At 32.4% G+C, this 72,089-nt stretch overlaps 1 protein-coding gene and 1 pseudogene across 1 annotated transcript; both read right to left on the bottom strand.

Annotated features, from left to right (window-relative positions):
- Positions 1 to 31,323: 31,323 nt before the first annotated feature.
- LOC105179644 (dnaJ homolog subfamily C GRV2-like) lies at positions 31,324 to 43,735 on the bottom strand (annotated as a pseudogene).
- A 16,875-nt stretch (positions 43,736 to 60,610) lies between these two features.
- On the bottom strand, positions 60,611 to 63,384 carry LOC148785028 (uncharacterized). Its single transcript, XM_088875196.1, has 5 exons — positions 63,348 to 63,384; positions 62,552 to 62,781; positions 62,094 to 62,347; positions 61,798 to 61,909; positions 60,611 to 61,534 (listed from the first exon to the last, which is right to left on the bottom strand). The coding sequence occupies exons 1-5, from the start codon at positions 63,382 to 63,384 to the stop codon at positions 60,611 to 60,613; spliced, it is 1,557 nt and encodes a 518-aa protein (XP_088731322.1).
- Between the last annotated feature and the right edge of the window lie 8,705 nt (positions 63,385 to 72,089).

Here is a 72,089-nt window from a genome sequence, read left to right as displayed (position 1 = left end):
ATGCACTTTTTCGAGTGATTGGGAAGGATCTTATTGCATGGATTGTCGATGTTAAGTTACCCCAATTTCATGGGAAGGAGCGTAAGGTAAGTTATAGGGGGTCAAATTTAGCTCTTGTGTTATTGTGCTGGGTGGAATTTAGTCTAAAGTTCACAGATAGCACGTCTTATACTTAATGTTGTCTATCATGTGCCTCTTTATTTGTGTTACTAATAATTATTTCACTAATGGGATCAAGAGAAGTCTTTAGGTATCACATACTACTTTACTCTTCTTCTTGTCCATATGGGTGTCAGGTTATCAATATTTTTCTCATCCAAAATGCTGAGGGTGGAGTTAATCTTAACTGCCTAAATTCGCTCGCTGCCGAAAGAGTAATTGTAAAAATGTTGAAACTATTGTGGGCGTCTTTATCAACGGAACTGGAAATGTGCTTATGTCATATGTTAAAGAATGATATGTGAAAACCGATTGTGCTATTTCTTAGAGTGCATATGTGAAAATCTTTCAATTGACAGCATGGAGAGTTCATGGCCTCTGCCATCTGCGTTGGCTTCTGTAACTCATAAAATGAACCTTGAAAATTGATTCAAATCACCTTCATGGCCGAGAGGTCGTTGGGTGCACTGAGCATGGACACACCCAGTTATTTTTTGGGTTAAACAAAAAGCTTTCAGTTTGCCATCAATGCCTTTTGTAAGTACTAATGTTTTTTGTTCCGATTTTCAGTGTCTTCTTATAAAGATGAAGATTTAAAATGTTGGATACTTTTGAGTATATCAGGGTTGGAAATTCACGAGATTCCATTAAAAGTCACCGCCGCTTGATTTTGGAAAGCTATCAATATCTAATGCTTCTCCGATAATAGGTATGTTCACACTTGGTTTTGGCTGAAAAAGCACTTTTGGACCAATTATGTCTAATTTTCTTTTACATTTGGTTGGGTTAGTTCTGAAGTTACTACCACTTGTAAATGCTTGTCAAGTTAAATATTGTCAATTGTTTAGAAAAAGTAAATTGTTGCTGTTTTTCATTGGGAATCCTAAAATTGCTCTTTCCTTGGCCATACTTTTTCAATATTATAACTATTTTGACTGTTGAGTAGTCAAGTGTCTTTTAAAGCATTAAACCACCAAAGAATAACCAAAAAATACGATTAGTTCCTCTTAACGGCACCTTTCATTGTCTTGTTTCCTAATGGCACCTTTTATTGTCTTGTTGTAGTGCACGAACTGAAGATTACGAAGATTCTTGTACGACATGCGGAGGCAGTTAATAGCAGACTTTTTGTGGTAAGTTGTTTGGGTGTCATGTTATAAATACATGACCTCTTTGTGCTTGGTGTGTGAGGATGGGCATAAAAATTAGTCTTCTGATCTATCTTGTGTGCTTGTCATTTCTCTTTTTGCAGCCCATTCTAGGACATCTTTGTAATCATCTTGCTGTATGTAGAATGATAGAATTGTGTTGTTGACTTGCACTTGCTAAGACTCATGTGCTTACTTTTGTTTGATGACAGCCTAATCCATCTCATGATTTGAAATCTAAAGAGAAAAATGAAGAGGGAAGACGCAAATTAAGACTGTGAAAGTATGTTCTCATCTCCCTCTCTCTCTTGCATACTGCTTGATCTCTTGTCCACTAGTATTGCTGAACAGTCCCTTGTTGTCTTCACCTTAATTATGTGGACTTCTAGTTTTGCTTTATTGCTTGTGGCAGAATGTATCCATATTATTACAATTATTCTTTTCCCCATCACACAGTGTGAGTTAAATGTGGCCTCCAAGTCGGTTTTATGTTTCACGAAAAGTAAGATGTTGTACAGAAATTTACTTATTTGTTTGGATCAATAAGGGGAAGATGAAAGGGGAAGGTGTAGTTGCTTTCCAAGGGGATGTATGATACTTATTTGGTGGACTTGTTTAGTTCAACCTAAAGGAAGTAGTTGTGTGGTACTCCTTATTTGATACTATAGAAATAAGGCAGGGAGGAAGATTGATTTTTTATGTTTACACATTCAATATCTTCCTTCTTTTTTATGAAAAATGCAAATTAAGGGGGTGACTGCTTTTGCTCCTAGACAGGATGGGAAAAATGGCTTTGGAGGGTTCCCTATACATTAATTTTGCATTCCTTCCTATTCTCCTCTCTAAGGAAACAAGGGGATGTACTGTGTTTTGCAATAAGTTTTTCTTATACTTTAACTAGTTTCAGAATGGATCATGTATCCAGATCCCGAGGTTTTTTAGACATTGACAATATGGAAAAGAAATCATAGAGGAAACTGGTGTGTGATTTAAGTGTTTAAGAGATTTGTACATTTGGAAATTGTTACAGGCATTAGGGGTTTGGTGAGATTCAAAGGAAATAGTAACAAATAAGACTTTGGGGGGGGGGGGGGGGGGAGGAAGTCATCGTGGATTTTTGTTGCGAAATTCAGGCTGTGGAGAAGTTGTGCGATATATTGCTGCATATACTCCACTTAGAGTAACTCTGGTACCACACAGTGTAAACCTTGTCTCGTAGTGAATATTTCTGTTTTGGCATGATATTGTATTTTTATTCAGAGTTTTGTGTTGTGGTGTAACATTGTGTTTTGGCATGATATTGTATTAAGAGTATGTTAATGATGTATAGTGGGTCCGCATTTTTCCTTGATGCCTTTCCCTATTTTGGGTTTTCTAAGTTTAGATGCAAATAATTAATGTTGCACAACAAACTCATACATGATCACTTAATATAAGAAACTAGTCATCCTTGACAAATACATATTTACATATGCAAATATTGGAATGGCCGACTTTTTGCTGAATTACATAGTAAATCTTCAATAACCTTTGTAGATGAAAGATTGACAAAAAACTCTGAATTAATGGCAAAAGACGACAGAGCCAATTCGGGTTCGGGGTCGAGACCAATGTCCTCATGCGGTCGTCTTTGGTTAATGGTGGAACTGCGTGTGGCCTGGTGAGACGACAATAGTTTCGTGGAAAAGCCTTCTCACAGAAGCCACCTCAAGTAAGGCAATTGGGTTTGGCCCATCAGCTTCTTGCCCATCTTCGGAAGCCTAGCAGCCGCCAGTGTCTTAGCTACTGCTTCTGACTCCTACAGTGGCTTCTTCGAAGCAGCCGCTGCAAGAGAATGAAGCGAAGGATCCCAAGCGGGACAAACTGTTTGAGCACCGTTATTGAGAAATCAAGCGAATGTATGTGGTATGTTTCGATGGATTACTGAGTTTAAGGGTAACTTGTTGATTCAGTTTGAATTTTAAAACTTATTGATAGTTTTGTACGTGAATGTGCAGTTTTGGAAGAAGCATAGTAGGTGCATCCTAATGATGAAGTTGTGCTAGCAAATTTAATATTTTATCGATTAGTAAAAGAATCCATGATTGTCAATTCGCGAAATTTGTAGGGTCATGGAAGTAGTGAAGAGGAAGATGTTCCTCTGGATTATGCAATTAGCTCTTAATTTGAAGCTTGTGTTGCCTTACATTAACCATGCTTTTCCATGCAGAATATCTTGATATGTTTAAAGCAAATTCAGCTGCTGAGGAATCCAGAGTTGGCTCTGAGAAACTGTTCTCCAGACCAGTTAGAATTTCTCTCTGAAGCACCTCTATATTTGGAGATTGAGCAATCCCTGGGTTTTCTTGACCATTTAATGTTGGGAACCCCTGCTTCTCCTGTGAGAAAAATCCTGCTGGAGAGTGGTCTGGGCGATGTTCTTGTTGGTTGCGGGGGTTGAAGTGGGCTCTGGAGGCCTGAGTTTAGTATTGGACTATAATTTTGTAACCTGACCCCTACACTTGGAGTATAATTGTTGAAACTTCAGGTTGTTACCAGTCTTGCAATGAAAATTTAGTTTTCAAGAAATGGAACTCATGTGATATACTGAAGATAATTGGTTTTGTTTTCTGTTGGCTTTACTAGTTTCATGGTCACTCTCATCATCAAATCAAACGTTAAATTTGATATGGTATGCGGTGTCAACAGCCAGTCATTGCTGGATTTTGTACAACTGAACCAATTAAGGAAAAGCTGGTGGGATATCACTATATTCTTTCACACCATCAGTTCGAGGGAAGGAGGAGCCCTGCAGCCGTATAATTGTTCGAGGGTGAGGCAAAGCTATGTCAGGACGTGTTGAAGATTTATTTACCCTGGTAATTATGGTATTTTTTTTTGTAATTTAATTACATACGAATTTCGAACCTCACCATTGTATCTTTTCAAGTTGGTGGAGGATTATAACTTTGTTATCGTGATGTTTGAATGAATTTGTGTAAGATTTCTTTGAAGTATGTCGTAGAATACTGCATAGGTAGGTTGAAAAGTGGTGGTACTTGCAAACCAATTCTTTTACATAAATAGTTTGTATAGTCTATTGTGACTAAGCCATGACCGAAGGTTTGGGTCATGGCTTAACTGAAAAGGGTGTTGGTAGTTTTTTCACAGGTACATGTGTGAATATTTATATTCATTCCTTTTGTTCATGTTCTTTTTAAGCGTGGTTCACTTCTCTATATATTGGAAGGTTTAAGAAAGGGGACAACTGATGAGTTAACATCTTATGCTGGTCAGGGCTTGGTACCCTATGTGTCTCGTTTTGTTCTGTTGCCTTGTGTTCTAGTTTTGGTCTTATTGAATTAAATGGTAGGTTTTGTCATTTTCTAATGAAACCAACTGTCAAGCTCAATGGGACAACATGCTTTGGTCCTCAATTGTTGCTTTCCTTTTCAAATTTATCAGAAGCAGCTGAAGATTGATTGATTCGGTTGTTCAAATTATCAACTGTAGGTCAATCGTGTTCTTCAAGATGTTCAATTGACCGACCAGAAGCGTTTTAAGCAGTTTGTTTCTCAAAGCAAAGCAAGAATGGATATTGATCTCTGACAGAACTGAGACTAATTTGCCTTCTTCAACTAAGCCATGTTAATTGTTGATTTCCACAATAGGTTAAGAGGCAAGTGGACATAGCATTGCACTGCAAGGATGGATGCAAAGCTCAGTGTTGCTTGTTGGATCTCTGAACAAATGGTTGGTGTCAGGTTAATTTGTTTGGAGTCTAATTTTCACCTTTGATATTTGGAAAGCATGTTGATGTCGTATAATATTATGAGATGCATCACCATCTGTTATATAGACTAAGCGTTTGCTAGCCATTGACTGAATTTTAGAAACTAGGCTAAACAATGATGGGTGTTTTGTTAATTGTGGGTGATGCATCACCCACAATTTGATTCTGTTGCTTTATTAGATTCAGGAACACCACCTCCTATTAGTACACTAGAAGAGGAGTCAGCGTAGCACGAACTTTATGTTGTCAAAATCATGTAATACTTGTGGCACTAGTGATGGTCTGTTTGGGGGGATAAATCATGCGGATAAACAGAAAATACAAAAATTTTTCCCATTGTTGTATTTAGACATATAAGATGCCTAGAAAAATGATGATTTGACGGGAGTTATTTGGATTAACATTTTATAAAATTTTCCATTGATCATTAGAAAATAGAAATATGCAGGTATGCTTAGTCAAGAGTCCATAAGAAATTCTAGGTATGTGGCTGTTGGACAGTACCATGCAATGTAATGCTTAGTCCTGCCGAATTCTAGGTATGTGGCTGTTGGACAGTACCATGCAATGTAATGCTTAGTCCTGCCGCTGTTTTGCATCGTGTGTCCTAAATTGTTGTTTTCTTGGGCATACTTTTTTAATATTAACTCTTTTGAGTGTTGAGCAATCAAGGACTTGTCTTTTAAAGCTTTAAACCACTAAAGGATATGATTAATTTAACGGCACCTTTTATTGACTTATTGTAGTCAAGGAACTGAAGACGAAGAAGATTCTTGTACGAGATGCGGAGACAGCTACTAGCTCATACCGTATATTTGATGTGTTGCGATCTTTTGTGGTAAGTTGTTCGGGTGTCATGTTATAAATACATGACCTCTTTGTGCTTGGCGTGTGAGGATGGGCATAAAAATTAGTCTTTGGATCTTGTGTACTTCTCATTTCTCTTTTTGCAGCCAATTCTAGTACATCTTTGTAAGCATCATGCTGTTTGTACAATGATAGGACTACGTTGTTGAGTTGCAGTTGCTAAGACCAACCTAATCCATCTGATGACAGCCTAATCCATCAAATGATTTGAAATCTAAAGAGAAAAATGAAGAGAGAAGATGCAACATTAAAGCTGACAAAGTATGTTCTCGCTTACTTATCTCTCTCTGTCTTTCTCTCTCGCATACCGCTTGATCTCTCGTCCACTAGTATTCCAAGAGAGTCGCTTTTTGTCTTCACTTTAATTATGCGGACTTCTAGTTTTACTTAATTGCTTGTGGTAGAATATATCCATATTATTGCACCTATTCTTTCCCCAATCACATAGCATGAGCTAAATGTGGCCTCCAAGTTGGTATCTGTTTGATAAAATGTTTAAATAAAAAGTAAGATGTAAGTACAGAAATTTACTGCTTTATTTAGATCAATAAGGGGAAGTGTAGTTGCTTTTCAAGGGGACAAATGATACTTATTCTGTGGACTCCTTTAGTTCAACCTAAAGGAAGTAGTTGTGTGGTACTTCTCCTTGCTTGATATCATAGAAATAAGGTAGGGAGGAAAGATTGATTTTTTATGTTTACACGTTCAGAATCATCTCTTTTTTATGGAAAAAAAAGCAAATTGTAGAGGAAATTGGTGTATGATTTAAGTGTTTAGGAGATCTTTGCATTTGAAAATCATTATAGGCATTAGGGATTTGGGTGAGATTCAAGGAAATAGCAATAATTTTTTTTTGGGGGGGGGGGGGGGGAAGTCATTGTTGATTTTTGTTGCCAATCTCAAGTTGTGGAGATGTGCGATATATTGTTGCATATACTCCACTTAGATTAACTTTGTTACTATATAGTGTAAACCGTTGTCTCATGGTGAGTATTTCTTTTTGGGCATGATATTGTTTTTTATTATTCACAGTTTTGTTTTATGCTATAACATTTTGTATTTGAAGTAAGCAACTCAAACATAAACCAAGTTGATGTCCAGTTTCTCTGGAATGTATCCTCCATTGTCTGACCAATACTTGAAGAGCACCTTACTATCAACATCACCACTACAACACTCTTATCACCATCATGAAATTAAAAAACCATATTAGCATATGCTGGCAATGCAATATTTGGTTTATTTGGTTGACGGAAGGTTTGGTTATATTTAATTTGTTTCCATTTGCATATACTTTGTTGTTCTAGTACGATGTGTTATGGCTTTTGCTTAATGCTATGCGTTAGTTTTAAAGCCATATTGTAGAAACTTGTGTGAAGGGGGTCAACCCCTTCTTTTTATTGGTGCAGATCAGTGATTTAAATGCAACCAAACAGGAATTGAAGCTTTTCGTGGAAATGTATTGGCACCAAATGGTGGATTCAAGGTTAGCATTTTTTATTTGTGGCAAGATTTTGGCTATTTTTGATACTTATCTTGACTTATCTTGAGTAGTAGTTCCTCAATGATTGTTATGATTACAATGCAGCTCATTTGATTAGATTATATACTTTATTTTCTCGATGTGTTGGTTGCTCTCAGAATAGAGAACAAAGGTGAATAACTATGTACCAATAAAAAACGTTGAAGTCATTTTTTTAAGAGGAACGTTTGAGTTGCATAGTTGTTAAGATGGGTAAATTGGATCAGGGTCCAGAATAGACATAAAAAGAAAAACGTAAGGTCCAGAGATGACTTTTTTTGCTTGATAAGAAATAATAAACAAATGGCAGTCATATTTGGGTTTGTTGCGTTGCTGTTCATTTCTATGTTACTTGGTAGCCTTTCCTTTCTGCACAACAATTTAGGTTTATTTTTGTTTAAACCAAATGTTTTAAAGGCGCCATCAATGGAGGGACCTTAGTAAGCAACCCTCATGGTGCTTAAGGTACATGCTTCGATTATCCAAAAATTAAAAATACTCTTTTGGACTTGATTTGGTTTGTTTAACAAAAAGCATGACCTCATCACTAGTGGTATTTAATACAAGGATCATATTTGATTAAATTAGTGGTGTGTTGTCCACAATTAACTTATAGTTATTGAAATTAAAGAGTCAAATCTTAAATCTTAAACTATTGCATCAGTTTTACTTGGGCTCAAGGTTAGCATTAGTTTTTTATTTTGATATAATTGTTAAATTTAATTTAAATTAGACAATTTCATATGTTTTAGGTCAGCATGGAAGCATCGTATTTTAATAAAATGTAGGATTAAAACGGAGTTCGCTCCTTAAATTAAATATCTTGGCTAAATTATATAATTGTAGATTTAATCATATTTGAAAGTATGATCATTCTCATTTTACTTTTAGACAGTAGCATATATTTGTCTGTTTTATTAAATTTAAAATCAATAACTTTATTTAGGTCTTGATGGCGTACTTTAAGCCAAATTTAAATCGAGTATGCTATTGTTGTTAATGCTCTTTATTAAGGTTCTATCCTGAATTGTAATTAACTTTTGATTGTCAGTAGTTAAAATATCTTTTGATATTTTTATTATTTAATTAGTCTTACTCTTATTACAAGATTAACTGATATCAAAATATTAAATAATAAAAAGTTCACTAAATATTTAAATTTTCTTTCACGTGCAAAGTTATAGTGCTTTTATTTAATTGTCTAAGCTTAATTAATTAATTACATGTGCATAAAATATATTTTTCTACAAAAAAGATGTCATTTTGCACATAAATAAATGAACAAATTGATTAATACTTGTTTCTATGATTGTAGACAACAAGATGGAATAAAATAAGACGTACAAATAATTTGTTGATATATGAAAGAAAATAATAATACAAAAAAAAATGGCATTTGATATATGTGATAATTGTTTCAACTTATTTGTATCATACTATGAGTGTATTAGAAACAAAAAGAATGACATCCGACATGTGACAATCATTTAATCTTATTTGTAAATGTACGGATTTTTCATTGAATTTTTGAAGTTATTTATGACTGATGTGGAAAAACTTTGAAGATTGATCATTTTTTAATGTTCATATATTCTTTAAACGATAGCATGAAGTTTGTATAGTTTACTAATATTTTTGAGTAATAGTATAATTATAACAATTTAATTTATTCACACGGATTGAGTATATAATTGACTTTCGATTGTGTGGTTAAAATATCCTCTTTTTTTCTTTCTTTTGAAATTGGATTTGTTTTTGTTGACTAGCTGAAAGACTAATCACCCATGAATTAAATGTCTTGCTTAATTTATATAATTGATAGATTTAAACCATCATATTTGGAAAATGTATTTTTATGGTCATTTTCACTTTATTTATTTTAAATTAAGAACTTTATTTAGGCAATAATAGTGATGTCCTATCAGTATTGTAGGACTCTTTTCATTTTGAGATTATTTGCTTCCTTTCATTTAATTGAAATGTATTGGGTACGTTTTGTTGTCTGGTTTATTTATTAAGCTTGAGGAGATTAGAATAATCATTTTATTGGGTTATAACTTTTTAATAGTTTTTTGGTTTATTTATCTTCTCTTTTATTTAATTAAATAGAAATAATAAAAAATTCAATTATTTGAATTAACTTTTTATATGTATGAAACAAGGTCAATTAGTAAAAATAAAGTCTAAATTGAAAGGACTTTTACATGTCTTTGGATTTATTTTTTAGTGTTTTGTATTGTAGAGATAGAAAGAGAAAACAAGAGCTATGTTTCGAAAATTAGTGTATGTTTTTATTTATTTTTGGAGGTAACTTAAGATATTTTTTGGAGGGATAGGATTCTCTATTGATTTATCAAATTATATTTCCTTTGTATGTATTTATATTTGTTGGTGGATCAAAATATATATAATTATATGTGTTCTAAATAAGTTATTAAATTTTTTTTTGAAATAATAATTATATATTTTATAAATCATATTATTTATAATTAATCACATCACTTCCACTATAATTAATTATTAATTAAAACATCACTACCAATTTTAGTAACATAATAATAAATAATTATTTTTTATGTATTTTGTCACTAATTAATGAAATAAATGAACATGCCAAAAAAATAAGTTCTAATCACTTGAAAAAGTTCTATATTATAAAAATTATAAAATTAGTGAGAGAATATCGTGCATAAAGTTTCCTGATAAAATTTGAACTATTTAGCATATTATTTTTATTATTTATGGGTATATGTACTGTTAGTGTTTGGTAAATTTAGTATATAATATCTATTTTAAAGTTGATAAATTTGATTTGTACTGTTAGTGTTTGGTTAAAATTCTTATTTATTTTGACATAATCATTAGATTTAAAATTCTATCATTATTTTAAGTTAAATTATTTTGTATGTTTTAGGTCACCATGAAAGTATCACATATTACTAAAATACAGGGTTAAAATGGAGTTCGCAAATGTTAGATTATATCATTGATAGATTTAATCATATTTTTAGACATTAGCATATAGTTATTTTTTCTATTGAATTCAAAAACTGTTTAGCCAATCAAAATGACGTACTATAAGTACCTTTTTATAACTTATTAATATTTTTTAGTAGTATAACCATACCATTATTTATGTGGATTGAGTATACTACCGTTGCTAGTGCTATTTATTAAGGTTCTATCTTGTATGATAATTAATTTTTTATTGTGATAATATTAAATGGTTAAAATATCCTCTGATATATTTATTATTTAATTTTAGCTCTTGCACTTATTACAAGATTAATTAATATTGAAAAATTAAATCATAAAAAGTTGACTTAACTTTCTTTCACGCGTAAAGATTTAGTGCTTCTATTTATTTATTTAAGCTTATTTAATTAATATTACATGTGTATTAAAATATATCTTTTATGTAAAGATGGCCATTTTAATAAAAAGAAATGAACAAATTATCGCTATGACAAAACACAACTAAAGGGAATAAAATAAGGTGTACTTATAATTTGTTTATATATGAAAGAAAATAATAATACAAAAAAATGACATATGACATATGTGACATATGAAATTAACGTAACATATATGTAACCATTGTTTAATATTATTTGTATCATATTATAAGTGGACCTTTAATTGGATTTTGCAAAATAGTTTGAAGTTATTTATGATTGACATGGATTGAAAACTTTGAATAATGATGATTAGAAATGTGTTATTTAAATGATACTATAAAGTTAATTTATTAAATTTTTTGAGTGATTGTATAATTATACCAATTTAATTTATCTATACGGATTGAGTATAACTGACGTTTGATTGTATGATTAAAATATTCTCTGTTTTTTTATTAGCTATTTGTAAGACTATTAATAATTGATCTAAAATAAAATATAAAGTTAGAAATGGATTTTGCACCCTAAATTAAACATCACATAATTTATATAAATTGATAGATGTAAAAGTTTTAACTCCATCGTCATATTCCAAAAACGCGTTATGCAATCATTCTCATTTTATTTATTTCAAACTAAAAATTTATTTAGGAATAATAATGACACACTCTAAGTTCTGTAGAACTATTTTCATTTTGAGATTATTTTTTTCCCCTTAAAAAGTATATATTGGATATATTTTGTTAATTAGTTATTTATTAAGCTTGAGAGGATTAAAATAATTATTGTAAAAGAGTTGTAACTTATCATAGCTATATTTATTTAGAATTTTCTATCTTTTTATACTTAATTCAATTGTACAGTTACTTAGTTTATTTATCTTCTTTTTTAGTTAAATAAATAGAAAGAATAAAAAATTCAATTGTTTGAATTAAATCTTTCATATATATGTAATGAGGTCAATTAGCAAAAATAAAGTCTAAATTAAATGGACTGTTACATGTTTTTGGATTCTTTTTTGGAGTGTTTGTGGAGATTGAAAGAAAAAAAAAATAAAAATAAATAAATATGTTTTGAAATTGGTGTTTGTTTGAATTTGTTTTTCAAGCTAACTTGAAATAAATTAAAATATATGTTGTATTTTTAGTTTTTCTTGGTGGAACAAAATTCATTGTTAATTTGTCAAATTATATCCTCTTTATACATATCTATTTATAGGTGCATTGAAATATATATAATTATGTGTAGTAAATAATAATTATATGTTTCATAAATTATTAATTATTTATAATTAATCTCATCACTTCTACTATAATTAATTATAAATTAAAACATCACTACAACTTTTAATAACATAATTATATATTTAATAAATAAATAATTATTATTTTTTATTTTGTCACTAATTATTGAAATAAATAAATGTGTCAAACAAAAAAATATGTTTAAACACTCGGAAAAGGTTCTATTTTATAAAATTTGTGATAAATTTGAATTATTTAGCATATTATTTCTATTTTTGTGAGAATATATGCTTATTGAGATACATAATTTAGTATGTAATGTCTAATTTGATGTTGATAAACTTGATTTGTATATTTTATGTCACAATAAAATTTAAAATGGAGTTTGCACCTTAAATTAAATATTTTGGTTAAATTATATAATTGATAGATTTCATCATATTTGAAAAATATATTTGTATGATTATTCTCATTTTACTCTTAAATAATAATATACATTTATTTGTTTTATTTAATTCAAAATTAAAAACTTTATGTAGGCAATTAAAATGACATTCTATAGAACTTTTTCGTAAGTGATTAATATTTTTGAGTAGTATAAACATATCAAATTCATTTTTTCATAATATTAAGTAGTTAAAATATCCTTTGATATATTTAATTAGTTCTTACTCTTATTACAAGATTAATCGATATTAACAAAAATTAAGTAATAAAAAATTTACTCTATATTTAAATTTTCTTTCATGTGCAAATAATTAATTATTCAAATTAAAATTTTCATACTTGTTGCTATGATTGAAGACAACTAAAGAGAATAAAAATGAGGCATACAAATAATTTGTTGATATATTAAAGAAAATAATAACACAGAAAGGAATGACATCAGACTATTGTTTAATTATTTGTATCGAATTATAACTGCATCAAAAACAAAAAGAATGACATCTAACATATATGACAATCGTTTCATCTTATTTGTATCATATTATGAGTGAATCTTGTATTGATTGTGCAAATGCAAAATAAATTAAAAACATAAAAGTTATTTTTGACTGATATGGGTTGAAAGTTTTGAACAATGATCATTTTTTAATAGTCATATATTTTTTAAACAATATTATGATATTTGTATAATTTATTAATATTTTTGAGTAATACGAATTGGGTATAATTGAATTTTGATTGCAAGGTTAGAATATACTTTGTTCTTTTTTCTTCTGAAATTGGATCTGTTCTGTTTGTAGATTAATGATAATTAGTTTAAAATAAAATGTAGGGTTAAAAATGAATTTTGCACCCTAAATTAAATGTCTAAAAAAATTTAACTCCATCGTCATATTTAAAATATATTTTCACGATCATTGTCATTGTATTTAAACTAAAAACTTGAACTCTTTTTATTTTAAAATTATTTTATTTCCTTTCATTTAATTGAAAAATATGTATTGCATATGTGTTTTTAACTAGTTATTTATTAAGGGGATTAGAATAATCATTGTAATGAGTTGTAATTTATCGTAGTTATATTTAATTAAAAAGATTTATTTTTTATGCACTTTTTAATTGTACAATTATTTAGTTTATTTATCTTCTCTTTTAGTTACATAAATAAAAATAATAAAAAGTTCAATTGTTTGAATTAAAGACGTCAAATAGTGAAAATAAAGTCTAGTGAATGGAATGTTAGATATGTTTAGATTTATTTTTTGAGTGTTTTATTTTGTGTGGTGGAGAGATAAATAAACAGGTATGTCTCAAAATTGGTGTATATCTAGATTTATTTTTGAAGGTGACCTAAAATAGATGTATTTTATGTTTTTTTAAATAATAATTACATATTTCATAAATCATATTATTCATAATTAATCATATCACTTCTACTACAATTAACTATTAACATCAGTGCCCCTTTTAACAAAGTGATTATGTATTTCATAAATAATTGAGAAAAGTATTATTTTAGTCTGCTAAGTATGCCTAATTTTAATTTTAGTTAGATAACTATGTCCATTTTATTTAGATTCAGTAACTTATGAAATTGCTTACTTTTAGTCCTCTGACAAATTTTCGGACAATTTTACCCTTACTTTTATGTCCTCTGGCATATGAACTAAAATTGCCTTTCAAAAGTTGCATAGGGGTAAAATTGTTTGAAAATCTGTCAGAGGACTAAAAGTAAGCAATTTCTTAAGTTACTGTACCTAAACAAAAATGGACATAGTTATCGGACTAAAATTAAAATTAGGCATACTTAGCGAACTAAAATAATACTTTTTCCTAAATAATTAATTATTTCTTTATGTGTTTTGTCACTACTATCGAAATAAATGAACATGCCAACAAAACAAGTTCTAGACACTCAAAAAATGATTTTATTTTGTAAAAATTACAAAATTAGTGATATTGTTCATAAAGTTTAATGATAAAATTTGAACTATTTTGCCTACTACTTGTATTATTTGTGAATATATATGCTTTAAATTCATTTTAGATTAAATGATATGTTTTACGTCACCCTGGTATCACATATTAATAAAATGCAAGATTAAAATAAAACTTGCGTCTTAAATTAAATATGCAAGATTAAAATAGAATTCACGCTTTAAATTAAATATCTTGATAAATTACATCATTGATAGATTTATTCCTATTTGAATATATTTATCTATTAGAGTTCATTGATAGAATTCACGTTCTATAATATATTTGTCATAATATTCTCATTTCACTATTAGAGAATAGCATATATTTATCTATTTTATCAAATTCAAAATCACACACTTTTAGAAAATCAAAATGACATATTATAGAACGTTTTTCATAATTTATTAACGTTTTTGAGTAGTATAACCATGCCAAATTAAAATATCCACATAAATCAAGTATGCTATTGCTATTTATTAAGGTTCCATTTTAGATGATACTTTTAATTTATAATTAATTATAGTAGAAGTGATGAGATTAATTTTAAATAATTTATGAAAATTATTATTTACTACACATAATTATATATATTTCAATGCACCTATAAATAGATATTTTGTATAAAGGGGATATAATTTGACAAATTAACAGTGAATTTTGTTCTACCAAGAAAAACTAAACGTACAACATATATTTTAATCTATTTTAAGTTAGCTTAAAAAATAAATTCAAACAAACACAAATTTCAAAATATATTTATTTATTTTTATTTTTTTCTTTCAATCTCCATAAACACTCCAAAAAAGAATTCAAAATATATTTATTTATTTTTATTTTTTTCTTTCAATCTCCATAAACACTCCAAAAAAGAATCCAAGAATATGTAACCGTCCATTTAATTTAGACTTTATTTTTCCTAATTAACCTCATTACATATATATGAAAGATTTAATTCAAACAATTGAATTTTTTATTCTTTCTATTTATCTAACTAAAAAAGAAGATAAATAAATTAAGTAACTTTACAATTGAATTAAGTATAAAAAGATAGAAAATTCTAAATAAATATAGCTATGATAAGTTAAAAAATAACTAGTTAACAAAAGATACTCAATATATACTTTTTAAGGGGAAAAAAATAATCTCAAAATGAAAATAGTTCTACAGAACTTATAGTGTGTCATTATTATTGCCTAAATAAAATTTTTAAGTTTGAAATAAATAAAATGAGAATGATCGCGAAAACACATTTTTGAAATATGATGATGGAGTTAAAATTTTTACATCTATCAATTTATATAAATTCTGTAAGATGTTTAATTTAGGATGCAAAATCCATTTCTAACTTTACATTTTATTTTAAACCAATTATTATTAGTTTTACAAATAGCTAATAAAAAAATAGAGGATATTTTAATCATACAATCAAACGTCAGTTATACTCAATCCGTATAGATAAATTAAATTGGTATAATTATACAATCACTCAAAAAATTTAATAAATTAACTTTATAGTATCGTTTCAATAACATATTTCTAATCATCATTATTCAAAGTTTTCAATCCATATCTATCATAAATAACTTAAAACTATTTTTGCAAAATCCAATTAAAGTCCACTTATAATATGATACAAATAATATTAAACAATTGTCACATATATGTTACGTCATTCTTTATATTTCTGATGCACTCATAATTTGATACAAATAAACAATTGTCACATATGTCAGATGTTATTTTTTTGTATTATTATTTTCTTTCACAAATTATATGTAAACCTTATTTTATTCCCTTTAGTTGTCTTCTGTCATAGCGATAATTTGTTCATTTATTTTTATTAAAATGGCCATCTTTACATAAAAGATATATTTTAATACACATGTAATATTAATTAAATAAGCTTAAATAAATAAACAAACCACTAAACCTTTAAGCATGAAAGAAAGTTAAGCCAACTTTTTATGATTTAATTTTTCAATACCAATTAATCTTGTAATAAGTGTAAGAGCTAAAATTAAATAATAAATATATCAAAGGATATTTTAACCATTTAATATTATGACAATAAAAAATTAATTATCATACAAGATGGAACCTTAATAAATAGCACTAGCAACGATAGTATATTCGATCCACATAAATAATGGTATGGTTATACTACTAAAAAATATTAATAAGTTATAAAAAGGTACTTATAGTACATCATTTTGATTGGCTAAACAAAATTTTTAGTTTTTGAATTCAATAGAAAAAATAACTATATGCTATTGTCTAAAAATATAATTAAATCTCTCAATGATATAATCTAACTAAAATATTTAATTTAATTTGCGAACTCCATTTTAACCCTGTATTTTAGTAATATGTGATACTTTCATGGTGACCTAAAACATACAAAATGATTTAACTTAAAATAATTATAGAATTTTAACCAAACACTAACCGTACAAATCAAATTTATCAACTTTAAAATAGACATTATATACTAAATTTATCGAACACTACCAGTACATACCCATAAATAATAGAAACAATATGCTAAATAGTTCAAATTTTATCAGGAAATTTTATGCACGATATTCTCTCACTAATTTTATAATTTTTACAAAATAGAACTTTTTCAAGTGATTAGAACTTATTATTTTGTCATGTTCATTTACTTCATTAATTAGTGACAAAATACATAAGGAAATAATTATTTACTATTATGTTACTAAAATTGGTAGTGATGTTTTAATTAATAATTAATTATAGTGGAAGTGATGTGATTAATTATAAATAATATGATTTATAAAATATATAATTTTTATTTCAAAAAAATAAAATTTAATAACTTATTTACAACACATAATTATATATATTTTGATCCACCAATAAATATAAATACATATAAAGGGGATATAATTCGACAAATCAACAGAGAATCTTATTAATGATATAATCTAACTAAAATATTTAATTTAATTTGCGAACTCCATTTTAACCCTGTATTTTAGTAATATGTGATACTTTCATGGTGACCTAAAACATACAAAATGATTTAACTTAAAATAATTATAGAATTTTAACCAAACACAAACCGTACAAATCAAATTATCAACTTTAAAATTTATCAAACACTAATAGTACATATCCATAAATAATAAAAACAATATGCTAAATAGTTCAAATTTTATCAGGAAACTTTATGCACGATATTCTCTCACTAATTTTATAATTTTTACAAAATAGAACTTTTTCAAGTAATTAGAACTTACTATTTATTATTACGTTACTAAAATTGGTAGTGATGTCTTAATTAATAATTAATTATAGTGGAAGTGATGTGATTAATTATAAATAATATGATTTATAAAATATATAATTATTATTTCAAAAAAATAAAATTTAATAACTTATTTACAACACATAATTATATATATTTTGATCCACCAACAAATATAAATACATATAAAGGGGATATAATTTGACAAATCAACAGAGAATCTTATCAATGATATAATCTAACTAAAATATTTAATTTAATTTGCGAACTCCATTTTAATTTTAGTAATATGTGATACTTTCACGGTGACCTAAAACATACAAAATAATTTAACTTAAAATAATTATAGAATTTTAACTAAACACTTACCATACAAATCAAATTTATCAACTTTAAAATAGACATTTTAGTGTCTATTACACTAAATTTATCAAATACTAACAGTACATACACCACCATAAATAATAGAAACAATATGCTAAATAGTTCAAATTTTATCAGGAAATTTTATGCACGATATTCTCTCACTAATTTTATAATTTTTACAAAATAGAACTTTTTCAAGTGATTAGAACTTATTATTTTGTCATGTTCATTTACTTCATTAATTAGTGACAAAATACATAAGGAAATAATTATTTACTATTATGTTACTAAAATTGGTAGTGATGTTTTAATTAATAATTAATTATAGTGGAAGTGATGTGATTAATTATAAATAATATGATTTATAAAATATATAATTATTATTTCAAAAATATAAAATTTAGTAAATTATTTACAACACATAATTATATATATTTTGATCCACCAATAAATATAAATACATATAAAAGGGATATAATTTGATAAATCAACAGAGAATCTTACTAATGATATAATCTAACCTAAATATTTAATTTAATTTGTGAACTCCATTTTAACCCTGTATTTTAGTAATATGTGATACTTTCATGGTGACCTAAAACATACAAAATGATTTAACTTAAAGTAATTATAGAATTTTAACCAAACACTAACCGTACAAATCAAATTTATCAACTTTAAAATAGACATTATATACTAAATTTATCAAACACTAACAGTACATACCCATAAATAATAGAAACAATATGCTAAATAGTTCAAATTTTATCAGAAAACTTTATGCACGATATTCTCTCACTAATTTTATAATCTTTACAAACTAGAACTTTTTCAAGTGATTAGAACTTATTCTTTTGGCATGTTCATTTCCTTCATTAATTAGTGACAAAATACATAAAGAAATAATTATTTATTATTATGTTACTAAAATTGGTAGTGATGTTTTAATTAATAATTAATTATAGTGGAAGTGATGTGATTAATTATAAATAATATGATTTATAAAATATATAATTATTATTTCAAAAATATAAAATTTAATAACTTATTTGCAACACATAATTATATATATTTTGATCCACCAATAAATATAAATACATATAAAAGGGATATAATTTGATAAATCAACAGAGAATCTTATTAATGATATAATCTAACCTAAATATTTAATTTAATTTGTGAACTCCATTTTAACCCTGTATTTTAGTAATATGTGATACTTTCATGGTGACCTAAAACATACAAAATGATTTAACTTAAAGTAATTATAGAATTTTAACCAAACACTAACTGTACAAATCAAATTTATCAACTTTAAAATAGACATTATATACTAAATTTATCAAACACTAACAGTACATACCCATAAATAATAGAAACAATATGCTAAATATTGCAAATTTTATCAGGAAACTTTATGCACGATATTCTCTCACTAATTTTATAATCTTTACAAAATAGAACTTTTTCAAGTGATTAGAACTTATTATTTTGGCATGTTCATTTCCTTCATTAATTAGATACAAAATACATAAAGAAATAATTATTTATTATTATGTTACTAAAATTGGTAGTGATGTTTTAATTAATAATTAATTATAGTGGAAGTGATGTGATTAATTATAAATAATATAATTTATAAAATATATAATTATTATTTCAAAAATATAAAATTTAATAACTTATTTACAACACATAATTATATATATTTTGATCCACCAATAAATATAAATACATATAAAAGGGATATAATTTGACAAATCAACAGAGAATCTTATTAATGATATAATCTAACCTAAATATTTAATTTAATTTGCGAACACCATTTTAACCCTGTATTTTAGTAATATGTGATACTTTCATGGTGATCTAAAACATACAAAATGATTTAACTTAAAGTAACTATAGAATTTTAACCAAACACTAACCGTACAAATCAAATTTATCAACTTTAAAATAGACATTATATACTAAATTTATCAAACACTAAGAGTACATACCCATAAATAATAGAAACAATATGCTAAATAGTGCAAATTTTATCAGGAAACTTTATGCACGATATTCTCTCACTAATTTTATAATTTTTACAAAATAGAACTTTTTCAAGTGATTAGAACTTATTATTTTGGCATGTTCATTTACTTCATTAATTAGTGACAAAATACATAAAGAAATAATTATTTATTATTATGTTACTAAAATTGGTAGTGATGTTTTAATTAATAATTAATTATAGTGGAAGTGATGTGATTAATTATAAATAATATGATTTATAAAATATATAATTATTATTTCAAAAAAAATAAAATTTAATAACTTATTTACAACACATAATTATATATATTTTGATCCACCAATAAATATAAATACATATAAAAGGGATATAATTTGACAAATCAACAGAGAATCTTATTAATGATATAATCTAACCTAAATATTTAATTTAATTTGCGAACTCCATTTTAACCCTGTATTTTAGTAATATGTGATACTTTCATGGTGATCTAAAACATACAAAATGATTTAACTTAAAGTAATTATAGAATTTTAACCAAACACTAACCGTACAAATCAAATTTATCAACTTTAAAATAGACATTATATACTAAATTTATCAAACACTAACAGTACATACCCATAAATAATAGAAACAATATGCTAAATAGTGCAAATTTTATCAGGAAACTTTATGCACGATATTCTCTCACTAATTTTATAATTTTTACAAAATAGAACTTTTTCAAGTGATTAGAACTTATTATTTTGGCATGTTCATTTACTTCATTAATTAGTGACAAAATACATAAAGAAATAATTATTTATTATTATGTTACTAAAATTGGTAATGATGTTTTAATTAACAATTAATTATAGTGGAAGTGATGTGATTAATTATAAATAATATGATTTATAAAATATATAATTATTATTTCAAAAAAATAAAATTTAATAACTTATTTACAACACATAATTATATATATTTTTATCCACCAACAAATATAAATACATATAAAGGGGATATAATTTGACAAATCAACAGAGAATCTTATCCCTCCAAAAAATATCTTAAGTTACCTCCAAAAATAAATAAAAACATACACTAATTTTCGAAACATAACTCTTGTTTTCTCTCTCTATCTCTACAACACAAAACAAAACACTAAAAAATGAATCCAAAGACATGTAAGAGTCCTTTCAATTTAGTCTTTATTTTCACTAATTGACCTTGTTACATACATATAAAAGGTTAATTCAAATAATTAATTTTTTTATTATTTCTATTTAATTAAATAAAAGAGAAGATAAATAAACCAAAAAACTGTTAAATTGTACATAAAAAACAAAAATTTTAAATAAATATAGCTACAATAAGTTATAACCCAATAAAATAATTATTCTAATCTCCTCATGCTTAATAAATAACCAGATAACAAAATGTACCCAATACATTTTAATTAAATGAAAGAAAGCAAATAATCTCAAAATGAAAGGAGTCCTACAATAATGATAGGACATCACTATTATTGCCTAAATAAAGTTCTTAATTTAAAATAAATAAAGTGAAAATGACCATAAAAATACATTTTCCGAATATGATGATGGAGTTAAATTTTTTAAATCTATCAATTATATAAATTAAGCAAGACATTTAATTCATGGTGATTAGTCTTTCAGCTTTTCAACAAAAACATATCCAATTTCAAAATAAAGAAAAAAAGAGGATATTTTAACCACACAATCGAAAGTCAATTATATACTCAATCTGTGTGGATAAATTAAATTGTTATAATTATACTATTACTCAAAAATATTTATAAACTATACAAACTTCGTGCTATCGTTTATAGAACATATGAACATTAAAAAATGATCAATCTTCAAAGTTTTTCCATATCAGTCACTCAAAAATATTTATAAACTATACAAACTTCGTGCTATCGTTTATAGAACATATGAACATTAAAAAATGATCAATCTTCAAAGTTTTTCCATATCAGTCATGAATAACTTAAAAAATTCAATGAAAAATCCGTACATATACAAATAAGATTAAATAATTGTCACACGTCGGATGCCATTCTTTTTGTTTCTAATGCACTCATAGTATGATACAAATAAGTTGAAACAATTGTCATATATATCAGATGTCATTCTTTTTTGTATTATTATTTTCTTTCATGTATCAATAAATTATTTGTACGTCTTATTTTATTCCATCTTGTTGTCTACAATCATAGAAACAAGTATTAATCAATTTGTTCATTTATTTATATGCAAAATGACAGCTTTTTTGTAGAAAAATATATTTTATGCACATGTAATTAATTAAATAAACTTAGACAATTAAATAAAAGCACTAGAACTTTGCACGTGAAAGAAAATTTAAATATTTAGTGAACATTTTGTTATTTAATTTTTTAATATCAGTTAATCTTGTAATAAGAGTAAGACTGATTAAATAATAAAAATATCAAAAGATATTTTAACCACTGACAATCAAAAGTTAAAGAGCATTAACAACAATAGCATACTCGATTAAAATTTGGCTTAAAGTACGCCACCAAGACCTAAATAAAGTTATTGATTTTGAATTTAATAAAACAGACAAATATATGCTACTCTCTAAAAGACTTTCAAACATGATTAAATCTATCAATTATATAATTTAGCCAAGATATTTAATTTAAGAAGCGAACTCCGTTTTAATCCTACATTTTATTAAAATACGATACTTCCATGGTGACCTAAAACATATGAAGTTGTCTAACTTAAATTAAATTTAACAATTATATCAAAATACATATAAGAATTTTAACCAAGCACTAACCAATACAATGCAAGTTTATCAATGTTAAAATAGACATTACATACTAAATTATGTATCTTGATAAGCACATATACTCACAAATAATAGAAATAATAAACTAAATAGTTCAAATTTTACGGGAAAAATTAAATGAAAAAAATAAGGCAAAAAGGCTTAAATATGATAAAATATACAATCATAACTAAAATTAACAACAAAAAAATAATATTTAAGATTTTGTGATAGAATAAAAAACTAATGGTAACCTTGAGCCCAAGTATGATTGGTGCAATAGTTTAAGATTTAAAATTTGACTCTTTAATTTCAATAACTATAAGTTAATTGTGGACAACAGACCACCACCACTAGTGATGAGGTCATGCTTTTTATTAAACAAACCAAATCAAGTCCAAAAGAGTATTTTTAATCTTTGGATAATCGAAGCATATACCTTAAGCACCATGAGGGTTGCTTCCAAAGTACCAATCTAAGGTCCGTCCATTGACGGCGCCTTTAAAACATTTGATTTAAACAAAAATGAACCTAAATTGTTATGCAGAAAGGAAAGGCTACCAAGTAACATAGAAATGAACAGCAACGCAACAAACCCAAATATGACTGTCATTTGTCTATTATTTCTTATCAAGCAAAAAAAGTCACCTCTGGACCTTACGTTTTTCTTTTTATGTCTATTCTGGACCCTGATCCAATTTAACCATCTTAACAACTATGCAAGTCAAACGTTCCTCTTAAAAAAATGACTTTAGCGTTTTTTATTGGTAAATGGTTATTCACCTTTGTTCCCCATTCTGAGAGCAACCAACACATCAAGAAAATAAAGTATATAATCTAATCAAAATGAGCTGCATTGTAATCATAACAATCATTGAGGAACTACTACTCAAGATAAGTCAAGATAAGTCAAGATAAGTATAAAAAATAGCCAAAATCTTGCCACAAATAAAAAATGCTAACCTTGAATCCACCATTTGGTGCCAATACATTTCCATGAAAAGCTTCAATTCCTGTTTGGTTACATTTAAATCACTGATTTGCACCAATAAAAAGAAGGGGTTGACCCCCTTCACACAAGTTTCTACAATATGGCTTTAAAACTAACGCATAACATTAAGCAAAATCCATAACACATCGTACTAGAACAACAAAGTATATGCAAATGGAAACAAATAAAATATAACCAAACCTTCCGTCAGCCAAATAAACCAAATATTGCATTCACAACATATGCTAATATGTTTTTTTAATTTCATGATGGTGATAGAGGGTTGTAGTGGTGATGTTGATAGTGAGGTGCTCTTCAAGTATTGGTCGGACAATAGGATACATTCCAGAGAAACTAGACATCAACTTGGTTTAAGTTTGAGTTGCTTACTTCAGATACAAAATGTTATAGCATAAAACAGAACTCTGAATAAAAATACAATATCATGCCCAAAAAGAAATACTCACTATGAGACAACGATTTACACTATATAATAACAAAATTAATCTAAGTGGAGTATATGCAACAATATATCGCACATCTCCACAAATTGAGTTTTGCAACAAAAATCAACAATGACCCCCCCCCCCAAAAAAAAAAAAAACAATTATTGCTATTTTCTTGAATCTCACCCAAATCCCTAATGCGTATAATGATTTCCAAATGTAAAGATCTCCTAAACACTTAAATCACACACCAATTTCCTCTATAATTTGCTTTCTTTTCCATAAAAAAGAGATGATTTTGAACATGTAAACATAAAAAATCAATCTTTCCTCCCTACTTTATTTCTATGATAACAAGCAAGGAGAAGTACCACACAAGTACTTCCTTTAGGTTGAACTAAAGGAGTCCACAGAATAAGTATCATTCCTTGCCTTGAAAAACAACTACTCTTCCCCTTTCATCTTCCCCTTATTGATCTAAAACTAGAAGTCCGCATAATTAAAGTGAAGACAAAAAGCGACTCTCTTGGAATACTAGTGGACGAGAGATCAAGCGGTATGCGAGAGACAGAGAGAGAGAGAGATAAGTAAGCGAGAACATACTTTGTCAGCTTTAATGTTGCATCTTCTCTCTTCATTTTTCTCTTTAGATTTCAAATCATCAGATGGATTAGGCTGTCATCAGATGGATTAGGTTGGTCTTAGCAACTGCAACTCAACAACGTAGTCCTATCATTGTACAAACAGCATGATGCTTACAAAGATGTACTAGAATTTGCTGCAAAAAGAGAAATGAGAAGTACACAAGATCCAAAGACTAATTTTTATGCCCATCCTCACACGCCAAGCACAAAGAGGTCATGTATTTATAACATGACACCCAAACAACTTACCACAAAAGATCGCAACACATCAAATGTATGGTATGAGCTAGTAACTGTCTCCGCATCTCGTACAAGAATCTTCGTCTTCAGTTCCTTGACTACAATAAGTCAATAAAAGGTGCTGTTAAATTAATCATATCCTTTAGTGGTTTAAAGCTTTAAAAGACAAGTCCTTGATTGCTCAACACTCAAAAGAGTTAATATTCAAAAAGTATGCCGAAAGAAAACAACAATTTAGGACACACAATGCAAAACAGCGGCAGGACTAAGCATTGCATTGCATGGTATTGTCCAACAACCACATACCTAGAATTTCTTACGGACTCTTGACTAAGCATACCTGCTTGTTTCTATTTTCTAATGATCAATGGAAAATTTTATAAAATGTTAATCCAAATAACTCAAAGGAGCCGAGAGATACTTATCCTCCCATCAAATCATCATTTTCTAGGCATCTTATATGTCTAAATCCAACAACAATGGGAAAAGTTTTTGTATTTTCTGTTTATCCGCATTATTTATCCCCCCAAACAGACCATCACTAGTGCTACAAGTATTACATGATTTTGACAACATAAAGTTCGTGCTACGCTGACTCCTCTTCTAGTGTACTAATAGGAGGTGGTGTTCCTCAATCTAAAAAAGCAATAGAATCAAATTGTTGGGCATCCCTATTTTACATTCCCAGGTTTTACACTGCAACTCTCTTTTCGTTCTCAGAAATGCCACCCTCCATGTCAATTCTGTATTAGTGGCAGCACAAATGATGCAACAAATACTGGTTATCTCTTGTGCACTCTAAAAATTGAAACCCCACTTGCAAAATAGGAGGAATGTATAGCTTCAATATCAGTGTGTAGTAGCATCTACATCGAGGAGGTAAAATGCAGGTTCAAACATTTCAATTTCTCACTTAAGAGGCTAACTAATCTCTGGAATACGTGAGAAAATACAGGGTCACAGTCACAACTTTCCCATCTACACTAATGCATTTATGTTCCTCCACATAAACAATGGACCTATTCTGGACCACGCATATGCCACTTACCTCTTCATACAGCTTTGTGACAGGCGGGCCTGAATCTTCTTCAAGTTTTGGAATGAAATTAGCAAGTTAGGTATATCAGTACAACAATATTCATCAAACGGGAGTATTAAAAGCTGATATATTACCTCAACATAAAGGTCATATAAGTCGTAAATCTTACTTTCCAGAACACCATGCATGCTGTATTTTTGTTTCAATGCTTCTTTGCCTTGGAGAACGCTTCCTGGAAATTATCTGAATTTGTAGTTCATTGCACCACCTGAAAAGTACGTCAAATATTAGGTAACAAACAACAATTAGAAACATTAATCCTCAATACTCCACACAAGCACCAGCTGTACTTGCATAGTGGAGAGCAATGATTGGTGCTAGCCATCGTTCACGGTTACTAAAGTACTAATTGTTTATTTTCCTATCTCCATTACAAAGTATTCCACGTGAAAGAATCTTGAGGTTGGTCTTAAAAAGGATTGGACGCTACATCCATGCATAAACAGATGCCGAGAAACATAATGGATTCATCTCACCAGGTTCCTATAATCAAGTGAAAGAGTGCATACTAGTGTATAATGTTAACAATAATGTTATCTATCAAAGTAGCAAAGCTAATTCAAAACAAAATTCACATGCGCTTCAACTTCCCACAATTAACAAAACACCCATCATTGTTTAGCCTAGTTTCTAAAATTCAGTCAATGGCTAGCAAACGCTTAGTCTATATAACAGATGGTAATGCATCTCATAATATTATACGACATCAACATGCTTCCCAAATATCAAAGGTGAAAATTAGACTCCAAACAAATTAACCTGACACCAACCATCTGTTCAGAGATCCAACATGCAACACTGAGCTTTGCATCCATCCTTGCAGTGCAATGCTATGTCCACTTGCCTCTTAACCTATTGTGGAAATCAACAATTAACAAGACTTAGTTGAAGAAGGCAAGTTAGTCTCAGTTCTGTCAGAGATCAATCTCCATTCTTGCTTTGCTTTGAGAAACAAACTGCTTAAAGCGCTTCTGGTCAGTCAATTGAACATCTTGAAGAACACGGTTGACCTACAGTTGATAATTTGAACAACCGAATCAATCAACTTCAGCTGCTTCTGATAAATTTGAAAAGGAAAGCAACAGTTGAGGACAAAATCATGTTGTCCCATTGAGCTTGAAAGTTGGTTTCATTAGAAAATGACAAAACCTACCATTTAATTCAATAAAAGACCAAAACTAGAACACAAGGCAACAAAACAAAACGAGACACATAGGGGACCAAGCCCTGACCAACATAAGATGTTAACTCATCAGTTTGTCCCCTTTCTTAAACCTTCTAATATATAGAGAAGTGCACCATGCTTAAAAAGAACATGAACAAAAGGAATGAATATAAATATGCACACATGTACCTGTAAAAAAACTACCAACACACTTTTCAGTTAAGCCATGACCCACACTTTGGGCCATGGCTTAGTCACAATAGACTATACAAACTATTTATGTAAAGAATTGGTTTGCAAGCACCACCACTTTTCAACCTACCTATGCAGTATTCTACGAAATAGTTCAAAGAAATCTTACACAAATCTCATTCAAACATCACGATAACAAAGTTATAACCCTCCACCAACTTGAAAAGATACAATGGTGAGGTTCGAAATTCGCATGTAATTAAATTACAAAAAAAGAATACCAGAATTACCAGGGTAAATAAATCTTCAACACATCCTGACAGAGCTTTGCCTCACCCTCGAACAATTATATGGCTGCAGGGCTCCTCCTTCCCTCGAACTGATGGTGTGACAGGATATAGTGATATCCCACCAGCTTTTCTTCCTTAATTGGTTCAGTTGTACAAAATCCAAATCTTTAGCACCCATCTCCAGCAATGACTGGCTGTTGACACCGCATACCATATCAATTTAATGTTTGATTTGATGATGAAAGTTACCATGAAACTAGTAAAGCCAAGAAAACATCATTTTAGGATTCACAATGCAAGACAGTAGTAATTTACTTTGACTGACCATTGCATTGCATGGTACTGTCCAACACCCGCATAACTAGAATCTCTAATGGACTCTTTGGCACACAATTATTGCAGGTAATACTGTTCAGCCTTCCACCCTCTCCCTTGTGCTTGCAATTGGCAAGATCTCACAAGAGAAAGCCCACAAAATAGAAGTAGTAAAGCAATATATACTTTTATTTCATTGTAATTACTGCACAAGAAAATTAATTTGATGTACTAATTATTATTTTTCCTATCTCCATTTCAAAGTTTCGCACATGAAAGAAATTGAGGTTGGTCTTAAAATGGATTGGACACTACATCCATTCATAAACAGATGCCAAGAAACATAATGGATTCATCTCCACCAGGTTTCTATATAATCAAGTGAAAGAGTGCATACTAGTGTATAATGCTAACAATAATATAATCTATCAAATTAGCAAAGCTAATTCAAAACAAAACTCACATGCACTCTAACTTCCCACGATTAACAAAACACCCATCATGGTTTATAGTCGAGTTTCTAAAATTCAGCAAATGGCCAGCAAAGGCTTGGTCATATAACAGATGGTGATGCATCTCATAATATTATAGACATCAACATGCTTTCCAAATATCAAAGGTGAAATTAGACTCCAAACAAATCAACCTGACACCACCCATTTTTTCAGAGATCCAACCAGCACATTGAGCTTTACATCCATCCTTGCAGCTGCAATGCTATGCCCCTGCCTCTAAATCGATTCTGAAAATCAACAATTAACATGACTTAGTTGAAGAAGGCAAATTAGTCTCAGTTCTACCAGAGATCAATATATACCTGCATTCTTGCCTCGCTTTGAGAAACAAACTGCTTAAAACACTTCTGCTCGGACAATTGAACATCTTGAAGAACATGGTTGACCTACAGTTGACAGTTTCAACAACCGAATCAATCAATCTCTAGCGGTTTCTAAGAAATTTAATAAGGAAAGCGACAGTTGAGGACCAAAGCATGTTTCCCAATCGAGCTTTGACAGTTAGTTTCATTAGAGAATAACACAACCTACCATTCAATTCAATAAGACCAAAACTAGAACACAAGGCAACAGTACAAAACAAGAACACATAGAGGACCACGCCCTGACAAGCATAAGATGTTAACTTATCAGTTTGTCCCCTTTCTTAAACCTTATAATATATAGAGAAGTGCACCATGCTTAAAAAGGACATGAACAAAAGGAATAAATATAAATATGCACACAAGTACCTGTATAAAAAGTGACTAGTATTCCCCCAAGTAGATATTAGGTATACATAAACATGAGAGATGCACAAGAAATACACCAAACTAAATGAACGGAAATAGATATAAAGTTATAAACATGAGTACATTGCATGGAATGAGAGAAGGAACTCCAATAGGTACCTTGGATCATGGCTTAGTCATAGTAAACTACACAAACTATTTATTTAAAAATTCTGGCTTATAAGTATCAACACTTTTCAACACCAAAACACTCTTCAACTACGCCATGACCCAGTATACCTAGAGTCATGGCTTAGTCACATTAGACTATACAAACTATTTATGTAAAAAGATTGGCTTGCAAGTATCATCACTTTCCACCTACCTAGACATAGTTCAAAGGAATCTTACACAAATTCATTTAAACATCATGATAACAATGTTGTGGCCCTCCACCAACTTGAAGAGTGACAATGGTGGGGTCGAAATTCGCATGTAATTAAATTACAAAGAAAAATACCAGAATTACCAGGGTAAATAAATCTCCAACACGTTCTGACATAGCTTTGCCCCGAACAATTATATGGCTACAGGGCTCCTCCTTCCCTCGAACTGATGGTGTGAAAGGATATACTGATATCCCACCAGCTTTTCTTCCAATTAATTGGTTCAGTTGTACAAAATCCAAATCTTTAGTACCCATCTCCAGCAATGACTAGCTGTTGACACAACATATCATATCAATTTAATGTTAGATTTGATGATGAGAGTTACCATTAAACTACTAAAGCCAACAGAAAACAAAACCAATTATCTTCAGTATTTCACATGAGGTTCCATTTCTTGAAAACTAAATCTCCATTACAAGACTGGTAACAACCTTAAGTTTCTACAATTATTAGACATGTCCGTAACAATGTCATTCTAAGCACAAAAAAACCAAATTAATATCCCTGGGTTTCTTTCTTCAAATATTACAGCATAAAGATTTCAAAGCTATTGTGGTTTTTTCCTAAGTATGTACACTTTCTTCATACTAAAACAAATGGACATTGGTAGCCTTCAGACATTATGCTTTATTCAGCCATTGATGGATGTTTGTGTATACTCACGCTATAGACTAATAACAAAAAGATGTGGGATTAACACATTTTGCTCCGTTCAACATTCATAGAGGGTGCAGAATAGCTTTCAACTCTTTAAATTCAAGAGAGAAACAATAAAAAATGCAGTCTCGAATAAGTTTAAGCCGAGCCTCAGTCTAAACAGCTTGGATCGCTCTGCTTGACTTACTGCCTTGTTGTAGTTGACTTTGGAGTTAATATGCATGGGCACTTCAGACTTATGTACGGTATTTATTGATGGGATGGTGGTTTAGCACATATTCAATAACCAAGAAAGTACTAAAAGTTCAATTTACGATAAATTAACATTGTAAAATAAAAACAAAAATCCAACATTATCATAATTGCACCAAATAATAAGCAATAACCGAACAAAATTGACAATCATGGTTTTTTTACCAATCGATAAAATATTAAATTTGCTAGCACAGCTTCATCTTTAAGATGTACTTACTATACTTCTTCCAAAACTACACATTCACATACAAAACTATCAATAAATTTTAAAATTCAAACTGAACCAATGAGAGAGGATGAGAGATATACCTGTTCAGTGACAGACCACTTTGAATTGAGAAACTGGCTGTAAATGCCGTGCAACATTCGCTTCTCAGCTTCTGAAACTGATGATTTAGGCATTTAGCCTTGGATGCCATGGACTCCAGAAGAGCAACCGTGATAATAGGCATCTTTCCAGTTCCACTGCCATCTTCCCTATCCAAGAGCAAATGAACTACTTCAAGTTGTGTGCCAGAAAGAAGTGCTTGAAGGTCCGCTCCACTAAAGCCTTTAGTCCTGTGAGATATAGCTTTCCAAGTTAACATTACTGGCCATTGGTAACTGCATGGAAACAGTCCAATTAGTAATTATGAAACATATGAATAATTGCAAATATTTTTCTTACTAATGATATATCATCTAGCAAGCACTGCAAAGATTAATAAAGAAAATACACCTGGTATCTTGCAGATTACTGATCAAGAGTTACAGACTTAGATTTCCAATCAATCACTCACTAAGACGTCTTGCTTTTCTAAATAAAATAAAACAAACAATGACCTGAAACTCGCAATGCTAGCAATTGAAGACAAAGGCTAGATGAAATTATAGTTCACGTAGAGATGTAAAGTTAAAAAATCATTTCCACGTCGTGATTATTGTCAGTGACCCTCTTACCTATTGCAAAGGGCCGTCATAATTATCTGCACAATAAAACTACTCAGCACGATCTCAACCATGGTTTTTCCCTTTCATTTACTTCATTTTACTTGGTCTTAGAATGGGAAGAAGCAACAGCGAAAGAAACTAACAAAATGAAGTTCATTGATCTTCAAAGGGAGAATTAGAATGACCTTTGCATTGTTCCATATTTTCAATTCATAATTTAACAATAAAACAACGCAATAAACCAAGATAAAATGAAATATGAGCCAAGGTACAGTCACATTCTGAAGATGGGCAAGATGTAGTTTCAAGAGGACTTAGTTCAATTTTAAGTTAATACTTAATGCAGGGCAATCTCTTCTTCAGGCACTGCACCAGCATGATTGATAGTGATAGTGATTGAAATGCCATCCTATATATTACAATATTCAACATCACAAATATATATAAGCTTTTAAAATAGCACTTCTTATTCTTGTATACACACTAAAAGAACATATTTACGGCAAGTCATCTAAGTATAGGGCCACAACAATCCCCTTACTGGACCAATTCCCTCGCCCCCTCCCGCCAAGCATATTACAACCCTATTAACACATAAGAACCGAGCAAACCCAGCAACACGTCATATAATAGAATGAGTGAAGGGTATGAGGTGCTAAGTTTTAAGCGATTGAGGAGCTCAGGAAAATAGAGTGGAAGAGCCAACGACTAACCTAAAATTTTAAAAAAATGGACTAATTGTTCAAGAAATCTGAAATTTATTTGCCTTGACACCCTCAACCCCCACTATTGTGTATTTATAAGGTTCCAGGTGTTGCGACGGAACAACAACATCCACCAATTCCAAGATATTAATTCAAACATATGTCAACATGGAACAAGACAAATGTCAAAACCTGTAGAGTTCTTAAACTATTTGATTGACAACAAAGTTCGTTTCCTCAAAAGAAGAAAGACTTTAGAACATATGTCGGTTTCTATCAACTTATGCTTTGCTTAATTCATTTATACAAAGAGAAAACCTGCATTGGTAATAGCTTTAGTAGAAAAGCAGATACATAACAACAATCTACCTTTGGTAACCACTTCCAACTCCAGCTCTTAAGATCATTCCAGAAACAAGAAGTCTAGCAAGTGGATCAAGGAATCTAACCCCCACTGGCCTCAGTCGAAGTGTCCAATGTAGAAAGGGAAAAGGAGCAAAAAAGTGGAGACGTTTCAGTCCTGCCGAAGACCGGTGGAGAAAGCCGGGGGATGGTCGGAAAAGAGTCGTGGGGGTGAGGGGACTCCAATGTCGGCGCTGGTCGCCGGCAACGGTGACGGACGGAGAGAAATTGAGCAGATTGGTTGAAAAAGGGGGTTTGTGTTGCAGTCTAAAGACGCGCGTGCGGGCGCGTGGGTGGTGGGAAAATGATGGAGTTGGGCGGCGACGGGCCGCCGGAACAGAAGTGGGTCTCCGGCAGTGGTCGCTTGCCAAAGTGCTTGGAAGTGAAAGATCAATTTTGTTGATGATGGAAGAGAGAGAGGGGAAAAACCCCTTTACTAGAGAGAAGAAATGTACACTTCCCAGAAACCCAATTGCGGAGGATCAATAACACAAAGGAAAATATTATTTCTTTTTTATCTCTTTATTTCTTGTTTTAAATCTATAATTTTCTGTTCCTTTCTTTCAAATTTTTTAATTCAATTTTTAGTAACAATTGCACAATTTCAACTTTATATAGCTTTTTGCGTGAAATTATTTCACATTAACATCATATTTTCAGTGAGAATACGTACATCATATTTTCAGTGAGAATACGTAAAAAAAAAAAAATACTTTTTTACTTTAATTATTATTTTAGAATTTTAAAATTAAAAATTAAAAATAAAAGTATAAACAAACATGCATAAGAATAAGATTGTCCAAACTCGTCTTCTCTCAGAGTGAGCATGCCACCCACAAAAGGAGCTATCTGTGTAAATATACATAAATACAATATATATTAAATTATTTAAAATCTATAACGTTCTTTTTTTTTAACAATTGAAGATCAATGGTTATTAAAACAAGAGTATAATAGGCAACTCATTAAAAGTTATTGAACAGCCTGCTTAATTATTTCAAAGTTTCAGATCTAGATCTATTAACATGTTGCATATTTCAGAGACCAAATACAATAGAAGGGTTTTGGGGGTAGCTGATCATATCTTCACAGTAAATTACCAAATAAAACAATATTTGAGCTGGAGCTCATCACTTTCAATCTTACTCAAACTGACTAAAAAAAAGGAACTTCACCAATAACGTCTATTGGAAGATTCGTTACAACAAAATATGACATCTTTTTCCGAATATTAAATTACTAAAAGATCCATTGAATTCTAAAAACCATCTTATCTGTCAATTGTGTTTCACATATACTTGGTGTGCAAATTAGTTTTAAAAAAAAATATATGCTTTTCAATATTTAATTCATGTATCACATACATTTGGCATGTAAATTATTTCAGAACAATTCATGCTTTTCAAAAATTCATTTACACTCCATGTTTCCTGATAATCTGCAGTGTCACAACATTACCCACTAAATGTATTAAAACTCATGCACTATGCCTGATCAACCCACAAATTCAGAGCATATGATCTATTATCCTGGCGGTTCTATTACCTAGATCCAAACTAGACCCCACTATACCTTATCCTGCCCATCCTATGCGAGAGTATGGAAGAACTCCTTAATAAGCCTGCATCTACAGTGCAAAGCAGATCAAAGATACATGTGAAACGAAGATACAGAAATCTTCTCCGCAGCTTTAATTTTCTTAAGCCTAAATAAATCGTTATTCACTTAGTATTCTCGCATGCTAATCAAAAACTCACGAAACAATCACAATACCTCAAGAAAAGCTTTTAACAAGGACTTGTAAACTACTAATCCTTTTAGAGCTTTTCATTTTGGTGTGCATATTGTTTTTCCTTGTCCTTTTGAAGGAAACATGGAAGATCCCACAACAAAGGGATTATGACCACAAAGAGATTAGAAACACAAATATATTTCTGGAGAAATTAAACAAAATAGAACTCAGACCACCTTGAGCAACTATCATATGAATTCAGAACATAATTTCTTTTGCTAATTATGCACCACTTCTGTCCCACAAGGTTGGTCTGGCATTTTATGTTAGTTCATTGCAAATGTTCTATACTTGGATATAAAGCCATTTATCATTTAATCTAAAGGCACCATCTGAATTTTCCAAACCACCATGCAGAAAAGGCAGTATGTGTTCACACAAATCATGATATGGTACAGACCTCAATTTGAAGAACCCGGCCAATTGCTGCTTCTGACTCATTCCAGTTCATCTGTGAACAAAGCCCATTTCTTCCCCCAGCTCGCCAATCAAGAAGGCCAAGAAGAACTTCCACAAGACCAACCCTACAACAAATATATGCCATGTTACTATTGCATGACACAGAGAACATGCAACAGTAGTTTTATCAGGATGCATATCCCAATAATATTCTAAAAACAGACTCAATCACCCACCCTTATCTTAGCACAGGTGACAGATAATTGCACGTTGTGGGCCGAAATTACTTTGTATCTAATAAATACTAATTGCATGATTTGCATTACTTATGCACCCATCTTAGAAAATTTATCATGAAAACACAGATGAATTTATGCGCATTGTCGTTTCATTAACCGCGTCTGCACATTTCACATGCATAACAATTCTACAACTTAGGGTCTAAAGAGATATTGATGTTCACTTGAGACCCTGTGCAACAAGTGCATCTCTTGCTCGATTCCCTGCAACTACAACACGCTTTAAGGTTTCAAGAGCTAGGATGCTTCCACCTTGCCAACCAATCGCGTTCGACAGAAGTGGAACTACCTGAAGAAAAAGCTCCTCAGAACAATACCAAACTTAGCAACAGATGTTTAATCAGATAAACACATCTTTTGTATGATATTTTCTTGGAGGGGAAAAAAGGGGGGCTGCTTAAAACCACAGCATATCTGGGGTGTCCCAATACTAGTAGCTGCCATAGCTTCTGCACAGGTGGTGCTACCTGCAAGCTAATGTAGAACACGTAAACAATTAAGGCGAACTCGCTCCGGAGGAGTTTGTGAATTTTGTTGCAACGAACCATCCTCAGATACATAGGTTTCTGAAGCTATTGTTTCTCTGCTTGCTCCATGGGCTACTGCAGACACAAGTTTGGGCACATAACCAAGATATCCAACATGATCTGCAAGAGCGGGGTACATCCTGAGTAAAGAGACCGTGGCAGCAGAAAGAAGTAGAGGAAGTTCAGTGTCAATAGCTTGGCCATCATATTGTGAGGCGGCAACGGATGTAAGGTACTGATCCAGCAGCCCTTCAAGAAATCTCTTGGGATTTCTAAGTGGAAATTTGGGATCTTTCAGGAATAACCTAACATAGATCCCTCCAACCTAGACAGCAATACATGATGTAAGTCATTAAACAGAATTAGCGTTCTTTAGAACATCCATGTAATCACTCAAAAACAAAAGATTACATCTGCAGCACACAGCAGTTATACCTGAGGTTCATTTCTCATCTCCTGTTGACTAGAGGCCTGCTCAGGTACATCCCAATCAACAACACGTCCTTTCACCTGTTCACGGTACAGATCCGAAACCATAGTTGCTATTTGTGCAGACAACGATGCAGCCATTGCTGGAGTCCAGACTAGTTCAGGAGTTTTGTTGTTTGTTCAAGAGCAATCACAACTGCTTCACCAGGACCATCCCTGATTACCGAGACAAGGAAATCAGGCAGAAATCTTGCCAGACTTATCGCCACTCTAGGCCCATGCATAGTCTGGCCAACAAGCTTCCCTAATAGCGAAGCTGCTGCGGCTCTTTGCTGCAACGGAATCTCTTCTACACAAAATTTCCATTTTAGAGCGCAAGATAGAATTCTTAAGAAACCGCTATCTAGAGATCAGCATACCTTGTATTGGCAAGAGAACTTCAAGAATGAAAACCAACCCTCCATGCTTTGCAGCTGCCCAAGCTAGCTCCGGCGTGCTTGCTAAGGCATAGAGAACATGCAAAGCTCCTTCACGGCAGCTGGGAGATGAGTGAAGCAACTGTAATAAAACAAGCAGACCAGAGCTATCCGCGACCATTGCTTCCACACAAGGTGCATATGTAGTCAACCGTGACAAAACAAGTAGACATAGCTGAGGAATGTTGCTTGATGAAGAAACAGGAAGAGAAAAGCATTCAAAGAGGGGAATAGCTTCTCCTTTGTGGAGACCACTGAAGCTAAATTCAGATTCTTTGTCAACAAGTGCTGAAATTACAGAAATTACAGAAAAAAAGGTGTCAAGGGTGACTAAAAAAGTGTCAGATGAAAAACCACCAGACTTCTACCTGAAGGGATAGCAGACCGTATTGAAGATTTTTAACTAGTTCCAAATCCTCCCTCTCCAAGCTTTTCCCATCAAGTGATGCTGAAGAATCATCAGATGATGCTCGGCAGATCCATCAGTGGTTACATCACTATTAACATGAGTATCCATGCTTGCAGCGGGTGCATTATGGACTAGATGTGATATAAAATCAACAAGGGCAAGACAGAAGTCCTCAGGCTTAGTAATTTCAAAATCTGATTGATCATTATAGACTCTCAAGTATACGTTGCCAATATAGAGCTCCTTAGATAATGCTTCATAAACAAAGGAATGCGCATGTTTAAGGTCATATGAGCCATGATGACTAAGGCTTGCACGCTGCTCTTCCACAAATTTCAAAAGTTCTACTCAGGTGGAGGAATTCCAGATTATCTGTAAATGAAAGATCAAGTGAAACTATGTCATGATATCTGAGAGTCCCACAAGGTCATCAACTATGGCATAGAGCATCTACAACTGGCCGTCACTTGGAACTACAGTATATGTGTTTAAAACATTTTCAATCTAGATAGTTATGGAAAGTAACACCCACACCCCAATTATTATCAGAAAGACAACCTATATATAGATTAGAATTATAGCTTGCACATAATAGATACCCTTTTCTTAATCATTATGCAAAAAATAAAACCTTCAGGCTCGTGAAAAGAACTTCTGGTGCAAAAGCTTCTTTTTTTGTTTTTTTGTTTTTTTTTATGGGGTGGGGAGGAGGAAAATGTGCAAATAGGTTTGCATATCAAACATAAGAAATGCATGGAAACTTCACAACTAGTCATAAATAGGAAGGGCATAGATTTTAAGGCCCAACACCAAATTTCTTTGATCAAACAAGATAGATAAGAAGATACTCTATTAGATGCAAACAAATAACCTCTTCCCTTAAAGAACCAATAGTTCACCTGCAAGAGATTCTTTGAATTAAATACTATGTCCAATGCAAAAGACAGTTCAAAGAAAATTAAGTTTACTAAATTTAAATGCAGAACATCCAGAATACATTCATGCCACCACACCACCCGGATTTGCTAGTAAACAAGTAAATCGGGAAAAGAAATAAAAAATGAAACTTGAATCAGTTATAGAATCTTCATGACAACTACATACCAAGTAGTTAAAGCCAATTTGAAAACTTTTAATAACACAAACATGTAGAACATATTGCTTTCCTCTCTTTTTTCCCCCAATTATCTACTTCTAATAGAACCAACAAAGTACTTACAAAAGAAGAAGAAGCAAATATTGCCTACATATCAGAAAAGGTATGTTAAGAAGCCTGCCCCGTTATAGTGCTCTGAGTTTCACAACATTCAAAGAAAATATGCAGATATTGATGCAGGAAGATGAGGCAATGCTCAAGTGGCACCCAATACGTTTTTTCTTTGTCAAAATGCAAAATCTGCAGCATTTACCTCAGGGGACTCCAAGTTTGAGTTTAATGTGAATAGGATCTTTTGCAAATTTATTTTTCAGAATGCTTGCAAGTTTAGGGGTTAGTAAAGCTCTAAGGGCATCAGCTGCAGCCTGATTGTAGGGTGTCGGGATCTCCTCGTCAACCAAACCACTAAGCCTTGACAAGGCATGAGATGCTTTTACAGCATGTATGTTTTTTGCTATTTGAACGCTAGTTCCAACACCATGTGCATCTGTCTTATCTGATTCCTCCGCTGTCGAATCATATTGGAGCAACAATGGTATAAGGTACCGGAACACACAAAAAGTGACCCTATAAAACCACAAGTTACTGAAATGGACCTGGATTCAAAAAAAAAAATCCACCTGAGAAAGACCATAACATCACGATAAAGCAGTTTGCAACAGTGGAGTGGTTTTTAAGATATAACAGGCACATAGCAGCTGATGCAGAGGCCTTCAAGTTCACAATGTTCATAAACCATAAACTTCCACAGTGCCACAGAATACAGAAATTTTGTCTTTCAAAGAATAGTCACCATAAAGTACCTTCAACACAATAGTTCCAAGATTTTTGTTCAATTTTAAAATAAAAGTTGGACTCTCTTCGCAAGCAAATTGACTCGACAAAAGGTACCCAACAAATAAACATTAACTCTATGAACCCTCAAGTTTGTAAATGGACCTCGATTCAAGTAACAGACCACAAGAGAAAACTATAACATCAAGGTACGGCAGTTTTTTGAGAAACAGCGGAGTGGTTTTTGTAAGATGTAACAGTCATGTGCCAGCTGATGCAGTGGCTTCAAAATTCAGATTGTTCATAAAGCTTAAGTTTTCACACTTCACGTAGAAAAAGTATATTCTGGCATTCAAAGAACAGTCACCACAAAGCATCTTCAACACTAGAGTTCCAACATTTTCTTCAATTTAAAAAAATAAAAACATGACCACCTTCACAAGAAAATAATATTTCTATACAAGCTCAGACAGACACAGAGAAAATGCCAGCAACAAAGTCATCCACATGAGCACAAAGAGCATTATAAATAGACCAATATGGGTAATTTCATTATTCAATATCCATATATGAGCTACAAAGAATTATATGGGCAAAAGAGTGAAAAGTAATGAACGAATAGAAACTAAGTCACTAAGCAATATGTCACTTGGAACCAGGTTAAGCGATAAACATAAAAGGACGGTCAAGAAATCCAAGAAACAGTAGTGTTCTGCGAACTTCCAGAAACTAGAATCTCATGCTAGAAAACTGATGAAAGCATAATTATAACAATATAATGATCTATCTTACCACAGTACACCAGCCTTCAGAAGGGCATTTTGAATTTCAAGGAGATAGAAAAGTGAGCAATGGTCTGCAGGGCAGCATCAATAGCAGCAGGAACAAGCTCAAGTGCAGTGCAATGAACAATGTCATCAACTAATCCTGAAAATTCGAGCATCTCAGTTCTCGCACTTTCAAAAACTGACAAAACTGGAAAGGTTCGCATTATGTTAGCAACAATAGTAGCGGACGGTTCAGTGGCAGGAGTTGTTGGTTGGACCACACACATGCAACGGGAAAGGAGGGTTGCAAGAAGAGGTATTCCACCATCTCTCACAAGCTCTTCACCATTCAATAATGAAGACTCGCACCTGAAAGTTAAATATGTGGAAATAGCATAAGCAAAAGTACATTTACAAAGTATTATCTAAAGAAGAATGATATGGAAATTAAAGGCAGATGATGAATTTACGTCAACCAAACAAGCTCCGAGGATGCAACTAGAAGATGTGCTTGATCAGAGGAAAGAAAATTGTTATCATCCTTGTACACTGTAATGGCACTTAAGAGCATAGGATATCCAGCATATTTGAATGGCATCAATACATTCCCATATCGCCTATATAGAATACACTGGCCCTTTAAGAGAAGCAACAACCTCCAACTCTGGGGACCTTGCAATCCTTGCACGGTCACCTAAGGGAGAGGAATAAGAAAGCAGTAGATCACTAAAAAGAAAATATGAAACATGGAACTCAAATATGAAGAAATACAACCAATTAAAGAGGATTGCATTCCGGCCAAAGACATGCCTCATAAAAACCCTCATATGTAGGGTTCAACTTAGGAATTTTGTCCAACTTTGCTGATCATATTCCAAGAAGTTTACTGATTGCAGAATGAGATATTAGATGCAGGCAACAAAACCAAAGGGAAACATATGTAAGTAGTCCAAACCTCATAGGAAAGCCCTATGATTTACATTTTCACTCTTCCGCAAAAACCACTTAGATTTATATATTTAAATTTATTTCTTGGTCCACACCTTAAATTGAGGTAGTATCATATCTAAGAATTAAATATATATATAGTCCCGTGTCCTTCCTAGTTTCAAGATATATTTAAAACCAATACCGATATCCATTTATATGTGTAAAAAAGTATTTGGCTCATCTTGACAGCATAAATACCTTTAGAGCACTTTCTCCCAGTCAAATAAACAGCTTAATTGTGAAAACGGCGTCTAAACAAGTCGACTAATTCATTTGAAATAAGATCTGGCAGCTTATAAGATCCCTTGTCTATATGTTCTTTCTTTTTTCTCAAGCTTAATCATATAGTCTCCGTTTTTTATGAGTAACGACAGATCCTCACACAGGATCAAGGAATTTGGCATACCTGCAAGCACTCATAAGCATTCTGCACTGCCAGAAACTTCTCCCTCCCTTTAGGATTTTTGTCTGAATGATACTTCATTGCAAGTTTCCTATACTGTCTCTTGAGCTTTTCCTCATCAATATACTCAATCTGCTTTGATATATCAGGTATCTCCTCAACTGACTCACAACTTGGTTTCTTAGGGGCGTCGTCTCTGGATACTTCATCAATGGAAATCTCTAGTATCAAGCTTCTTCTTCAGAAAGGTCCATTGGCCTTCGAGTTAACTCTTCTCTCCACATTACTAGCAATGATTGCAAAAACTCAACATGTTCAACAATAGGCCAATTAGGAAATCTAATTTCATCACATAAGTTTCGAAGATAATAACGATGACACCACATTTCATCTTTCAGCTCTGGATATGTCACTGGTGGCATTGGAGCATAGTCATATAAGGAATGACAATGCTGTGACAATTTCTGAGGGAAATCACCAAGATGCTGAAGAACCTAATCAAATAAAACTGAGAGTTAAATGCAGCACTTATTTGCATTGAGGATGATTCAAGTACCACCATGTTTTAGAATGTAAATACTAAATGTTAACAAAAGATGCTTGGGGTGAAAGACAAGTAGCAAACTCCAGTTGCAGATTCAGGGCTACCTGACGGATCAGATTTTCTGCTCGCATCTTGTGTGTCCAAATAATATCAGGAGTGTCAGAATCAGAAACCATTGCTGCGGCAAAAGCAACTGGGCCGCTACGTTCCAGTACATAAAGCAATGACTCAGGTAAGAGGCCGCCCAAACACTTCGTTTCGCCAAAGGTAGAGAAGAGGAAACTGCAGCTTCCTCACCACCATGAAAAGCTTGATAAACATGAGTCACTGAGAAGAGTTGGGCAATTGAAAGAAGATTAGATCCAGGGTAAGCCAGAGCAAAAGAAAATGTGCCTGTACTGTATAGTCGGATCATTGCTTTTGGGTTCCTAGTCACTATAGCTTTCAGCAGAGCAGCAACAACATCAACAATAGTTGGTTCACCAGAAAGCATTGCCTGCACATAAGAAATAGAGGAAAGAGTTTGGTTCATTAACTGAAGCTCTGAAATTGAGAAACAATGTGCATATTGAGGGAGCCACCATCGAGCCACTGCCTAGTTCAGCTTAAAAACAAAAGAAAAAATAACGAAAACATCTCAAACCTGTGTGGAAGGCAAAGAAAGGAACAAAAGTTACCCCACTTCCAAAGTGAAAGTGTTATAATATAATTACCATGAAAAGGCACAAGAGAATATGAAAAGTTGCATCTTTAAAACACCTGGAGTTTAAGGATACTAGTAAACGTGGATATCCTAAGTGCATATTACAGGGAAACTATATCTTAGTTTAAGGAGGTGCAATAGTTCCAGTGACCCTTCTACAGTTGTTTGCTCAATCAGTCTCCAATGTGCATCTCATGTGACGATAAGCATAAATACCGGACAACTGACTCCCATTTTAAATGGCTTGCAAGGCAACCGGTTTATTGTAGGATAAAGCTCTGATCCTATTTTACTCTACGTGCCACACATCAATCTTTTATGTAACCAAGCTCATAACCAAAAGAATGCTTTAAGGGGCCCAGTGCTTTATGTACGTGAAAGAATGGCCTGCTCATTGAAGCGAGTAAAGATTGAGGGAAGGGAAAAACAAAGTGAACAGCCCTTCATAATTCTTTTGAACCAACTTGTACCAGATCTACGTACAAGCAAAATTTAGAACTCTTTTAACAGAAGTCGGAAATGCTGTACCCCACCCTCGCATATCCATCAACATAATCCTCGACTTACTATCCCTAAGCGAATACAAATCATAGAACTGCCAGATTGAAAATCTCAAATATTTGAGGACAAAGGTTGATGGAACTTATTTGAAACCACATATCAACCTTTACATTTTTCAGGCTCTCCAGGTAAATAAACAAAAGATACAATAATAAGCGTAACTTTCTGCGTTTTTAGCAATTTTTTATTCTAATAAGTCTGAGTAGATTTTTCAGTTGGCCAAATTGGGACAAGAGCACACACAACCAATAGAAGGACGGGCACTTAAAAATATTACTTGTGCAATATGTGGAGACAACGTGAGCTTGACAAGATCCTCTTTACTCTGGGGGTTGGTGTAACAATCTCTCCAGCATCATCTATATCTGAATGAACGGCTACCATACTGTGCAATATGGACAATGCCACATCTCCTACCTGAAAAAGAACACGCCCGTTTTAGGAACATTGTAAAACAAGCATACCCAACTGTAGGTAGGTGTATCAAGTAAAGACTCCTTCCATGTCATTATTTGTCCCTTTGGCGCAGGAAAAACAGAAATTTCTCTACCATAGATATCCTATTTAAATAACAAAGTAAATAAGAAAGAACCTCGTTCAGTAACTAATTAATAATATATTTAGTCTAAGAAATGTAGATGATCATAAGAACGAAAAATTCTTCGTTATCACAGTAGAAATTACTTTATTTCATATTCTGTGGCGAAAAACTGCAACAGAATGATCATGATCATAGTCTGTAGTCCAGTAATTAGTCTCTATAGAAACTAGATACTAATTCAACTCCATCAGTTCAGCAGTAGTTTGATATATAAACAACACTTCAGTGCTATTGAAGATCCCCCAAGATCCGCAAAGAGCTAGAGTAGTTCAATACAAGTCAACAGACATGATGGAAACAGGAAGCACAGAGTTCATGGTGATCCTGATTGGCATCACGGTACCATTCTGGATGATACAGGTATAGACAAAAGGATACCAATTCAAGGCCTAAACCCAATGAACACCAATTCTCAAATTGAACAGCCTGCTTAATTATTTCAAAGTTTAAGATCTAGATCTATTAACAAGTTGCATATTTCAGAGACCAAATGCAATAGAAGGGTTTTGGGGGTAGCTGATCATAAACCAATCTTGACTAGCATAATCATTCATGATACATGTACTCACAGAGCTTCACAACTCAGTAAATTACTAAATGAAACAATACTTGAGCACGAGCTTATCACTTTCAATCTTACCCAAACTGACTATAAAAAAATATTATCACTAATAACGTCTAAATAAGACCAAACTGTATAGAATATCCTAAATGTAGCATCAAACATCCCATCCCACAACAACGGACCAGAGCATTGTCCAAATAGTTAGATGCCAAAATCCCAGAGATTGCAATTGCATGCTCATGTACATAAGTTCAACAATTTACATAGCAACAGGCATATCATAATTCGAGAAAGGAATAGTAAAAGAATATGAGGACAGTATGTCTACTGTTGTAGACGATTTTAGTATATTGCCATTATTGCATCCTCTAAAATGCTCTGATACTTTATGACTTAGAGATATCCACCAAATTACCTTCATTTAGCTCCAACTAACATGCATCATTCTAAAGCGCGACACAGTAATTAGCATTCCAATTGTGATCAAAAGTCATATATTACATAAATGAAGCAATTATTTGCATATATTTCAATTTTAAAGAATAATTATTATCTTACCATAAGTTTCTGCACTGGGGCATAACAAGAAAAGGAATGCCGGTAAAATACTAAATTTCCAAGAGACCATTTCTGCATGATACCAGAAGAGGATCACACATAAGAAAAGAAAACAAACCTAGAACATAAGGAGACTGCAAGATCAAATGATAACTGGAAGCGAGACACCATTGGAGGACACCTAATAGCTGCACTATGTATTGCAGCTTCTCTTGCAACACTCGACGATTCAATATTAGCCATATCAGCAGCATCTCCACAATAATATCCTAAAACAATAAGATCGAATAAACAGAATAAGCACTTTAATTTCAGATATTGATATTAAATAACTTCTCTAGATAGATCAACATAAATATCGATAGGAATTAAGCCAGTACAAGCGACTTACCAGGACTGAACCCCGAGTGATAAGCTCTTGGGAAGTGACAACAAATTCTCGAGCTTTTTGCACCAGTAGTCAAGAAAAACATTGATTTAAGAGAGTGACTTACAATGCAACCAAAGATTAAATCACTAAAGATGCAGAGCAACAAAAAGTAACACAGACCTAATTACAAATGATGGTATCTAATTGTATCTGTTGATTTTCAATGGATAAGAAAATCCCTAGCAGAATCTAAGTCCTCAAAGGTACCTAAGATTTTTACAGTACTTATGTTCCATATATTCTTCTCATGATGTAATCTTTTTTTCATTTAAAACACCTTGCTGTGAGCTCATAACTCAATACCACCCAATATCTATTGTCGAGTATGGACTTGAATTTTACTCCTTCAACACTTCAAGAGCATAAAAAGATAAATGCAGGAGAGCACTAACACACCTAGCCCCTCAAAAGAATAGCTCGCACTACCAATGAACTAATGAATGGGTTCTGCATAAGAGTGTAGGGGACAAATGATAAAGATGATATGATAGCATATAAATAGTCACCTGCACCACGGAACACCAGCACTAAGAAGCACATCCAGGGACATCATCTGGTGTTCTCACCAAGTGTAGCAAATGTAACTGAAAGCTATCTGATGCACTTCATTAAAGAAGTTAACAGAAGATGGAACACAAAAAAGGAATTTGATTTTATTATCAATTATTAGTTAACAATGATTCCCAACCTCACATACCTGGATAAACCGCATTCATGGGCCAGTATAGATTAGAAGTAAAAAATTTATAATACTTGTCTATATGCACCATGGTAGACTTCTTTAACTCTTACATGCAAGCACATACATTTTCCTTTTAAGGGGCGGTCATGTAAGATGCACTACTGCTATATACTGAACTTGCACCCTCACCCTGCTGGGATGGCAATCTAAAGGGAATAATTCATTAAGATTAAAGAAAACTATAATAATATAGAATTTAAATATTGTTACAATAAATACAAGGCCAGAATCTATCTCCTCCTCCCCCCAACCAAAAATAGTAGTCACATAAGAAAAGGCATGCCAAAGTAGAGGATTTTACACACAAAAATTTTCAGCACCAAGAAATGTGACAATTTTTTAATAAATCAATAAAGAAAAGAAAGGACTGCCGCAATGTCATTAAAGTTATTGCCTCCAACAGAATGAAATACTATGTGCACATAATCTCAAAACACAAACGCCGCAATACATTATGCAAATGCTAACTTATCATAACGAGGGTAAGAGGCCAATCACATCACAACACTTCGTTTTGCCAAGTATAGAGGAGGACAATCAAGCTTCCACAAAATCTATGGATTTCAAAGTGTTATCATCCTCGATGCTAACACAATACCCTTTTATCTCCTAACATCTACCTAGTCGGGACGGATTTCGCTTTTCTTTCTTTTCTTTGGCCACTAATGAATTTTTTTTCTTTTTTCTTCCCCTTTTGCTTTAGTCACGGCTTTTATTTTCTTTTTTTTTCCTTTGTTTTTGCCCGCGACTTGTGTTCTTTAGGCCGTTTTCGGGTCTTTTGACGCGAATGACAACACTTGTGGTGAAGGCACCCGGTTACTCAACCAAAAAACGTCGCATTCTGGCCTTTTGACGCGAATGACAACACTTGTGGTGAAGGCATCCGGTTACTCAACCAAAAGACGTTTTACCTAAAGTGCTTTGCATACTCATAGCTCCGGCCACCGTTTTACGTGAATAACAAAATTTGTGATGAAGTTACCCAGTTACTAAGTGACCTAAACCAGCGGAGTAGATGTAATTTCCTTTTTCTTTCTTTCTTTTTTTTCCGAAAGGGGAAGGGCCTATGAATTTTTCAAAATGGATGCATGTCCCATGTTAGGGATATAAGGATCAATCGGGTAGAGTTTTAGCAAACAAATATGATCTCACAAGAATCCTAAGATTTAGTAGAAGCAAAGATATTCCAACTCTCTTTCAAAGCAATTCAAAATGCATGAAATTATGCCTCAACGACTCCACAGTTAATCAAAGCAACAATCACATAACGCTAGTGCACATTCATGTCTCAATCTTATGACTTCCTAAATCACATTTATTTGTGAAATTACTAAAAAATAATATAAGCAGAAGTAGTTTGATAGTAACTGGCAAAAGAAAACAAAACAAAAGTAGTTTGATAGGATAACAAAAGATGAACAAAAATTTAAAAAAAAGTTACCCTCTGGTTCCTATGTGTTAATTAACACTACATATATGTCATGGAATTCTTTACTTTTGAAATGGTTTTATCCCATTTGGAAGGTGAATTGGGCTGTTCAAATCAAAATTAGAATATGAGAAGTTTCATGTAATTTCAGTTGAACCAAGAGTCCAATCCTAAAATGCTAAACAATTAAGGACATCCCGACAACAAAATGTCTCACAGAGCTTGATATACCACAAAGAACACAATACACATCGTTTACTTGAATGAGATAACATAAAAGCACAACCAAATTAAACAAGATGAGAAACACCCACACCACAGTAGTAAAGTAATTGAAAACCACTAAAAAAGCATCCAACACTATTTATCAAAGGAACAAACTTGTCATAGATAAAAAGAAAATCACAACCCCATAATGTAGATGATAAATATCAAGAACTCAAGATAGCAATGCAAACATACAAAGGAATGCTTGATGGATGAAATGAAGAGTGAAAGCCACGAAAATGATCAACTTTTTACCACCATTATCACTTTGCAAAGACTTTCTAGTTTCTGTGTCATTGTTTTCAAAGACGTCTTTGCCACCTCATACACCTTCATCCAGCATGCATGAAGACACAAGAAAAACAGATAATTTTGAAATTCCAGAACCAAACTGCATGTTCACAAGAGGAATTAGTGTATTGTGCATCATTCGCTATTGTTGGATAAATAAATTACAAATAGAACTTACTTCTAAAGTCTTCATGAATCCTCAAGCTCTACCGCCTTCTTGGACCATTCCTCCGAACCTTCCTTAAACGAGTGTACAAGCTTGGTTACCTATGTGGTCCAGAAACATTGAAACACAAAGACGTTGACAAATGCATTAGATGTGGCAAATGTCTACACACACACACATATATATATATGAACAACCAATGCATTGCTTAAAAAGATAAGTAGTTGTTAAGACGAAGCCTTAACCAACCATCAATCATGAACTTATAAGGGCATCATACAACTAAGAACAACATGAATCATTACATACACACAAAGTCACAAACACAGCCAAAAGTGACACTCTTATAAACAAGACCGTCGTGCTTTGTTATATTGATCGCCAGCATGGTAAGTCCTCAAAGGTACCTAAAAGATTTTGACAATACTTATGTTCCATTTATTCTCCTCCCAATGTCATTGTGCTACTAGTGCTTAACTTAATACCACCCAATCTCCATGCCCAAATATTATACTCCTTCAACCCTTGAACAACATTAAGAAGATAAACATAGGACGAGGACCAGCCCACCAATCCACTCAAAAGAATAGCTAGCACTACCAATGAACTAATGAATCGGTTCGCATAAGTTTCAGATCTATTAACAAGTTGAATATTTTCGAGAAAAAAAAAATGAAAGTGTGTTGGGGGTAGCTGATCATAATTCAATCTTGAGTAGCATAATCATTCATGATACATGTACTCACAAAGCTCCACAACTCAGTAAATTACCAAATGAAACAATATCTGAGCAGAAGCTCATCAGCTTCAATATTACCCAAACTGACTAAATACAGGAATATCATGAATAACGTCTACATAAGACCAAACTGTACAGAAAATCCTAATTTGAGGATTGTTCAAACAGCAGAAACAGCCTCTCACTCACAATATGGTATTAGATGATGAATGTATTCAACTTGGAAAGGAGACTGAACTGTTCATGGTAATAACCAACAACGATAAACTGTGAAGGCCCTTAAAACCATCAGAAATTGAAGCTGGTTCTTGAATTAGAAGATAAAGAGGGATGAAAATTGGATTTGGACAGGTCAAGGGGACCAAACATCATAAAAGAAAAAGTGGCTTCCATTAAAACTTCATGTAATAGAATTCATCATTCAAAAAGAACTAGCATGGTTCTGAAAATTAACTGATACAAGTCATAAGAAAAGCGGAAATCTCTGCTCACCAGATGCATACGAGATTATTTGCCTTTTCAATGGTGAAATATAATGAGCCCCTTGCAATGCAGCAGGGCGCAGTGCATTGGGTGGTCTGAAATCAACAGAATATGCCTTCTGAAAGCCATCCAGAATTGCCATCATTGTCGAGTTTGCAGGTCTCCTGTCTGATTTATATCCTCTTAGCAATGACACCTGAGCAACCATGGAACGCTCATGATTTAGATAAATGTTCATGTCTTACAAATTGTCACATCTTAAGAGCTGGAATAACAAAGGAAGATTACGGGATAATTATACAGACACATACCCTCAGGTTTGGGTATTACGGATTAAACGAAAAAAAGAAAAAAAAAAGAGGGAAAGGCCTATGAAGCATGATAATAAAGATCTATGAAGCACTTTATTCTCCACAACACACCTAAATGAAAACCACAAACAAGATTATCTGTGAACATTACAGGTTTCATCACGGAAGGAGACAGCTGCAGAATTGTGCTTACCCTAGTATTTCTTTGTTAATGTCTCTGGCATTGTACCTTGTATATCCAAACCTAGAAGAAGACATTCATCAAATTCAGATGTAAACTGTTCCAACAATCCTTAGCAACATTTTTCTAATTTTAAGTAGAAGAAAATTACTGACCATATGATATTATATAGAGCAAGTTAAACACATTAGGATTGTCAAAGCAAAAATTAAATAAAAGAAGCACTAGAAAGCAAGATAAAGATGACATGTAAGATGGAGGGAGAAAGTATTTGCAAGGAAGTGAGAGCAAACTTAGGACATCAACAGAGAGTATTCCAGTATTCCTTCTTTATCTATCAATATATGAACAATGAGAAAATATTGGGCCAAGAAGGATTGTTCAAACAGCAGTAACATTTCGCAATACCATAATTTGAGGCCTCCTCCTCGCTCTGTCTCTCCCCCCTGCTTTTCTTGGTTTTCTTTACTCTATTCTTTTGGGTGAGAAATGAACACAAGAAAAAAGAAATGAAGGTGAGAGTGTTTCACCATGTGAGTGTCGGTGGGGTTTGATGATGGGGAGAAAACGGTGGTTTAAGGGTTTTTACCAGCGGGGTTTTCCTTTCTTGGATTTGTACCCACATCCGCAGCTGCTTCTCCCGCAGGTGCTGCCGTACCATCACATTCGAACCTTTGAGTCGGCCATACCACCATGAACTTCACCTGCTTTCTTTAACTTTTTTCCTCGAAGAAGTGAACAGAGGAGAAGGGAAATGATTTGATGGTGGGGTTGGGTGAGGGTATTTTGGCGGTGGGAGGACTGAACTGCGGCGTCTCTCCTTCGCCGGCTTTGGCTTTCTTGGAGGGAGAAAGTGAGGGGTATTGTTTGAGGTGTGAGAAGAAGAATTGCAAGAGGTGTGACGGCCTTCCTCGTACCTGCAACATCACCCACTTGCCTCATCTGCTTCTCCACATTCAGCAACATATCAAATTTCGCCTCCAAATCTCCGCCTCCATTTTCCTACAAAATTAAACCAAAACATTCGATAAATCACAGCACGAGATACAAAATGGGTAAGCCAACAATAGCGTATAAGCTAATTGGAAATCAGGAACGCGCATTTGCTTACCATTTCGATCGAATAGATACGACCAATTGGGGAATTTTTCGTGCAATCGATGAAAAACAAAACCCTAGAGAGAGAGAGAGAGAGGAGAGAGTTGAAATATGTTTTACCATGCGACCATCTTACCGCTAATAAACCTTTTACAAAATTATAAAATTTTTATTATACATTTTGACCCCTGAATTACGTTTATTATAACAAAAGTTCCTGTAAAAAAATAATTTAGTGTTGACAGAACAAAACACCCTTTTAACATATTTTTATATTTTTTGTCAAAATGTATAGCTTTATATAAACTATATAATACATAAAAAAAAGTTTACAAGTTCAATATGAAAATATGTTTTACAAAGAAAATTATTTACAAGCTCAATTTAATTTTATAAAAAAGTATATTATATAACTTATAATTTTTATATTAAATTACATTCATAAATATTTAAAATATAGCAGTCTGAATTATATAGCCCCATACTATAAGAACCTTGCCAAGAAACAGCAATATTGTATGATAAGCTTAAAAAGAATCCATCATCACTCATAAAATATTTTTTTTGGGTAAAGGTAAGTTTCATTATGTAGAAATAGTACAGTACAACAGTGAATTGGTTATTTCTCGACAGGCCAAGGGATACGCCATAGTCTATAGAGAGCACATGTACTAATGGAACTAGAGAGATTAATACTCAAAATTCTCTGCCTAACATCGTCGATAATGAAAGAAGCCAATACATTTGCCATATGCTCAGTTTGTTGGAACCGTCTGCAGTTTCTTTCACGCCATAAGTGGTAAACGAATGATCCAAGGAACGCTCGGTATGCAGCATTGATGATATGCTTCCCTCTCCATTTTCTCGCTGTCCATTCCACATCTGTTGCCCATGCTCGATTGGGCCAGGCAAATCGAATAATTTCTCATATTGCTGAAAGGCATCTACAGCTGAAGCGGCATTGGAAGAATAAATGAGAATGTGTCTCAACTGCATCCTCATCACAAGGTATACATCCTCCCATGTGTGTGAGCCATGGTTTGTCCGTCGTTGGTAATTTTTCCTAAATAGTCATCCATAAGATTTGTATGCCGTGGAATCTTCAACGAACCCGAAAGTAGTGAAGACCAGCTTACTTTCGGTCCAGTCAAGCTGATAAGTCGGTACAGAGCTTGGGCGGTGAGTCGCCCATCCAGAAAACGCCAAATGATTCTATCATCTCCTTCATGAATCTGGGGTAATGTATAGATAATCTGAAGGCATTTCAAATTTGTGATGAGGGGCTAGTGCCATTGGCTCTCATCAATAACCGTATGGAGCTTGGTGGAATCGTCTAGCCCAAGTAATCTCGGTCCTTTTGGAAATCTAGTGATCAGGGGTCCAAGGTGATGCCATGGATCCTTCCAAAGATAGAAGGTCCTACCATCACCAATATGAAACTCCACCATTGGTTGGATAAGTCTGCGTAGACAAAGCATCTTTCTCCAACCCCACGATCCTCCCTTCTTGTCAACTGTCCAAATGGAATTATTTCGTAGTCATCCGAGCTGTAGCCACTCAACCCAAATAGACGTTCGGTCACATCTAATGACATTACACAGTTTTATTGTCATTAGGGCTCGGTTGAGAATACCAATATCTTTAATTCCTTGGCCCCCTTCCCCAACTGGTTTGCAAACACATCACTTATAAAAAATAATAAAATATTATATAACTTATATATTTTTATATTAAATTACATGCACAAATATTTAAAATATAGCATATCATCACTCATAAAATAATAAAATATTATATAACTTATATATTTTTTATATTAAATTACATGCACAAATATTAATTTTTCCTCCATCTCATTGATGATCTCTTGACCATAGTATTTCTTGGTCTCGGGATCAATTTGCATTAGCTTGTTCCAGAATTTCGAACAAAACCTCCTTTTTTATGCAAGGGATTTTCTGTAGGGTAATTCCTACCTCTGGCAACCATTTCCAGATCCATAGGATAGAGAATTCAGTGAAAAAATAGAGTGAAGCCATTCCTTCTATCCATTTCCTTGATTTTTCTTCTTGTATTATTTTTGGCGAATAATTTAGCCATTCTGTATAATATTCCTGGAAGATTTCAGGAAGAATAGTAATTGATGGGCCGAAGCTTATCCACCATTGGTATACCCAATTTGGTATCTCTTGTTGAAAAACTAGTGGACAAATTTTGAAAAACCATGTATGTTTTCTTTTATAATTTTCATAAAGAAAAGCCTTATTGAACGCCTCAACATAATCCCAATAGTTAAATTTTATTGTATTTTTTAACTCTGAGTGAAAGTATTCTTTTTCCCCTAAGGGGTTAATTCCCCATTCAACAGCAGTGATGAATTTTTTAATTACTGCTTTGGAATAATTGAACTCCTTCCCATTGCTAGAAAATGTGTGATTAATTTCAACACTTTGAGTAGCCTTAAGGATATATTCGTAATGTGCCCTAGGCTTATATGACCCTGCTGGAAAAGATGCAACATTAAGATACCTTTTCATTAGATACCATGGGTCATTTTCCCACCTCAAGTCATCATTCTCAAGGAGTATAATTATCTCGTGGTGTTCGCTAAATTTGTAATTAACCAATTCATCTTCATCTTCCTGCAACATTTTTGCATAAGAGGTTGATGATTCATCAATCGTTAATTTTTTATGTTCCTTTTTAAATTCAAGGAACTGTTTGAAGAGTTCATTCTCTTCTTCAGGGATGTTATTAAATTTTCCTATTCCTAAAATATTTTCTCTTACTAAGGCTCTATTCCCATGCCTGACAATATCACCGGCTCGGAACCTACCTCCTCTCTGATTAGAGGAGGAATTTCTTCCTCTTCCCCTTTGGGGGAGCATTCCTGAAAAACAAAGATGATTCATTAGTCCGCATAAAGACCAGCAATTTGCTGATGGTATAGCAAATTTGCTATCCAAAGTTGTTTCATACGATTTTCTGCAGTGACATTTGCATCTGGAAATTGTATGAGAATGTCAGAAATTACTTCCTTGACTTTATCAATTCGTTTTCTGATTATTTTTTGAATTCTTTTTAATCTTGTCTTATATTCAATTGGTTCGTCCCAAAATTTCCAATGGTAAATAGGCCAATGAACTCCATTCATAAAATATCTTTCTCCTATGACCATTTCTTCAATCCAACCATTTGGAATTGTTGAGGAAATATTCATTCCTCTAAATATTTCATTATCAAATTCATCCAGATTTATTTCCATCAATATATTCTCTTGAAAGGAAATCAGGGAGACTATTTGTCTCTCCTTTAATATATTCAATGGAGAAATTAAATGGGGCAAGATGTGCTTACCATCTAGCAAACATTTGTTTAGAAACATCATGTTTAAAATCTTTATTAAACATAAATTTAGCAGCAGAACAATCTGTCCTAATGGTGAATTCTTGATTAAGTAAATCATCTTGAAATTTTAAAACACATTTAACAATTGCAAGAACTTCTTTAGCAACCGTAGCATAATTTCTTTGGGCTGTTTTCCATTTCCCTGAATGGAATCCAACTAAGAATTCTTGTTTATTTTCATCAATTTGTTTTAGTATTCCTCCAAATCCAATATCAGAGGCATCTGTTTCAATAATTTTCTTCCAATTTGGATTAGCAAGAGTTAAACATGGTAATGATTTTACCTTTTGTTTAATTAACCTAACTGCTCTTGTATGTTCATTAGTCCATTCTGATGGATTCTTCTTAAGTCTATCATACAATATTGTTGTATCTTGGGCAAGGTTCTTATAGTAGGGGGCTGTATAATTTAGACTGCCTAGAAATCTTTGTAGTTGAGTTTTGTCAGTAATTTTATCAGGGAATTTTTCAGCGAATTCAATACTTCTATTGATGGGTATAATCTCTCCTTTTTCAATATGATGGCCAAGAAATCTGACTTTTGTTTGAAAAATGCTCATTTTTTATTTTGATAAAACCAAACCATTTTGGATAACTAAGGTTTTAAACATTTCTAAATGCTTAAAATGGTCCTCAATATTATTTGAGAACACTAAGATATCATCAATATAAACAATGATAAAATTAGAGAATTGATTAAAAATATCATTCATAATATTTTGGAATTCTGAAGGAGCATTTTTTAGTCCAAATGGCATAACATTCCATTCATAATGTCCAAATGGGACTGTGAATTTGCCAATATCCTGATTTCAAGTCAAATTTTGAGAAAATTATTGCCCTATGTAACCTGTCTAACAAATCCTTTTTATTAGGAATCGGATACCTTATCCATTTTAAGACTTTATTAAGAGGTTTATAATTTATTACGAGTCTAGGTTTTCCTCTTTCTTTTTCTGCATGTTTGTTAACATAAAATGCAGTACATGACCATGGTGACTTTGAAGATCTAATTAGTTTTTTTCTCAATTAAAGAATTAATTTCATTTTTACATAATTCTAAGTATTCACTATTCATTTGGCATGGTTTTGCCTTAGTGGGGATGTTCGCTTCTGAAAATTCACTTTCATAAGGAAGGTTAACAATATATTTTTTTCTATGCCAAAATGCATTGGGATGTTCATCACATATTTCTAGTTCAAATTTATTTTGGATCATTTTAATCTTCCCTTGTAATTTAGGATTTTTAAGTAATTCATTTATCTGTATTGAATTTATTTCTTCCTTAATAAAGCATATTTGGTTAGTTTTAGATATTATTAAATCTTTTATTTCATTTATAACCCTGTCTATTGGTTGGGTGATGAATTCAAATTTTATTATTTCATTATCATAGGTTCCTATTATACCCTTTTCATTAATATTTTTTATCGGAAAAATCTTTTTAAGGAAAGGTGTTCCAAGGATAATTTCATTTGTTAAATCTTTTATTAGCAAGAAGCTTGTTGGAATACATTTTTTATTATTACATATGTAAGCTTTTGGAATTTTAAAGCTTATATTTAGTTTTTGGCCATTGGCAGATGATAAAGAGTGGGTCGTTTTTTCAAAATACCTAGTAGGTATAAGGCCTTCTTTAATACAGTTAATATCTGCTCCACTGTCAATAAGAGCCGTAAATGTTTTCCTAAAATTATTATTTATTAAGAGATCAATTTTGACATTCCATTTTTGACTAGTGACTATTTCTAAAGTGGATAAAAATTCTTCCTCGTATTTTTCTTCTTCTATTTCCTTATTCTTACTAATTTCAATCCTATCAAGTCTGTTTGTAAGAGACTGGTTGTATTTTTTAATATTCTTTATTTCTTCTTTTAACTTTTCGACTTCAATTTTGAGATCCTCTATAGTAGAGGGGTTATCTCTAATGGAATGTTTTTCATTAAGTAATTTCTTGACTTCAACTATTGTATATGGTTCAAAGGGTTTATTAATAGTCCTATCATGAAATGGGATAGGCTCAGATGTGGAGGCATTATTACTATCAATCTTGCTTAGGATAATGTCCCTAGCTTCAGGATCCTTTATTTCCCTAAGTAATTCAATAATATGATTATCTGTGAGAACATTTATTTTTCCCATTTCTTTAAATTTTGCCATTAATTCATAAAATTCTTGATGTGAATTTTCTTCCTGCCTACATGAGCAAGATGGCTCTTCTTCTTCAGATTCAGAAGTGGTTGATGAATATTCAAAATTCTCTTCGATATTTTTAAGTTCATTTTGCTCTTCCGATTCTTCTGATTCAGAGGATTCTTCTTTTTCCGAAAATATTACATTGAGTATTTCTTATTTTTCTTCTTCTTGTAAATTAAGATTATTTATTTTCTTTTTCAGCCTTCTAGCTTTTTTGTTTCTGCATCTATTAGCAAGATGATCTGTTTCTCCACAAATATAGCATCTTCTTATTTTCTTTGTGGTATTATTCTTAGGCTTCCATTCATTCTTTCTAGCTAAGTCTTTTTCTTTATTTATTTCTTTTCTAAATTTTCTCGTTTTGTACCTTTTTTCCTTCAACCTCGAAGTTCTATTCCTAGAGATTTTTGATTTATCGGATGGTTTCATTTCCATCCCAAATTGGGCACAAAACTGTCCTAATTGGCTTTTCTCTGTCAAATTTTGTCTTTTAATTTGTTTATTTAATCTAATTTCGTTGCATAAATTTAATCCTTCCTGAATGCAGGTTCCAATTAACTTCCCATAAGTATATTGATTATAGTTGATGTGCAGGTCTCCTTTTCTTAGGACATTTCTAACCCTTTCTGCAAAAAGATGAGGGAGGCCGTCTATAAATTTAGACTTCCAATGAGAATCATTTGACTCTGGGAGTTCCATTACTCTACTGAGGAATACATCTTTGTACCATCTAAATGAAGTTAATGTTTTACATTTTAAATTTTGTAAAAGTGTTCGAATATTTTCACTATTATCTGACCATCTACCTGTAAAATGCTCAACTATGTTTATGGCTAATGTATAAACTGCTTTCTCTTCTGAGATATTATTTTCAATTTTCACTGTCTTTAATATTTCATCTTTATCAGTTTGGCTGAGATAATTATCCCACCATCCCTTTAATTGGCCAGTAAATCCAGCTATGATCATTTTAGCAATAGCTTTATCAGAATTATTATTTCCTTTACAAATAGTACTGTACATCATCATTCTATGTATAGTATTATAAATTTGTCTTTCTATAAATCCATCAATGTTCCATTCATAAATTTGTTTCCCATTATAACTATTTTGGTCAATTATATCTTGTTCTTCATAAAGGACATCTTGGGGGTGTTGGCCTAGGATAATAAAATTTGATTTGCATTGGCTTCCTAGCGAATTTTTCTATTTTGTTAATTTCCTCCATAAATTCGTCTTCATAATCCTGAGGATCTCCTTCATTATTTAGAGTATTTAATTTTAGAGTTTTAAATTTCTGATCTAATAGCTTTTCTAGGTCTCCTATAGGTTTTAAATTAAAACCTACAATATCCGGGGGTGGTTGTATTGAGGGTCTTGCGATAATTTCTCCTCTTGTCTCTTCAACTATTGTTTTAGTTGAGTTAATTTCCTTTTGTCAATTCTTTTGCCACTCCATAATCTTATCTATCTTATTATTTAATTCCATAATTTGTTCTCCTATAACATTTAAGTATAAGTTGGCATAATTTTGCTTCTTTAGTAACTCATTTATTTCTGTTATTGTAACTATTAAGGTGTTATCTTCAATTAATTTGGTAAATGCTTTAAAATTAATCTCAGTTTCATTAGAATTCATTTTGAAAGGCTGTTGAGGGGGAAAGACATTATTAAGGATTTTCCCGTTTTCTAGGAAATATTTTCTCTCTAACACATTTAAATATTGTTTTGAATATTTGGTTATAAACCATGGAACAAGGGTAACTTTCTTATTCCATACAGATAGTTCCTTATAGAATTGATTTGAAATCTCATTTTGTTTGTCAGGTGGGAAATTTTTAAAAAACCATTTTCTAAAGGGTTCCCACCTTTTTTTAGAAAATTCTCCCTTAATTTCTTTTCTAGCCAGGGATCCCAGACTAAAGTCGATCATGTCTGTATAATTTTCCAATGGAATTTCATAGGCAATTATGTCTTGTGTGTTCATTTATAAACAAAAATTCGTTTCTGAAGTTAATTCTTCATTTAGTTTAGGATCCTTATATACTCCTTTAACAATATTATTTGGTTGTATCCTTATTTCTTCAACCTTATCATAATTTGAGCTATTAGTTTCTTCTCTGATCTGGGATGTGGATGCTCTAGATGGGGTTGTCACCTCTATTGGTGATATATAAGACATATTAGAGTATCTTGAAGAGCAACTTCTTAAATATTTTGACTGATTAACAAAATCTATTATAACATTCCCTTCTGGATTTTGTAATATATTAGTGTACAAACTTTCAGTATTACTTTTAATGGGGACCTCCTTCTCAATTACCCAATGTTCTGGAAACTCTAATTCGCTCCATTTTATTTGTCTCCTAGTATTAATCCTTGAATTTTGTAAGTTTGTTTCAAAGAATACTGTTTGTTCAAGAGTTTTATTATCTTGTGTCTTACAATTAGGATTAAGTGTATGGAGAAGCTTATAGTAAATTCTATAACATATACATATTAATTCTGATCCAGGTGTATAATTATATCCATGGGTCTTAACATTTAACGTTAGTGCATCAAGTATATTAACATCCGACATAGATAACTGTAGATTTGGGTAAACATTAAAAAATACTGGCCCATGGGCTAGACTAGATTGGATTATTCCGATTAGAGATTTCTTCCAGTCTAAATTTCTGGCATCTCTTAGGGCAGCTAAAAAGCTTTCTGGTAAACCTTCTAATGTTAGAGGCTTAAAGGCTATTTGAACAAGACCAATATGTAGAAATTTATATTCTTCTTGGTAATGCCTTATATCCATAGAATCCAAAAGTTTTATTACTTTTTCCTCATTATCAAGAGAGATAGATTCTTCAGTAGTTTTTACTACTTGTTTAGTTTTCCAGAAATCAAATCTTCCGAAATTGTAAATTAATCTAGGATTTACTTCAGGAATTGTCCACTTATTTAGTTGATCTAAATTCCTTGGGAGTTCATACTCCTCTTTTCTTGCATTCTTTACGTGACTGCTATTATTATCAAATAAATACTGCATATTAAGCAGAGAAATAAAGGACTGCTGAATTATCCAATATAACTTCAACAATACAAAATACAAAATAAAAATTATGTAAATCTTTTAGAAATTATATAAAATAAATGAATTGAAAATTTATAGAGTTTATTCAAATTATCATACTAATTACAAAAATTATAAATTTTGGATAATATTTATTTTAAATAAGAAATTATAATAATTCAGATTACGTTTTTTGGTGATGACTATAATAAACATATTTTAGAGGGTGCAAACAAAGGGTATTTTTGTTATAAAATTTTTGGTCCATATTATGAGAGAGTTTGTTATATTTTATAGTTTAAAGGGGTATATATGACGATTTTATGTATACTTTAGGTGTGGAAAGTGCATTTGACCCAAAATTTTATTTTATTTTATTTGACATTTTCAATCGAGGATTTTTACAATCAAAACTAGTCTAGTAAGTTCCTTTCACTAATTTTTTTTTATATTTATACATTTGGTTGTTTTTGTTATAAATGTTATTAACTCAAGTTTTTATATATATATATTTTATTTTATTGTGAAAATATGGCATAGCAAAACAATATTGTTATTGTTATTTATTTTAGAGGTCAACGTATTGATTCATATGATTGTGAGTTATGATCACTCTTTAGTCATATTTATGAAAATATTTTTTTTTGGGTAAATATAAATTTCATTAACTAAATAAAAATAGTACAACACTGTGTTCATGAGTTGGTCTCTCCCGTGACAAACCATGGGATACGCCATAGTCTGTATAAGGCACATGTGCTAATCGAGTAAGCTAGATTAATACTAAGTATCCTCTGCTTTACATCATTAACAATCAAGGAGGCCAAAGTGGTCGCTGTTCTTTGTTGATGCTCGAATCATCTTAGATTCATCTTCCTCCAAATATGGTAAACACAAGAAGCTAGCAATGCTCTATAAGCAAGGTTGACAATGTGCTTGCCCCTCCATTTTCGTGCTGCCCAATCAATGTCATTTGCCCAATTTCGGTTGGGCCATGGGAACCGAACCAATTTGTGGATCTCGGAAAGGCACCGTCTACTATATCGGCATTGGAAGAAAAGGTGAGTATGATTCTCCATCGCCCCATCACACAAGACACAATCACCAAGATGAGATAGCCATGGTTTGCCCGTCGTTGGGAGTTCGCCAAGAATTGCCATCCATAAAATGAAGAGGTGACGAGGGATCTTACAGGAGCCCAAAAGTAGTGAAGTCCAGTCTACTTTCGTCCCTGGTGGATCAAATAATCTAGTAAGGGCCTTAGTTGAGGGTTGTCCACCGTCCACTCTCCAAATAATACTGTCTGCTTCTCCATGGATTGGAGGTAGTACATGAGTTATTTCGAGGCACTCGAAATCCGTGATAGTGGGCCATCGCAATTCACCTCCACAAATGATCGAGCTAAGCTTGGTCGACAAATCCAGTCCCAATAGGTTCGGAGCGCGTGGGAATCTATCAATAAGTGGCCTAAGAGGGTGCTTTGGATCCTGCCATATATAGAAACTCGTTCCATCTCCAATACAGTAATCCACCACTGGGCGAATGTAACTTCGAAGACGTAGCAATTTCCTCCAACCCCATGAACCCCTATCATCCCGTACTGTCCAAACAGAGGTGTTTTGTAACCGACTAGCGTACAACCAGTCCACCCAAATTGATGTCCTCTCGCATCGGATTACATCACAGAGTTTCTTGCTCATTAATGCCTGATTTAGTGTAGCAACATCCCTAATTCCTTGGCCTCCCTCCTCAACAGGCCGACACACATCATTCCATGCTACCTTTACGTATCCACTGTTCCCCGTTCCTTTCCATAAGAAACTTGTAGTCTTTTCTCAATTTCTTTAATGATTTTCTTCGGCAAAATGAATGCAGAGGTCCAATAAACACTAAGTGATGTGAGCACAGATTTTAGAATTTGCAATCTTCGGCATATGAAAGTGCAAGCCCCTCCCACCCAGCAACACGTTGGTCAATTTTTGTCAATAACAGTTGGCAATCCGAAAAAGACAATTTAGAAAATAGGAGAGGAAGACCAAGGTACCTCATCGGCAGTTGCCCTTCCTGGAACACAAGTAAAGTCAACATATCTTCTCTCAGTCCCTGTGTTGACCCTGAGATGATAAGATGACTCTTTTGGACGTTCAGCTTCAGCCCTGACCATCCAGCAAATCAATCAAGTCCTATTTTGAAAACTCCGATAGATGTAATGTCAGCCTTGCTTAACAATAGTAGGTCATCAGCGAACCCAAGCTGGAACACACGCGTTGCTTTGCATTTATAGTGAAACGTAAAAGGGCCTTCTTGATCAATCAACTGGAGAAAACCCAAGTGTAGCACCTCCATGATGAGCACAAATAAGTACGATGAAAGAGGATCCCCCTGTCGTATCCCTCTGGCTCCCGTGAAGAATCCATGGGGTTTCCATTGAGCTCGACTGAGAAAGATGCTGTAGTGACACATTCCTCAATCCACCTAGTAAATATGTTCGGGAACCCAAATAGCTCAAGAACAACAGACAAAAAGTCCCACTCAATCGTATCATACGCCTTTCTAATATCCACTTTTAGCGCACATCTAGGAGGAAGACCTATCTGGTTGTATCCCGAAAAGAATTCCTAGGCTAGCATGATATTATCACTGATACTTCTGTCAGGCACAAACGCCCTTTGGCAGGGGCTAATGAGTTTGTTCAAAAACACACTCAATCGTTGGACAATGAGTTTGGCGATAATCTTATAAAGCACATTACAACAAGAAATGGGTCAAAAATCACTTATGGACATTGGGGAGTGAACCTTTGGTATAACTGCCAGCAAAGTGGTGTTGATTTGTTTCAAGAGCCTCCCAGTATTAAAGAAATCCAACACCGCTTCCGTTACCTCCTGTCCCACAATCGGCCATACCGCTTTAAAGAAACTTGATGAGTACCTATCGGAACCCGACGCTTTATCCTCAGCAATATCAAACACTGTCTGTTTAACATCAACCGGGGTGAAAGGCAATAAGATAGAGTTGGCCTCGTCGTCTGTCAGCAAATGTCATGCCCATGGTCTAAGGAACCGGAGATGAACCACGTCCCGTCGTCTCTCTCCTCCTAGCAGGTTCTGGAAGAAGGAGACAAATTCATTTACCACCGCCTGTTGCTCCATATGGGTGACTCCGTGTTCATCGTTAATTTGCAAGATTCTCCATGCTGTCCTTCGTTGTGCAATCTTGTGAAAAAAAACCTGGAGCATTGGTCACCCCCCTTCATCCACTCCATTTTAGCTCTCTAATGAAGCATGATTTCCTCTAGCTTCGCCACCTTGTCCAAAATCATTCGACAGCAATGCTCTAGGTATAAGAACAAGTCCTCCTGTCTGTTCGAGTTGACCAGAATTTGTGCCGCTTCAAGAAAACCCTTAGCTAACTGCACATTGTGCGATAAATCACTTTTATTCCTCCTCTGTTCTCAGAAAATTGGTTTCAAAGCTTTTAGTTTTTGAGTCACCGCGTACATCGGTATGCCAACTATCTTATGCTGCCAAACGCTCTACACACTGGGAATGAATTCTAGTGAGAGGGTAAGATAATTATCAAATCGGAACATACCTCCCAACTGCTGTTGTCGGTCCCCATACAGGACCATCGGTGAGTGATTCGAGGTACGCGGTGTAAGGCTCGAGTAGGACAAAATGCATAAAACCCCCCTGTGTTTTACAAAGTATGCAAAAAGCACCTCCTGTTTTCAGAATATGCTAAAACCCCCCTCCTGTTTTGTTTTAGTCAGCTCACATGCCCTTTTTTAAAACGAGCACTAACGGCATTATTTTTCTTCCTAATTTGACCGTTATAACCCTGTTGTCTTTACTGCTCTTTGACTACAGTCAAAGAGTGAATTCGAAGAGAGAGAAAGAGTTACAGTGAGACTAGAATTACTAAAGTAAAAAAACTAGGGTTTTGTGGGTTTGCGATTGAGAGAGAGAAAACGAGGGAATTTGATTAAAAAACTTGTGTTTCTTTACCCTAAATAGAACGAAAAACACTGATTTAGATTTCGTAAGTTAGATTTAGGGTTTGTGCTAGAGGAGAGGAGAGTTCGTTCGTGTTGTTGAAGAAGAACCGATAAGTTTAAATTTTTTTATGTTCTTTGAGAAATTGTTGTAATTCTTGCAGAGTTTACAGAAATTTTTCTATTTTTGTTTGGTATTCCATTTGCTATTCTAGAATCCATGTCCTCTTTCTCTCTATTTGGTGTATATATATATATATGCGAACTTTTTATTTGGTATTCTATTTGTTGTTTTTAGACTCTGATATTGATACTGTGATATTGTTTTATTTTGCTTTAAATGCAGATCTTTCAAGTTTCGAGGGTGATGCCTTAATTTTGCTTTAACTACAAGTTAGTATAAAAAGAGAAATAAATTTGCTTTAATAAAACAGTGCAAAACAGCCAAATTTTGAAAGTTCTCATAATTCGACGAAACTTGACCCAAACGTTGGTTTAGACCCAAGCATTTGTGTGATAAATTTACTAAAAGTAATAATACCTACAAGTCAGTATAAAAGGAAAATAAATTTGCTTTAATAAAACCGTACAAAACAGCTAAATTTTGAACGTTCTCAGAATTTGACGAAACTTGACCCAACCGTAGGTCTAGACCCAAGAATTTGTGTTGTAAATTTGCTAAGCGTAATAATAACTACAAGTTAGTATACAAGGGAAAAAAAACTTGCTTTAATAAAACCGTGCAAAACAGCTAAATTTTGAACGTTATCAGAATTGGACGAAACTTGACCCAAACGTAGGTCTAGACCCATTTTCGGGCAAGTTTCTTGTAACTTTGAGAACGTACAAAATTTAGCTGCTCTACACAGTTTTATTAAAGAAAGTTTGTTTTCGTTTCATACTAACTTCTAGTTATTATTATGCTTATAAAATTTACCAAACAAATGCATGGGTTTAGACCTACGTTTGGGTCAAGTTTCATGAAATTCTTAGAACGTAGAAATTTTACTATTTTACACGGTTTTATTAAAGAAAGTTTGTTTCCCTTTCGTACTAACTTGTAGTTATTATTATGCTTAGCAAACTTACCACACGAATGCATGCGCCTAGACCTACTTTTAGGTCAAGTTTTGTGAAATTCTGAGAACATTCAAAATTTAGCTGTTTTACATTGTTTTATGAAAGAAAGTTTATTTCCCTTTCGAACTAACTTGTAGTTATTATTACGCTTACCAAATTTATCACACATATGCATGGGTTTAGACCAACGTTTGATTCAAGTTTCATGGAATTTTGAGAATGTTCAAAATTTAGTTATTTTAAACGGTTTTATTAAAGAAATTTTGTTTGTCTTTCATACTAACTTGTAGTTATTAGTCCGGATAGCAAATTTACCACATAAATGCATTAGTCTAGAACTACGCTTGGGTCAAGTTTCGTGAAATTCTGAGAACGTTCAAAATTTAGCTGTTTTACACGATTTTATTAAAAAAAGTTTGTTTCCCTTTCGTACTAACTTGTAGTTATTATCACGCTTAGCAAATTTACTACACAAATGCATGGGTGTAGACCTACGTTTGGGGCTAGTTTCTTCGAATTTTGAGAACGTTCAAAATTTAGCTGTTTCACATGGTTTTATTAAAGAAAGTTTGTTTCCTTTCTTATTACGCTTATGAAATTTACCAAACAAATGCACGTGTCTAGACCTACGTTTGGGTCAAGTTTCGTGTAATTAAGAGAACGTCAAAATTTAGCTATTTTACACAGTTTTATTAAAGAAAGTTTCTTTCTCATTCGTACTAACTAGTAGTTATTATTACCCTTAGAAAATTTACCACACAAATGCATGGGTTTAGACCTACGTTTGGGGCCAGTTTTGTGGAATTTTGAGAACATTCAGAATTTAGCTGTTCTACATGTTTTATTAAAGAAAGTTTGTTTCCTTTCTTATTACGCTTATGAAATTTACCAAACAAATGAACGTGTCTAGACCTTCGTTTGGGTCAAGTTTCGTGTAATTATGAGAACGTCCAAATTTAGCTATTTTACACAGTTTTATTAAAGAAAATTTGTTTCTCTTTCGTACTAACTAGTAGTTATTATTACGCTAAGCAAATTTACCCCACAAATGCATGGGTTTAGACCTATGTTTCGGGCAAATTTCGTGTAATTTTGAGAACGTACAAAATTTAGCTGTTCTACACGGTTTTATTAAAGAAAGTTTGTTTTCCTTTCATACTAACTTCAAGTTATTATTATGCTTATCAAATTTACCAAACAAATGCATGCGTCTAGTCCTAAGTTTGGGTCAAGTTTCATGGAATTCTGAGAACGTAGAAATTTTTACTATTTTACACGGTTTTATTAAAGAAAGTTTGTTTCCCTTTCGTACTAACTTGTAGTTAATATTACGCTTAGCAAATTTACCACACGAATGTATGGGCCTAGACCTACTTTTGGGTCAAGTTTTGTGCAATTCTGAGAACGTTCAAAATTTAGCTCTTCTACATTGTTTTATGAAAGAATGATTTTTTGCCTTTCGAACTAACTTGTAGTTATTATAATGGTTACGAAATTTACCACACATATGCATGGGTTTAGACCAACGTTTGATTCAAGTTTCATTGAATTTTGAGAATGTTCCAAATTTAGTTATTTTAAATGGTTTTATTAAAGAAAGTTTGTTTGTCTTCCATATAAACTTGTAGTTAATAGTCCGGATAGCAAATTTACCACATAAATGCATTGGTCGAGAACTACGCTTGGGTCAAGTTTCGTGAAATTCTAAGAACGTTCAAAATTTAGCTGTTTTACACGATTTTATTAAAAAAAGTTTGTTTCCCTTTCGTACTAACTTGTAGTTATTATTACGCTTAGCAAATTTACGACACAAATGAATGGGCGTAGACCTACGTTTGGGGCCAGTTTCGTGGAATTTTGAGAACGTTCAAGATTTAGCTGTTTGACATGGTTTATTAAAGAAGGTTTGTTTTCTTTCTCATTACGCTTATGAAATTTACCAAACAAATGCACGTGTCTAGAACTACGTTTGGTTCAAGTTTCGTGTAATTATGAGAACGTCAAAATTTAGCTATTTTACACAGTTTTATTAAAGAAAGTTTGTTTCTCTTTCGTACTAACTAGTAGTTATTATTAGGCTTAGCAAATTTACCACACAAATGCATGGGTTTAGACCTACGTTTCGGGCAAGTTTCGTGTAATTTTGAGAACGTACAAAATTTAGCTGCTCTACACGATTTTATTAAAGAAAGTTTGTTTTCGTTTCATACTAACTTCTAGTTATTATTATGCTTATCAAATTTACCAAACAAATGAATGGGTCTAGACCTACATTTGGGTCAAGTTTCATGAAATTCTTAGAACGTAGAAATATTACTATTTTACACGGTTTTATCAAAGAAAGCTTATTTCCCTTTCGAACTAACTTGTAGTTATTATTACGCTTACCAAATTTACCACACATATGCATGGGTTTAGACCAACGTTTGATTCAAGTTTCATGGAATTTTGAGAATGTTCAAAATTTAGTTATTTTAAACTGTTTTATTAAAAAAAGTTTGTTTGTCTTTCGCACTAACTTGTAGTTAGTAGTCCGGATAGCAAATTTACCACATAAATGCATTGGTCGAGAACTACGCTTGGGTTAAGTTTCGTGAAATTCTTAGAACGTTCAAAATTTAGCTGTTTTACATGATTTTATTAAAAAAAGTTTGTTTCCCTTTCATACTAACTTGTAGTTATTATTACGCTTAGCAAATTTACCACACAAACGAATGGGTGTAGACCTACGTTTGGGGCCAGTTTCGTGGAATTTTGACAACGTTCAAAATTTAGCTGTTTCACATGGTTTTATTAAAGAAAGTTTGTTTCCTTTCTTATTACGATTATGAAATTTACCAAACAAATGCACGTGTGTAGACCTACGTTTGGGTCAAGTTTCGTGTAATTATGAGAACGTAAAAAATTTAGCAATTTTACACAGTTTTATTAAAGAAAGTTTGTTTCTCTTTCGTACTAACTAGTAGTTATTATTATGCTTAGCAAATTTAACATACAAATGCATGGGTTTGGACCTATGTTTCAGCCAAGTTTCGTGTAATTTTGAGAACGTACAAAATTTAGCTGTTCTACACGATTTTATTAAAGAAAGTTTGTTTTCCTTTCGTACTAACTTCTAGTTATTATTATGCTTATCAACTTTACCAAACAAATGCATGGGTCTAGACCGACGTTTGGGTCATGTTTCATGGAATTCTGAGAACGTAGAAATTTTACTATTTTACACGGTTTTATTAAAGAAAGTTTGTTTCCCTTTCGTACTAACTTGGAGTTATTATTACGCTTAGCAAATTTACCACACGAATGCATGGGACTAGAACTAGTTTTCGGTCAAGTTTTGTGTAATTCTGAGAACGTTCAAAATTTAGCTGTTTATTTTTTTGGGTAAATATAAGTTTAATTAAGTAAAATAATAGTACAGTACAACAATGTTATCATCAGTTTTACATTAAGTAAATTTAGCTGTTTTATATTGTTTTATGAAAGAAAGTTATTTTTCCTTTCGAACTAACTTGTAGTTATTATTACGCTTACCAAATTTAACACACATATGCATGGGTTTAGACCAACGTTTGATTCAAGTTTCATGGAATTTTGAGAATGTTCAAAATTTAGTTATTTTAAATGGTTTTATTAAAGAAAGTTTGTTTGTCTTTAATGTAAACTTGTAGTCATTAGTCCGGATAGCAAATTTACCACATAAATGCATTGGTCGAAAACTACGCTTGGGTCAAGTTTCGTGAAATTCTGTGAACGTTCAAAATTTAGCTGTTTTACACGGTTTTATTAAAAAAAGTTTGTTTCCCTTTCGTACTAACTTGTAGTTATTATTACGCTTAGCAAATTTACGACACAAATGAAGGGGTGTAGACCTACGTTTGGGGCCAGTCTCGTGGAATTTTGAGAACGTTCAAGATTTAGCTGTTTCACATGGTTTTATTAAAGAAGGTTTGTTTTCTTTCTTATTACGCTTATGAAATTTACCAAACAAATGCACGTGTCTAGAAATAAGTTTGGGTCTAGTTTCGTGTAATTATGAGAACGTCAAAATTTAGCTACTTTACACAGTTTTATTAAAGAAAGTTTGTTTCTCTTTCATAGTAACTAGTTATTATTATTACGCTTAGCAAATTTACCACACAAATGCATGGGTTTAGACCTACGTTTCGGGCAAGTTTCGTGTAATTTTGAGAACGTACAAAATTTAGCTGTTCTACACGGTTTTATTAAAGAAAGTTTGTTTTCCTTTCATACTAACTTCAAGTTATTATTATGCTTATCAAATTTACCAAACAAATGCATGCGTCTAGTCCTAAGTTTGGGTCAAGTTTCATGGAATTCTGAGAACGTAGAAATTTTTACTATTTTACACGGTTTTATTAAAGAAAGTTTGTTTCCCTTTCGTACTAACTTGTAGTTAATATTACGCTTAGCAAATTTACCACACGAATGTATGGGCCTAGACCTACTTTTGGGTCAAGTTTTGTGCAATTTTGAGAACGTTCAAAATTTAGCTCTTCTACATTGTTTTATGAAAGAATGTTTTTTTGCCTTTCGAACTAACTTGTAGTTATTATTATGGTTACGAAATTTACCACACATATGCATGGGTTTAGACCAACGTTTGATTCAAGTTTCATTGAATTTTGAGAATGTTCCAAATTTAGTTATTTTAAATGGTTTTATTAAAGAAAGTTTGTTTGTCTTCCATATAAACTTGTAGTTAATAGTCCGGATTGCAAATTTACCACATAAATGCATTGGTCGAGAACTACGCTTGGGTCAAGTTTCGTGAAATTCTAAGAACGTTCAAAATTTAGCTGTTTTACACGATTTTATTAAAAAAAGTTTGTTTCCCTTTCGTACTAACTTGTAGTTATTATTACGCTTAGCAAATTTACGACACAAATGAATGGGCGTAGACTTACGTTTGGGGCCAGTTTCGTGGAATTTTGAGAACGTTCAAGATTTAGCTGTTTGACATGGTTTTATTAAAGAAGGTTTGTTTTCTTTCTTATTACGCTTATGAAATTTACCAAACAAATGCACGTGTCTAGAACTACGTTTGGGTCAAGTTTCATGTAATTATGAGAACGTCAAAATTTAGCAATTTTACACAGTTTTATTAAAGAAAGTTTGTTTCTCTTTCGTACTAACTAGTAGTTATTATTAGGCTTAGCAAATTTACCACACAAATGCATGGGTTTAGACCTACGTTTCGGGCAAGTTCGTGTAATTTTGAGAACGTACAAAATTTAGCTGCTCTACACGGTTTACTAAAGAAAGTTTGTTTTCGTTTCATACTAACTTCTAGTTATTATTATGCTTATCAAATTTACCAAACAAATGCATGGGTTTAGACCTACATTTGGGTCAAGTTTCATGAAATTCTTAGAACGTAGAAATATTACTATTTTACACGGTTTTATCAAAGAAAGTTTATTTCCCTTTCGAACTAACTTGTAGTTATTATTACGCTTACCAAATTTACCACACATATGCATGGGTTTAGACCAACGTTTGATTCAAGTTTCATGGAATTTTGAGAATGTTCAAAATTTAGTTATTTTAAACTGTTTTATTAAAAAAAGTTTGTTTGTCTTTCGCACTAACTTGTAGTTAGTAGTCCGGATAGCAAATTTACCACATAAATGCATTAGTCGAGAACTACGCTTGGGTTAAGTTTCGTGAAATTTTGAGAACGTTCAAAATTTAGCTGTTTTACATGATTTTATTAAAAAAAGTTTGTTTCCCTTTCGTACTAACTTGTAGTTATTATTACGCTTAGCAAATTTACCACACAAAGGAATGGGTGTAGACCTACGTTTGGGGCCAGTTTCGTGGAATTTTGACAACGTTCAAAATTTAGCTGTTTCACATGGTTTTATTAAAGAAAGTTTGTTTCCTTTCTTATTACGATTATGAAATTTACCAAACAAATGCACGTGTCTAGACCTACGTTTGGGTCAAGTTTCATATAATTATGAGAACGTAAAAAATTTAGCAATTTTACACAGTTTTATTAAAGAAAGTTTGTTTCTCTTTCGTACTAACTAGTAGTTATTATTATGCTTAGCAAATTTACCACACAAATGCATGGGTTTGGACCTATGTTTCAGCCAAGTTTCGTGTAATTTTGAGAACGTACAAAATTTAGCTGTTCTACACGATTTTATTAAAGAAAGTTTGTTTTCCTTTCGTACTAACTTCTAGTTATTATTATGCTTATCAACTTTACCAAACAAATGCATGGGTCTAGACCGACGTTTGGGTCATGTTTCATGGAATTCTGAGAACGTAGAAATTTTACTATTTTACACGGTTTATTAAAGAAAGTTTGTTTCCCTTTCGTACTAACTTGGAGTTATTATTACGCTTAGCAAATTTACCACACGAATGCATGGGACTAGAACTAGTTTTCGGTCAAGTTTTGTGTAATTCTGAGAACGTTCAAAATTTAGCTGTTTATTTTTTTGGGTAAATATAAGTTTAATTAAGTAAAATAATAGTACAGTACAACAATGTTATCATCAGTTTTACATTAAGTAAATTTAGCTGTTTTATATTGTTTTATGAAAGAAAGTTATTTTTCCTTTCGAACTAACTTGTAGTTATTATTACGCTTACCAAATTTACCACACATATGCATGGGTTTAGACCAACGTTTGATTCAAGTTTCATGGAATTTTGAGAATGTTCAAAATTTAGTTATTTTAAATGGTTTTACTAAAGAAAGTTTGTTTGTCTTTCATATAAACTTGTAGTCATTAGTCCGGATAGAAAATTTACCACATAAATGCATTGGTCGAAAACTACGCTTCGGTCAAGTTTCGTGAAATTCTGTCAACGTTCAAAATTTAGCTGTTTTACACGGTTTTATTAAAAAACGTTTGTTTCCCTTTCGTACTAACTTGTAGTTATTATTACGCTTAGCAAATTTACGACACAAATGAAGGGGTGTAGACCTACGTTTGGGGCCAGTCTCGTGGAATTTTGAGAACGTTTAAGATTTAGCTGTTTCACATGGTTTTATTAAAGAAGGTTTGTTTTCTTTCTTATTACGCTTATGAAATTTACCAAACAAATGCACGTGTCTATAACTAAGTTTGGGTCAAGTTTCGTGTAATTATGAGAACGTCAAAATTTAGCTATTTTACACAGTTTTATTAAAGAAAGTTTGTTTCTCTTTCATACTAACTAGTTATTATTATTACGCTTAGCAAATTTACCACATAAATGCATGGGTTTAGACCTACGTTTCG

This window comes from Sesamum indicum, linkage group LG11 (assembly GCF_026168435.1).
Source record: "Sesamum indicum cultivar Baizhima isolate 11 linkage group LG11, ASM2616843v1, whole genome shotgun sequence".
NCBI lineage: Eukaryota > Viridiplantae > Streptophyta > Magnoliopsida > Lamiales > Pedaliaceae > Sesamum > Sesamum indicum.
Note: the sequence above shows the minus strand (reverse complement) of the source record. Positions and strands in the feature narration are given on the sequence as shown.

Coding starts and splice junctions, on each gene's coding strand:
- LOC148785028 (XM_088875196.1), bottom strand. CDS start 63,384: ATGGTCCTGTATGGGGACCGACAACAGCAGTTGGGAG. Junction 61,910..62,093: donor TATTTGTGCTCATCATGGAG/GTGCTACACTTG, acceptor CTGGATGGTCAG/GGCTGAAGCTGAACGTCCAA. Junction 61,535..61,797: donor GAAGGGCAACTGCCGATGAG/GTACCTTGGTCT, acceptor GGATACGTAAAG/GTAGCATGGAATGATGTGTG.